Genomic DNA, 56,953 nt, shown 5'->3' with positions numbered 1-56,953 from the left:
AGAACGCTCGAAACTCCTCACTGAGCCAAAGTTTGACCTTAGGTTTTATCAGTTTTAGTAGCAGTTTTTTTCATGCCTTCGTTAATTAATCATGCGGAATCAATGAGGGGATGAATCCCTGACAGAAGACGCAGCTTTCAAAGTGGTTATTGTTGACATAAACTCCTTGTGTGAGAAAAAGAAATGTCAACTTGAAAGGTAATGAATGGAATTCATTTAAATAAAACAAATGAGCCCACGAGGCATTCGGATTTCAGAGGATTTCAGCAGCGAGCGGAGGGCCTGCTGGCTCAGGCTCTGGTGGAGCAATGAAACGCAATCCGGGCAATTTGCTCTGAGAAATGCAGCAGATCCTGGACGCGTTTTAAGGGCTATCAGACGCCAAAACACAGCATGTACCACGAGGCGGGTTTTTACAACATGGACATGTAAACATGGACGGAAAACGCAACACAGTTCGCTTCTAGTGCACTTCAGGACAGTTTCAATGCGATAAAGTCGTCTTTCATGAAGTGTTTGAATCAAAACCCAAAAGGGCGGGGCAGAAGAGTCAAAGGAGAAATCAATTTTTAGAGCTTCTTCTTGGTCAGTATTGACGCTTGTGAAGCTAAATGTGGGTTAATCCTGCATGAAAGCTTTACAGGACGCAAAAGAAAACTATATTCATGAGTCATAACGGCATAGTCAAAGTCAAGAACCGACCGCGCAAAAGTCAGCTCTGACTCATCCCAGTTGGTGTTGGTATGGTGTACCTAATAAAGTGGCCAGCGAGTGCAGAGTGAGGAGTGATTTCTCGATGGCTTGCCGTTCTTTCTGCTGCGACGCAGAAACCTGTCTCACCGGTAACTGTAACGCTCCGGCTCATTAGGTCTAATCTCTGTCTGTTTGTTTTTGTCACTTTCTGAGGATTTAGTTGCAGCCGCATAATGACGGGGTGAGTCACTCCCAGAAGGCAACAAAAGACGGCGCAACGGTGAAAACACACGCTTTAGACTTTCTGCAGCATCAGGAATCCCATCGATCAGGGTTTTTTTTTTTTAGCTCCTGGGACTGTGGATACTTTTGTGTTTCTTTCTTTCTTTTTCGATGACTTGTTTTGGAAAGGGAGGGCCTGTTTCTGGGAAATAACCTCACTCTGACCTCTGAGGGGTTGCGGGAGGGGTCAACGAAGGCGGAGAAAGAGGAGGATTATTTCACATCCACTCGTCCCACTGAAATGTCCCCTTCTATGTTTCTTATGTCGATCCATGCCTGCGTTATTTGAAACTTCCCATCGATTCTCAGGATTGGAGGAAAAGTCCCGCTTAATAAAATGAAAACAAGGTCAGGATTGAGTGGGACTCCCTGGGTTTGGCAGCAGCGTTGTGTCAAACCTCCATGCTGAACTTCACCAACACAATTCTGAAGGGAAATCGTCAGAATCCCGACGGATCTCAAAGCGAAGCCCCCTGGAGAAACAATCGTTTATGATGACGCTTCCAGCCCAGCTCTGTCCAGGCCTGGTCGCTACGCTAATCGACGGCGTAACAGATGGACTCTGACTCCGGCTCTTCTGGGCCAATCCAAACATTTACATTCCGATGAGGGGCTCTTCCACAAGATCAGCCTTGTATCTGTTTGTCTGCTTCTTTATTGGAGTGTCTGACCCTCTTTGTTTTTATTACACACAGACCAACATATCAATAAACTCTAAATCTTTTCAGTAATTCATTGGTCTCTTTGCTCTCCTGCTGACATGTGTTGCCTCATTAAACATTGCTTGTTGCTAAACATGGACTACATTTATCTTTTGTGTGGTTTTGCTTTCATAATTCGTATATTTAAAAAGTCAAACGCTCTGGTATGAAACTCATTAGGTTTATGTCCAAACTTTGGTGACGTTTAGTGGCGACTGCGCCTTCCTGGATGACATTTATTCAAATATTACTGTGGGTCCAATGCCTAAAATTAAATGGATCTTTTTTAAAAATCCTCAAGGAATGAAAGCTTGTGTTTGACGTTGCTGCCTGCAGATTCATTTCTTAATTCGGCTGCCATTCGAAAGCAAACGGTAAAGCCCAGCTGGGTCAAACGAGGCAGCTGCAACGCAGCACTGACGCTGTGATTGCGGCCGTGCCCGGCTTGGCGGCGTGCCGACTCGTAAACGCGGGGAGATTTCTTTTAGGGGGCAACGGAGGGCAAGAGGGAACAATAGGGGCGTGGGTGCCGCCTGGAGCTGGGCCCACCGGCCAGATCGGCAGACAAAGAGGGCAAGTCGGTACTCATCTGGGCAAAGGTCCAATCCAACTTGAGACTGCGTAACAGAGGATTGTTGAGAGGGGCGGGAGAGAATGTAGGCACACGTCTGACCAGAGCTTTTAAGCGAGAAGGGGGGCCTCAAGGGACAAAACGACACAGCGGCCAGCTGGCTCTCTGGAGGGGCATCTGGCATTATTTTCACAAATGCTCCGTGTTGCAAAGTGGGGAAGTAATGATATTGCAGGAAGTACAACTCCAGCCGCATCATAAAATCATGGATCCTCTTTACACTCTGTGATTGCTATCATGTGTGACTTCTGCACCGTGCCCTCCTTACCCCCCGTCGCGCTTTGCTTATTTTCACAGGAAGTTGCGGCTGCAACAAGCGGGCCTGCCGCCCTCGAACTTCCATAATTCATTAACCCGGAGCTCAGAACAAAGCGCTCTCACCTTTGATACTCACTTGGCAAAGGGGAGTGCAGCCCAGGCAAAGACTCGCACCCGAAAACAGGAAGAGCAATCACCTCCTTGGCTTCCTGGTGTGCAGAAAACCTGCAAGCACAAAGCCGGCTTCACTGCAACTTCATGACTGGTCTCAGACTTTTTGGTATTTATACCCTTTAAACTTAACCACAGTCGCTTCTTTTAAATGCATTGAGATTGGATGAAAAAGGCCAACCCAAGACAAAACCCAGGACAACAAAGTGCCTTCAAAAGTCTCACATCTGGAGTGTGGAAGAAGATGGAAATGCTGAATATGGCAGAAAAATCACACAATATTTCCACTATGAAACGTGAAGATGCTTTAAGAATCTAGTTCTGTTGGACAGAGCCAGCAGTTCTGCCTCTAGATGGACAAAAACAATCAAATGTAGCAAAGAAATGGTTAGTTCAAGGGTGTCCAACCTTAGTCTTTGAACAACAATACAATGAGGTTGAGCTGAAAACATGAAAAAGCATAAAAAAGGTCTTGGGTTATGAATACTCGTCCTGTTTGTTCGCTAGAGGAAAATCAGGTCTTCTTATCTTTATTGATTGGGTGTCGACCCGTATTGCTCACAATCAGAGAGTCAGTCTGGTATGTATGATTCAGGACAAAGGACGATGTGTCTGAGGCAGTTATTTTTACAACGATGCAGCAGTAAACAGTTGCCCTGAGACGTGCAACAAACAGAAACTGAAGCTCAGCCCACCACATCAGCTTCCCCTCTGACATCTATTTTCACAACGGGCCGCTGTTTCGTCGCTGTTCAGATGGTAATTCACGTCGCAACACGTCACCGGCCCCGAAAAAAACATTTTAAAATAGCAGGTGTTGTTTGTTGTTTGGAGCGGCCCGACTCGGACCGCTTGCCTCCAAAAGCAGCGGCTTCGGCATTAAGTGAGGGGAAGTGAAGTCCTTCTCCTTTTGAGGCGGCCGAGAAGCACAAAAGGCCTTTTCATGAGCCACATGCGCGGCGCTGAAAGGCCTGCTGGGGCATTCAGGAGGCCCGAGAAGGCAGGCTTCATACTGACGGGAGTCAACTTTTAAACTCCAGATCAGTTTTCTGAAGCCGTGTAATGAATCTCATGGTTGTGTTGATTTCTGCTGAGAAGCGAAGCAAGGTCAAAGGTCACTGTTTGGGCAGAGGCTGCGTTTTCATTGCACACATTTTAGCATGGTGTTAAAATCTTTTGGCTCCTGTAATAATGAGTCTTTAGGGGGGAAAAAATCAGGTTTATATGTGTGTGTGTGTGTGTGTATTACTGCATGCACAATCATTCTTTTTGTTTCATATCCAGAAAAAAAAACACAAACTCAAAACCTGTCCAACAGTAACAATGGATACCTACAAACACTCCCTACTGTTAGCTACATTGAACTGAAATGTGTCCATCAAGTTTTTAGCCAACAAATTCAGGCCCAAATAAATGCTTCATTGCATTTTTTGTATCCGTTCTTGTCTTCATCGCACATCACTTCATGATGAAGTCTATTTGTAGCTTTGAAGTCGCAGCAGGAAACAACTTTTTCATATTTTTATTGAACTTCGTAGGGAAAGCGTTGCAACCGGCGACATGAGGAGAATTGCTGATCACTGCAATCCGCTCGCTGCCCGACGTCATGCCACATAGTTGCTGTTGACCCGGTCCGGCTGCCCTTGGCCCCTGGGGGACTCGTGGCCATGAAAACGTCCAACCTTGCCAGCAAACACAATGCCAAACAAATATGAGTCTGGAGAGTGGCGGCTGTCGTCCCAAACTCCAACACACACATTTCAAGGTTCTGCTCACATGAATTACTAAAGCGTTCGGCGACAACAGCCGAATGTTGTGAAATTTGAGAAACAATGTTTGAGTCATTTTCATGTGATGTAACAAAAGGAGGAAGTTGGACTTGGAGTAACGCGAACCTCAGGGTGTCAGACAGACAATGATTTGTGCTTTTTTGCGTTTGCAGTAATAAATACTCTCACAGGCCGTGTGCAGGAGAACAGAGAGGCGCTGTTGGAAACTAGCAGCAGGCGCTGGCAGTAAATTATCAGCGCAACTTCGCCCTGATAACGCAGACGGAAACTGGCATCTCTACTGAGAAACGCTCCTTTTCCTGGTTTAATGTGTAAGCTGCTGCAGCAACAGCAGCAGCAGCAGCAGCAGCAGCAGCAACAGCATGAGTCAAGAGTCAAGAGTCTCGCAGTTTTCTGTAATTACACCACTGGAATGTGCAGCTGAAATGAAAAAAATAAATCAGTAAAAGATGCAGGATCCTATCCAAATCATGAATCAGAGTCTGTGAGATGAAAATGTGTCCCCAGGTGATTCACCTGCAAATTTCAAAAACCGCACAGGAGATGGGAGTTATTAATCACCGATTCTTTCATTCATTCCTTTCAGTTCAGCAAACCACTAAACATGTTTCATTGAAATGTAACTCTACCTCGGCCCAATGTTCTAATTCCTCAATAGTTCAAGACATAAAATGATGTGAATTAATCAGATGTAGTTCATTATAAAATCCCCAAATTATCCATCACATTATGGCGCAATATTCCAGTTTGAACATTTGAATGCTTCCCCAGACTTGCCAAGACAATAAAAGCACCATATCATATTATAACAAGACATTCCTTCCATGTTGTAAGTGAAATCATTTCCCATCGTTTAGCCACTACATTTTCATCAATATAAAGGAATTGTTGACTTAAAACAAGTTCCTCTATCTTGCTACATCAAGCGTACTGAGATGTTGGCACAAGAAACTAGACCAAACGTTCTTGGGGACATTTTGTGTTCTTGAAGTGACGTTGACACATTCCAGACTATCAGTTACAGCTAATGGAAAACCAAAACTCTGTTTCTCAGAAGAACAAAAACAAAACATATAATGTTGCATAGGATCATTACAAGGATTCTTCAACTTATTTGTGCGCCAGTTTTTCCTTCCACTCAACTTTTCAGAACAATGCTTCCATGCAGTCTCTTTACATTTTTGTGGCTATCCCTTCCAACTTTAAGATATAAAGTGTAATCCATGAAGAATTTACTCAGGTGATTAAAGCTCTCGATCAACATTCCTGCAGCCGGGGAGTCCAGACTTTCACAAAGCTTTTTTCCGCGTTGTTTGTGCTCACAAACACAGGCAGAGTGCCAGGAAGATTCACGCTTGGCCTGTAATCCATGTTAGCCTGTTAATGTGAAGATTTCTCCCTGTTTGGATCTGGACCCCGAACTTGTGAAAAGGAGACGTTTGGCTGCAGAGTTGAAGCACGACTTGGGTTCTTAAAATGAGCAAAACGGTTTTGCTAAACGATTCGGCCAACAAAAGCACGTTTTTAAACCAGAAAACACAATTTTTGTTTGTTTTTTTTCTTCACAAATGGCCTGTTTTCATGAAGCATATTTATTCAGACTCAGTTCTTAAAGGGAACCTGCCCGACGACATGAAGTAGGCGAAACGATCTGGAGGAGCAGCCGTTTGACATTCTGGAAAGGTTCACAGTCATTCCTGAGGCTTTGGGTCTCCAGTGAAGCACAGTGACGACCATTTCCCACACACAGAGTCGGAGTTAATGATCCAAAAAGTCGGGGCAAAAATGGCTTCCTACGAGAGAGAGAGAGATCAGACACCAACCAAAACACGGTTGAGTTAAAGCAATTCTGCAAAGAACAGCAGGTCAAAGTTTTCTTAAAGGATGTAAAAGACTCATTTAAATGTGACAAAAAAAACAAACATCAACAACCCCCACCTTCACATCCCACGGCTCAGTCCAGCCGCAAAATAAATGAATACATAAATAAAAGAAATAAACCGTCGTCACTCCTGAGAGTTGATGTTTTCCTCACAACAAGTCAAAGTGAGTCAGGCTGACACACGATGATCTCTGCTGTCTCTGCAGCTGCATCGATTCCTGCTTCGGCTGATGCTTTTAGAGGCAAATTGAGGGGTGGGTGTTCAGACAGCATCGATCAGAGCTCCACCGTGTTTCAGACTGGCAGAGCAGCTGAGTCTGAAACACGGAGGGGCGGGGGGGTCAGGGGGGCCCACCTGCTTCATTCACACCCTGATAGCCAGGCTGCAGTTCAGCTGCTTGATGCTGAAGCTGGTGTGTTGAACCGAGCAGCAGGCTTTCAGCTAAACCCACAAAGATCTGATGTAATTGCTATTTATGCAACTGCATGCAGTCCGTGCTCCAGTTTAAAGCTGCAGAGAGGGGATTTCTCGCCGCTTCTCTGCTTCCTGTCTGCTTTCTCACAGATACAAAAAGAAGAAAAGAAAAGAAAAAACGCTCTTGTGAGAGGGTTGGTTTTTTTTCTCACCTTTATTTCATGTCAAGAGCAATTTGTCTCTTTGCTCAGGAATGGGCTGATTTAAAAAAAAAAAAAAGTCAAGTAAATAAATAAAAGAGCAGTTCCTGCTTTCCTGCTAATCCAGACAGAGAACGACAGGTTGCTGTAAACACCTTGCACAAAAAAAAGAGAGAAAATGTGTCGAAACATTGAGCAGGCCTGTTCTTTCTTTCTTTTGTTTTCTGCTGCAGGAAACATTTTGTAAACGGCTGATTTCAAAAATCCATAAATTCTCTCGGTGAAGCCAGAACTTTGGTGGTTTTGGTCACAAAGTCGCTCCATAAAACTGAAAGAAGTGGAAAGAAAAAAATGCATCCTAACCTAACAGCTGAAAGTTTGAGTTCAGTGAAGGTCAAGATGTTTATCGTGCATGTTACTAAACCTAAAATCAGGGTGAAAGTTTGCCTTTCACCCTGCCTTTCACACACCACCACAGCTACACCAGCACAGTATAAAACAAAGCATATTCAAGCGCTAGAACGGCCCAGTCAAAGTTCAGACCTGAGGGAACTCAACGACGTGTGGTAAAAATGTTAAAAATGTATATTTACAGTCACTTTTCATCCAAAATGACTGTTTGCTTATGGAGAAATACATGCCACACTAATCAGATTGCATTGGTCTATCCTATGAAAATGGCAACAAACAAATTGAGGCTTTTGATTGACGTCGAACAAAATATGCATAACTCCAGGAATGCAAAGCAAATAAAATATTATTTTTGATAATAAAAACTGTCGACGGTTTGTTTTTCCAAAGTTTTTTCCCCCCCTTCAATTCAAAGATTCCATCCGACTCGGGTTTCAATCATATCGAATGGCAGTCCGAAGTCCCGGCCTGAACCCCGACTTCACCATCTGTCGTCTAAAACAGAAGAGGAAGCAGCAGCGGGGAGCAGCTGAGCCTGGTGACCTCTGACACTGCAGCCGGGCGAAGAGCGGACAAACGCCCCTCTCTTCGTCTCGCTGGACGTCCAAAGACGGCAGCAGACACAGAGAGAAGAAACAAAAAGCAAAACAAGGAGATGTGCTTCAGACAGGAAGGCAAAATAATGACACAACCGTCCATTTCCTGTCTGCGTCTCCGTACGCCGCACAGGCGGACAAAGAGAGGCGAGGACATTACTAATGCCAGCGGCCAGGTGTCCACATGCAGTCAGACAGCAAAGCCATGGAAATCCACAGCAGCGTTTTTTGTCTTTCTCACAGAGGGACGGAAAATAAAACTGAGCGCTTATTTTATTTGTCTATTTTAGAAAAAATGTGTTTTCACAAAGTTATCTTGGAATGAAGCATCATTTATATTTTTTTACAGAAGAGATTATTTTAAAAAAATAACTTCAGATTTATGATGATCGTCAAATAATTGCCTTATTTTGAAATATTTAAGCAACACAAACAGCTGCATCACTTAAGGACAAGGTAAATAATGCATCTTGAGATATTGACATGAAAATATGTTTCTCAGCAGGTCCTTTCTAAGTGCACATATTCCAACATCTGCCATTCCAGCAGATGTTGGAATATTTTAGCAAAACCAGCAACAAGAAATAAGAAAGTTCCCCTTTTTTAGGACAATGATGCATTTGCGTCAATAGAAAGTCTTTTCAGTGTCCGCTTCCGTCTTATAAGAGCTGAAAGACAAAGACGCTGCATCCATTAGCTGCCTGGTAATGGAGCTGCATTAGTGGGAGACTTCCTCTCAGCGACCGTTGATAAATCATGCTAGTAACAAAGAAATGCCTTCACTGGAGAAACAATGCTGGAGGGGCCAGATGGACAAATGCATCTAAATATAGACAAAACATTTGTAATCTCCCAGGAGTTCCAAACGCGCCAGCGGGACGGGTTTGATGCTCGCCTGGGAGACCGAGCATCCGCCCCCCCCAAACCCCAGCAAGGCGGTGACTCAGCAGCAGCTGTTGCTATGGGTTACCAGGCAGGACAAGTGTGGGGGATCGGCTCAGTGCTGACACATCTGACCCCATCACCAAACGCCACCTCCCCTGCGGCGGCTCCACCCTATCAGCTGCTCCCCTTTGAAATCCACTTTCTCTGGAAGGCTGAGGAGAGAGGAGGTGCTAATCCCATCTGGGAGCGTGGAGCGGGTCCCTCCGCCACCTCCCCACTGACCTGCACGGCGACGCCGCTCTTCCCTCCCCCACTGAGATTAATGCCTCATTAGGAGCGTCTGATTTAACAGTAATCCACTTACACCAAGATTCGTCGACTAGCCGGTTTTCCCAAGATCAAATGTGGTTGAAGGGACTGAAGCCGTTGTGCACCTGTGTGAGATTCTGATATGACAAAACAATATGCTCCACTGGAGCTCTGTCCTGTAAAAACACCCAGGAAGTCTCAACCTGCAGTCCTCCAAGGACAGTGTCCATTGTCTCACACGTTTGAGCTCTACTGATGAGCCCGTATTGGAGCTCGGTGTGCCGAAGCAGAGAGACGTTTAAAAGTTGCAGGAGTCTGAGCTTTGAGACCGCTCTCTTAAAGCAATAGCATGCTAATGTCATTAGACCTCGTAGCAAGTGGCTAATTCGGGACAAAGGCAGAGTTAATCCCCTGCAGGAGACACCCTCTGCATTCTGGGTCAGGCCGGGATGTAACAACCGGGCAAACAGGTGTTCGATGCAGAGTTGGTTTCAGGCCGGGTTCCTGAGACCTACTGGACCACACCTTGCTGCAAGGCCTCCACAAAACCAAGACATTGGAAGGGATCACTCTGCAATTACAGGAATTACCGGGTTACCATTCCTGTAATTGCAGAGTGGACTTTGGCACCTTTTGTTTAGCTTCATTAGCCCTGGCATAGCATTAACCAACAGTCCATTTCCTTGATCACAGGAAACACAGCAGGCTTTGCAGATGTTTCCTCAACCTGATCATTTAGCGGTAAATTCAAAAGTCAGGCAGCAACCTGAATATGCAGGCAGCAACCTGACAATGAAGGCAGCAACCTGGAGTGTGTGATGTAGCCACAAAGAGCAGTCAAGAGTTCATTTTAGTAACAAATTCTTTTTATTACAACATTTCACGGTTTTCCATTTTCTGGCAATGGTTTGTGGCAGAGTAACATGACTGCTGGGAAATTTACAAAACTCCGAAAAGAAGTTTGATTAACAGTTCAAAGCAAACACAGAACCAGTTACCCAAACAATTTCCTCAACAGAGACGGGAGCGCTTCCCTGAACCGCTCAGAAAACAAGAGGCCACGAGATCCTCTGAGCTTCTCCTATCAAGATGGACTCCGTTATTTTAATCCTTGTATACACACACAAACAAAAAAAAAAAAAAAAAAAAAAAAAAAAAAAACGTTGTGACAGTATCAATTTTTTGGGCAATTACATTTTGGCCAGCGAAGAACAAAGTTGTGCATTTCCGAAAATTAGAAGACGAAACGAAAAAGAGCCTGACGCCTCGCAGAAGCAGCCACACGGGATGCCGGGTGGTGGAGGTGGTGGTGAAGGTGAAGGTGCGACGACGACGATGATGATGAACTTCCTGGAGCGCAGACCACGCCCCTCAACCTGCAGGTCAGCGTTGGCAGTCTCAGTGGCGTTGGGACCAGTCAAAGCCCGTCCTCCTCCTCCTCCATCCTGTTTCAGGCCGACAGAGCGGAGCGCGGCGGTGGGATCTGGGCGGGGCGCGAGGCTGACAAAGGCATCATCCGTCCACACGGCTGTGCAGCTCGGTTATAGTCGTCGATTCATACTTTCGGTTACAGAGTTATACAGCTAAAAGAAGTGACTGAAAACAAGGCAATGCAGGAGGAGAAGGGGGTGTACAGTGCATGACGGGGAGGGAGGGGCTTCATGATGCCTGCTTCTCCTGTTCAATGGCTGTCAGAGACAAAATAAAGGAGATTTTAGGAAACATTTCCTGGCAGTAAATCCTAGAAATCGCGGGTCCGGAGCTGCAGCTTACTCTCTTTTGTCGGCAGGGGGTTTTTCTCCTGCGTCTCTGTCTTCTTCAGCTTGGACTTGTCGAAGCTGGTCACCTCTGAGATGTCGGGTTTGTCACTCATTGTTGCAGTTGGTCTAAAAAAGGAGCCAAAGAAAGAAAAAAAAATATATATATATATATATAAATCTATGGAGAGTTAATTTACAGCACGTGCAAGAAACATGAAGGGGGCAAAAGGAGCTTATTGGATATTAATGACGCATTTTCGAAAATCTGCCCAAGCATGAGGGTCTTTTTTTTTTTATCAGGAAGAGGGGGAGGGAAGAAAGGGCGTTGCCTCCAAAAAAAAAAAATCTCAGCCAACTACTATCACTTTCTCAGCTCGCTCCTTGTAATGTGCACGAAAACCGACCGCCTCCTTTTGTCCGCCTGCAGCTCAGCAGAGACAGATTTGATCGGCTCGCATCCCGCTGCGGCGCGGCGCGTCCCTGCGCGCGAGGCGGCGCGGCGCGGGGGATGCTGCACCCAGAGGGGTGAGGGGTGGTCAGGGGGTGACGGTGGGGAGACGCACAATGACACCGAAGCCAGTCTTAGCCTGCCATTTACATAACAATGGGAGTTCCCATGCTGCGTAGACTGGGGCTGGTGGGTGGGGAGTGGAATGAAAAGCATGCCTTTTATTTGGAGTTGAATTTAAATTCAGGAGCTCGGGGTTTCATTTGAGCGCGGAAGGCAGCTGTGCAACATCCGCACATTCGCCAAGCGCGTACTTCTGGCGACGGGGGTCGCAGTCTGGGGGGGAACCACCGCCCAGATTTTCATTCAGCTTAAAGAAAACAACAACAAACTTCGGCTTCACTTTCTGCCTTGGTTTTAACAGAGAAAGCTGGAGGGGGCGGAAGGATTTAGAAACAGGAAATAGTCCGCTGCGCAAGATAAAAGCAGCGGGTTGATAACGGGACGGAGCGCGTGCAGCTCACGCGCACACAGAGCAGCAACAAAGAGAAGAATAGACAGTGCGCGAGACAAAGCACGAATCTTCTATCATTTAAAAAAAAAAACATATTAAAATGTGCAAATGAAGCCAATTAAATACGTTTCCTTCCTAATACAGCTGCCTAAAAGAAAAAGAAAAAAAAAATCTTCCTCTGCGTCTTCATCACATTCCAACATTAATCCACCGCTTGGTTCCCCAGAATCGCTGCAGGAACCACAGAGCGGGACAAAGATGGAGAAACAAGCCGAGAGGCGCTTACCGATGTGCTGGCTCACGGTGAGACTTCTGTGCTCGGTGGGTTGCAGCAGTAGTGCTGGCGTCTTTTGCGCAAGCCCCTCATATACCCAGGAATATGCTAATGACGTCTGACATCACCAGCTTTCCTCCACAGCTACTCGCTCGCAGTCGCCCCCCGCTGGACGAAAGGGGAAGCGCTCTCTCCAAAAACTCCAAAAAGGGGAAGCAAAAGTGGTAAAAGAATGAAAGTGTTTCAAAACTTGAGCCAGAATGCTCCGCTCGAGACACGCTCACTTTATGTGATCCGTTATACTGATGAGTGACTTATTAGTGTCAAAATAGAAGCGCTTTAAAACGCTTCTTCCTGATGTTTGGCTCGCTTCCTGCTCATCTGTGAACACTGGGCGCCACCTGGTGGCGATGAGGCGAACATCTCCGCTAATTTTGGGGTTGCAGACGAATAAAAGAATCCGACACCTGAAAACATCCTTCAGAGAAATACAGGCAGAACATGCATGTTCTTATATTTATATACATTAAAGAACTTCGCTTTGAAAATATATAAGAACATCTTTTATGTGAGAATGATCAGATCGGTGTTTATAAGAAGCAGGTTTCAGATATTCAAGAGGGATTTCAGTAACTCAAAGTGAAACTTCAAGTGAAATTTAAGATAATTCCCAGGCGTCTATTAAATTGGTTTATGTTCATCAAATATGGCAAAATCTTTGCAGTTCCACTCATTTCTAATCTGAGCCAATACAGAGATTATGCAGCTTTTTTTCTGTCCCGCATTTTTTGACATTTTTGCAGACGCCAATCCATAATTGCAACCAAATTCTGTCATTTTTACGCCTTCATTACCTGCGCGACGCCACTTTGACGCAAACATGCATTGAAAACGCCTCTTCCATGCAGCTGCAAAGCGAATTAACCAAATTCGTTTCGTGTTTCATGGACTTCAACGGAGGATTTACTTCCGCCGACGACTCACGTAAAAGAGAAAAGTCAGACTCAGTCGGGATCAGTTTGCAATTTTCAGAGCTTTATTATTAAAAGAAACAGCTTTTCCTGTGGTACATAAAAAAAAAGAAATAAAAGAAAATCAGCACATTTCTTTTAAAAATCACCTTTCAAGCCACTTTCAGGCACACTGTGAATCCTGCCTTCACTCAACAGAAGTGACCCGTTACAGCTGTGGTAGCGGCGCCGATTTACAACAAATAAATCCCGGATTCTTAATACTATTTAAACCAAACAAAACCAAAGATAAAAATAAAATAAAAATCAAAGCTTTGGGCTCCATCGTTTCTCATGACCTTTTTTGAGAGAGCAGGCGGCGCGCCTGCCGCACCTCGTGTTAGTGAGGAGAGCATTTTAGTACAATCAGCATGATTAGATCAGAGTGAGGTCATGCCAACGTCATGACAGCAGCTTGCATTTGTTGTGACTCATAAAAAATGATGAGAAAAAAAAAAGAAACAATTAACTAACGGCAGAATATGAATCCCTAATCAAGTCAGTCTGTTAGTGAGTTAAAAAGGTTAGAAGGAGACGCTTTTAAATGTTTGCGTCGCATGCCAGTGAGGAATGAATGACTGACACTGGATTGAACAAGAAATTAGAAAAAAGAAAGAAAAAAATAAGATGCAACATGATGGACCACTTGGTAGAAGTGAAACTCGGAACTAACAGAGAAGTTATAAATATAACATGGTTTTTATCTGCTGGGTGGAAATGTCACTGACGATGTGTGTGTGTGTGTGTGTTTGTGTGACCGGTTTGGGAGTCACACGAGCGACTTCGTTCGGCCAGAAAGTGCTGGCCAGAGAGAGAGGCCTCGTGGAGGAGAGACGCAGGAGAGGAGGGGGATGAGGAGGGTGGGGTGGCTCTTCCTCACAGAGGCACGTGGCTGAAGAGATACGAAACCGACTCGCCGTTGTGGGTCCGCCTGATCGCCTCAGCCAGGATCATGGAGATGTCGATGACCTGGAGGGGGGGGGGGGGGGGGGAAGCGCACGATCAGTTCTGCGCCAACACTTTCTAAAAGCTTCACTTCCTCCTCTGATGCGTTCACTGAGGCTCAGGAAACTACAACGCTCTTGGTGACATTCAAGCAGCGTCCAGTAATCCTCAAGGTCAGGTTTCAAACGTTTCCAGCCCAACTTTGGAGATAAAAAAACAACACAAATTCACTGGAGGAGAGGAGACGGTTTGGATTCACCGTTATGTGATATAGTTTGTTACTGCTGCTAATAATGTCTTCTACATTCCACGGTAGGGACGAAGTAAACGTCCGTTTGAGAGGTCATCACGAAGCAAGAAGGGAGACGACAAACGAGACGATGAGGAAGATCAGAGGCAAAAGTTCCATCAAACGCAGAAAACTTGCGAAATGAAATCCAAAACGTTTGATTGAAGTCGGTGGATTCAGTGGGTGACCATCAAAATTAGCAGGTAAAAAAAAAAAAAAAAAAGGTAAAATGCCTACCTGTATCTTTGGGCACGCCTTCATCTTCTCCTCCTGTGGGATGGTGCTGGTCACCACCACGGCCTCGAACGGCGCGCTGTTGATGCGGGAGATGGCCGGGCCGGAGAAGATGCCGTGCGTGAGGATGGCGTAGACCTTGGTGGCGCCGGCGTCGATCAACCTGACGGACGACAAACCAACACTTCGAGAGACGTTCAGGGGAAAGCGGCGAACGTCTGGAGGACCTGAACGGGACCGACTTGTCGGCGGCGTGGCAGATGGTGCCGCACGTGTCGGCCATGTCGTCCACCAGGATGGCCACGCGGTCCTTCACGTCCCCGACCAGAACCATGCGGTCCACTTCGTTGGCCTTCTTCCTCTCTTTGTGGATGAGGGCGAAGTCCACGTTGAGGCGGTCGGCGATGGACGTCACGCTGCGCGAAACGCAACCGAAATCAAAAAAAAGAGCGACACCGAGGGTTTGTCAACCGCCGACGCGTCGAGCAGCGGACCGTCTCCGGCTTATCCGACACGCCGACCTTTGACCCCGACGTGTCTTATCAGATCTGCTCACCGCTTTGCTCCACCGGCATCTGGAGACACGATGATGCAATCCTTCCACTCGGGAATGTTTTCTTTGATCCACTGCAGGACGGCGGGCTCTGCATACAGGTTGTCCACGGCGATGTCAAAGAAACCCTGCAGAACGCAAAATAAATAAATATTATAAAAGTACATTGAAGAATTTAAACATCAAAACTAATTTTCTAAGAGTAAAAAAAAAAAAACACTTTTCCATCTTGGAGAGTATAAACTGGTGTTCAGCTCGCAGGGCTGAAAAGGTTGCCGACCTTTGACCCCAACCTCTTTGCCAAGCATTTATTTCAACAGGCACTATTACATCACCACCTTTCTTCTATGTGTAATCTGAAACATTTTCCTTTCAGTAGAATATAAATACAAGTTTTTGATTAAATTAAGGCCAGAATTGAGAACAAAATTTGTTTTTGTTTCTAGACCTTCAGTTTTGAAGAAACCTGTTGAAAGAGTGAACACTTCTAGAAAGTGAAAAAAGAAGAAGAAGAGCCTGTTTAGTAAAAGGTGCATCGTAAACGACTCCATGCATGTTAGTACGGATTTGAGCTCTAAGTTTTTTTTAAACTGAGCTAACGTTGAAAAAGTCAAAGTTTTGTTCACATGTCCCTTGTGTATCTTTGATCTCGTTACACATGTCCACAGGTTGAGCTCACACACCTGGATCTGCGAGGCGTGGAGGTCCATGGTGATGATGTGGTCAGCGCCGGCCACCGACAGCATGTTGGCGACCAGCTTGGCCGATATGGGCGCTCGACTCTGAATCGAGACGGAGAGAAAGAAGAAGAGAAAGAAGAAAAACCGACGATCAGGCCGTGCAGATGTGCAGCCTGAAGCGGGCACGCCTCACGTGCTGCACAACTCTTTTTTTTTTTCTTCTTCTTTCTGTTGGGAGTCGCCACTTCGGTGCTGCGGGGGAATAACTCTCTCGGCTCTGGGGCTCGCCTGACCTTGTCCTTCTTGTCCTGCCGGGCGTACGGGAAGCAGGGGATGACGGCGGTGACGCGGGACGACGAGGCGATCTTGCAGGCGTTGATCATGATCAGCAGCTCCATCAGGTTGTCGTTGATTTCGCCGCAGCCGCTTTGGATGATGTACACGTCCTCGCCGCGCACGCTCTCCCCGATTTCCACGCTGTCGGGAAATTAAAACAGGAATAAATGAAAAACCTTAAGAGTTGCACATTAGCAGCATTGCTGTTTGGGTTGCCGGTGGCGCACAACCGGTGATTAATGTTGAACAAGTTCCAGCTGTATTTAAAAAAAAAAAAAAAAAAAAGAGGAATAATGTATGAAATGATTTCCAGGAACTCCCTCCGTCCCGTTGCTCCGGTCCTTGACCTTTTGGTCATCTGGTCGGACCGGCGCTGCAGCAGAGCGGCGCTGTGAGAAGGCAACAGTGCAATCTTTGTTGTTGCGATTTGTATCTGTATTTTACCACAAATCAAAAATAAGGAAAGCAGCTAAAGCTGCTTTGTTGGCCACAAGTCCTTGATGAAATGAACGCATGAGGCCCAAAAAGGTTCGTCCTTCCCAGCAGCGCGCATGACCCCAAAAAACAGGTCAAAGCCTGAGCAGGAAATCGCCTGTAAAAGGCGACACCGGTCAGAAAGGTTGGAAATTAATGAGCAGCGACTGTGTGCATGTGATCTGACCGCAGTGGAGGTAAGAGTAATTAACCTCCCTGACGCAGAGCGGCGACGCAGCAAGGACTGCTGGGAGTTCTCTGATCTGCTCCTGACCATAACCCAGGATACGCTACAACCTAACAACTGTTAAAGTGATATTTGCTCCAGCATGCATAACTTGTAAAAATGTAACGAATTATGTGCAGGATCACAAGAATGTTCACCAACATGGACTTGAACCATTCAGCATGTTAAAATGAGTGTTTTTAAGCTCAACATGCTAATGTTAGCGTGAATACTGCCAGTAGTATGTTGTCTGTAATTGACTTACTCCATCCAGTATGCTAACCAAGGCTAATAAGTAAGATACCTTATTTAATGTAAAAGGCTAATGCTCTGCCTTGCTGTGCAACCTGAGAGAAAAAGATAAAGCAGGCTAATGCATTAGCCTGCAGGCTAATCTTAGGCTGTGCACAAGTGGGGTACAGTGAAATGCTAATGTTTGTGCTAATGTTAAAAGAAAAAGATAACACGAGCTAATATTATTGCACTGCCTATGGCGTTGCACTAACCCGACAGGTACATGGAGGCTTTTATTTTGAAATTTTCAGCAAGCTTCATATTGATTGGCAACATTAACCCCATGTGTAACATTGGTTCAGTTAAGTTCCTCCCTTTAACGCAGCGGCTGTAGGAATCAGTTCCACTCTAGATTTCAGCAGTTGGAAATTGTGCTAGTTTTCCGCTTTTTTTACGTCGCCATGGTAACTCCGAAGCCCACTAGAAGTAATGGCTCCCTTCTCCGCACCAGGCCGCACGTTTTCATACCACTTTTGTGGGGGTGCACGCATTAACGGTGATGGAAGAAAAATTAAATTAAATTAAATAAATAAAAAGACATTCTATTGCGTGCATTGCTATGGTTAGGTCCCAAATACCGCAACAGATATCAGTCAGGCGAAACAGAAAAACGCCACACGGTGTTGTGTCCAATTTAGTACACCCCAAAAATCGAGTCCAGTGTCCCAAGTTGCAACTGTTAGCTTCTTAGCTAACTATGAGAACTTTAGCAAGACCGTGCAAAATGAGACAAAGTCTTGTCACGGCACGCAGCGAATCCGCCCAACTATTCTTCAGACTCTAAGTCAGACTTTCCGCTTCGTTTGAGCGGCGGGCTCATCAAAAACATCACGAAACGCTTAACTATGGGCTTGTGTCCGACTATAGGAACACTAGCATTAGCTTGCTGTGTTTACATGAGGCTACATGTTAGCCTTGAAGCTAAGCTACACACACGTGATAGCGGTGATGGAGCACCAACAGCTTGATTTTAACGTGCAAAACGACTAAAACAACAACAAAATCACAACGTTGGACCCACCACGTCTCCTGGTTGCTGAACTTCTTGGTGATCACCTTCCCGAGCTCCAGTCCGAGCCGATCAGCCACTTTCTGGGACAGGTCATGATGGGAGCTCCCGCTGAAAAGCACAATGTTCGGCATGTCCTCAAAACAAATAAACAAATTAAATAAAAAAACGAGGGATTCCGCTGCAGACGGATTGAAAACAAAAAAAAAAAAAAGGCGACGGAGGTCTCTCCCGAAGACGGGGATGGGGGGGGCTAAGAGCGCTAACGTTGCAGCTGGAGCATGGCACTGTCGCAGCGCTGAGGACAGACGGCAGAGAGGAAATAGGAGGTCAGTATTTGCACGTAGAAAGGAAGAGCTCGCTCCTGATTGGACAGCGCGGAGAGTCACTGAGACACGTACAGTCATTGTTTACTATACATTGTATGGCAAGCTCTGTAGAATATAATTCAACCACATGACTTTAGTACTCATTTACGTTAGGTAATAACGAGATATACGGGGCTAAATACATTATGTTGCTGGAATGTGAACTGAATGGCGACCATAATGTATGGTAAGAAGTGTTGTCATATAATTGCAGGTACTTTGTACTTACATGTTGCCATCCCACCGAGTACTTCTGTGAAAATTGGTTTTCTTTTCAACAATTACAAAAAAAAAAAAAAAAAATTCAATATTACATTATTTTTATACACTAGTTCCTTTTTATCAGAAGGGAAGTAATTAACAGATCTGCCAACTTGCACCGTTATGACAGACATTTTAATACAGTTGTACAATAAGACAGATTTGTGCATGCCAAATTTGCTTAATAGTAAGTTGCAGTTTGGCTTATAAGATGAGATTTCACACGGAAATAAATATATATTAGAAAGTACTTTGAAGCTGAAAATCCAAGTAGAAAAGTTGGAGATTTCTCAAGTCCAGACCTCAAAATCCAACATGGCTGCCTAGTGTGTACAAACAAGTGACAGCTGCAGTAATCGTAATAATTTGACCTATACTTTTTTGCACAAATTCCTATCCCATTTAATAATAAATGACACCCAAAAAACTCTGAAACATTGATTTTTGATAAGTGTTATCTGTTAAATAATAAAAAAGCCTACCATACATTCCTAAGTCTAAATGTTTTTACTGACAGTTTAGCACTCAATTAATTTGTTATATTTTGATGCTGTAGCATTTGTTCTAGTCAGTTGAATGTACATCACTAAAATGCCTTTTTCTATGCATGTTGCTTTTTTTTTTTGACTGCTTCTTTTATCAGCTGAAACAACTTTTCAGAGCAAAGGCAACTTTTCCTGCAGAACTTTGGAGAAAAGTCACCAGACTGTTTTGTAATTAGGTTTTCCACTCAAAGAGAAGTCATCTGAGAGGCTTTTTTTTTTTTTTTTTAAGTTGTCATGTGCTGGGAAATGTTTTTTTTTTTTTTTTTTTTTTTTTGTCACTTTATCAGATCAGATGCAACAGAAAAATCAGAAGCTGTTCTACTGGAGTTATTCCAAGTCGGGGGTCGATCGCCTGACAGCATCCTGAGCTGCTTGTGAACTTTGAGCAAAACTGGGAACAAGATAACTCAAGAGTGTATCTCTTTAAATCAAATCTGCTCAGACGTCTTGTTCTCAATGTGCTGCATTCACGAAGACAGCGAAAGTAATGTAGTTCAACCAAAACATTTATCTGGAAGAAAACGGAAAAAAAAAAAAAAAAAAAAACACAGGAAACATTTGTAATTTTCAGAAATATATTCTATAGATGATGTCAGAGATGAAATGTCTAAAGCGTAGGTCCCAAAGAAAGAGAACGTTTTTCATCAATAGAGACAAACAAACAAAAAATAACTTTTTGTTTTCTCATCAATTTACATGTAAACCAAGATTTGCTCTTGAGCCACAGTGGTTTATATATATATATATACACGACTATATATATATAAATATATATAGAACTGGCCGAGGTGGGTGTGACAATCAAATGGCGATGCCCTTTGTTTTCCCAAACTGCCTTCCAGACAACATCCATCACTTGCAAAAATAAAAACAAAAAATAAAAAACCTTCAAAACGAGAGCGTTCTTTGGGAGTCTCTTCTTGGAATTGTGAAAGTTGCGGAGGTTTGGCAGAGCGCGTCTCTCTGGAACGCAGTCCGTAAGTGCTGAATCCTGTGAAAAATATCAAATGCTTCTCGACGTCAAAAGTCTTTGTAAATCGTTCGGCCGGCGGAGGCTGGAGAAAAGCCTCCCCCGCCCCGCCCCCGCCAGGGAGGTTTCGTCTAAAAGTCCCTCCAGTGTTCTTCTGTTGTGCAAATACAATTTTCTTCTTTTTTTTTTTCTTTTCATTACATAGACAAGCAGGCATGCTGACTCACAAACCATGCAAAGAGTTAAAGTTGGTGCGAGCAGACAGCAAAAAACGCCGAAAAAAAAAAACCTTAACTTAGGTTTCTACAAATAAAATAAAATAAAAAAATACTTCAGAGAAGTCAAATTAAACAGATAACAAATGGAATGTATCGTCAGGCTCGAAAAACATCAAATCAACTTTGAATCTTACAGGTTTATAAAATGATATCGGCTTAAACATGATGAGCGTCTAAATTACAGCTGAAACCGGATTTGCTGAAACTGTATAAAAACCTATTTTCCCCTCACCGTTTGACATTAAATCAACCTAAATTTTCCTTGTTTCATGTCACGTGGGAGCTGCATTTTTACATAATAAGCTAAATGCGAGACATGATCAAATGTTTTGTTTTATTTTCTCAAAATTGAGACGTTCGCACAAGAGTTGGGTTCAAGCTTTGGATGCAATTAGAGGAAACATTTCAAAAATCCTTGAGTGACCTCAACAATTACCAGGACATTTTTGTTCATTTCAGAATTCAAGCCAATAAAATCTGTTATTATTCGCAAATGTAAGTAATCGAAGCAGAATAATTAGTCGGATTTAATGCCCAAAGGTGAGAAAAAAAACCCTTTTCCTTTCTTTTTTCTTCTGTTTTATCCATCGTACGTAAACGTCCGGTTTCTCCTTTGCTGTTTTGTGCCGCAAGGAGCTACGTGAAAACGGCCTCGAAACGTCTGCGGACGGCGCGGTCAGTCGAAAAGGAGGATGAGCTGATGAGGCAACGAAGTGATGAGACGCGTCAAAAGTCAACTGCGGTGCCGTGCCGTGATTGGCCGGAGGGCCGCTTGAAAAACAGTGCAGTCGATGACGAGTTGAATACGCTGTTTATGCACCGGACTAGGCTTCTTTTTTTTGCTCACAATATCATAGCTGTCATTAGGTAAGAGTACATTTATAAAGTTTCCATATACAAATCTCCTATAAACAGTACATGTTATAAATACATAGTTGATGAAAATGCTGGAAAAGGCTCCGGGAGCCGTAGAAAGGAAGAAAGAAAGGAAAGAAGGAAGAAAGAAAGAAAGAAAGAAAGGAAGGAAGGAGGAAAAGAAGGAAGGAAGGAAGGAAACAAGGAAGGAAGAAAGTGTTGCTCCTCGTTTTCCATAAATACAAGAAAGAATAAACGACAACAGCACTAAAAGTACATGAACGCAGACCTATATCTATGCAGAAAAAAGAAATGGATGAAAACAAAACACGACGAAACCTCTGCATGAAAAAAAACCGTCAGTAAAATAATCTTGCACGTTAAAAAAAAAAAAAAACAGAGCGCACTCGCTGAACCAAACATGTTTCTGATATCATTAAGATCGACCACATCGATGCGGAAACTCAAACACGTAGATACAAACTGACAATACTTAGATTACGGTCAAAATATATTCAGTTAAATATACACGACTGGTGTGAAGCTCACATAAGGTAGTTGCCAACCTTTGATCAGCACGTGTAAAGAAATGCTCACCTGATCCGAGGCGGATTAAATCAGTAAACGTTGGACTGGGTATTGGGAGCTGTGCCGCCCCCCTCTATGGTACCATGTTGGCCTGTCAGAGCTCCGAAAGGCACCGCTTTACATGATGCAATACTTTAAAAACAGACAAAAGACCATAATGAACCATCAAGAGTGCTTTGATTTGCCAAATAGCTTCAGGAAAAACTTATTTCAAACTTGTTTTTTTTGCTGTGTGGGCAGGTGCCCAGGGCGGCAAAAGAAGGGGGGTGGAGCACCAAATGTACAAAAAAAAAAAAAATTCAATAAAAAAATAAATAAAGCAAGAACAGTTTTCTATTGCTTTTGTTTGTTGTTTTATGGTTACAAACATCAAAATTATCTTCAATAGTTGTAAGAATGCAACCAGATTTATGATGACATTCACGTAATCGGAAACTGATATCATTTGCCTTTGTGACTTAAGACTAATAAAATTTAAAAAAAAAATAAAAAAACAAAACTCCAGACATTTTCCCCCCCAAACTGGCATCATAATGCATACCATAGAGGGTTAAAGGGCCAATACGTGAAATGTTGCGTGTCGACTCGCCCTTTCCAGATAAGAGAACGGTAAAAATGCAAACTCATGCTTTGGCTTCTTTTTTTTTTTTCTTTTTTCTTGCTTGCTTTCTCTTTTGGGCAACATTCGTTAAAATCTGCTTGAAATGCATGCTCCGCAAATTGTTTTTGCAAAAAGCGCCGACTCTTAAAGGGAGGCTACATCAAAGGCTAAACTGCTGTGAGAGTTCGCGATCCGGTTCCTTTTCTCAGTGTTTGCACCGTTGTCTATAGAAGCTGGCAACTATCTTTTACAAAGCGGTTTCTTTCTCTCTCTCTCTCTCTCTCTTTTTTAAACTTTTTTACAGAAAAATAGATCCATCAAAAAAGTAAAGTAACTCTTCAAGAGAGGCCGTCGGAGACATAAATGTCGTCTCCATCACTTTCTAAGTAAACATGCTGAAAGATTGTTAGCTTTTTTTTGTTCGTCGTTCCTCCCTCCTTCCCAGGTCTGCTTTCTCGCACCAATTCCTCGGTGGGAGAAATGGTTGAACTTAAGGCAATCTTTTTCCTGAACAATCCTGAAAACAGGCGGATCCCCCCCACTCCCCTCTCCAAGGCACTCCTCTCACTCGTCAACCTTCGACGGCGGGCTGCTCCAGCGAGGCGACCGTCTCGGCCGTCGAAATCTTTTGCAAAATCCTTCCTCGAACGACGGCAAAACGGGTCTCCACAGTGAGCGCGGCGCGTTTAAAAAAAAAAAATAGAGCAAAGAAAAAAAAAAAAAAGGTCCTCCCAGATGCCGCGGCGTTCCCCTTGTTTAGTGGGGAATGAAGTTAAGAGAAGAGAAACAAACACCCTCACTATCCCCACACCCCTCCCGAGCTGCTCCAGGACGGCCGGGAACGTCCGCTGTCCCTGCTTTCTCGACTGAATGCGGTCAGAGGGCAGCTGCACAAAGCACCGGGTGTGACAGCACACCGTTCCTTTCTGCGACAAGATCCGATCTCGACCCCCGCCGGCTGCCGTGATCGCCCAGTCGGCCGCTGTGGGCTGACGCCAAGGTGCGAAGACTGACAGAAAAAAACAATGAGCGTCTCTAAACGAGTGCCGCTAAGCAACGCTGTTAAGTTTGAGTTTTTTTTCCCCCCATTTCAGTTCAGTCCTCTGTCTTCTGATTGGCTCCCTACGCTGAGGCTGAGCCCGCCCCTCTCCCCCTCCCTCGCTTTAGACCGAGGGATCGCCAATCAAGGTGATTAACGTGGTGAGTGGGGTTAGGGGCGACTAAATGAAGGGGTCAGCCGAGGCTCTTCTCCGGAGAGGTCAATGGCTAAACTGCAACGCCCTGACGCCTGCCTCGGTTACAGCGGAGCCTCCTCCTCCATGGGCTCCTCCTCAGCCCTGCTGGGAGAGAAAAAAAGTCAGAAAATGTGCTTCTATGCAGATGATCTCACGTTCTTCATCAAATTCATACACTGACCAAGATACAGAATTTAAGTAAGGATGAAAAGGACAGTAACCTGCTGCATGTTCAGATAATAAGACACAAAAGTCCAACTAAAGACGAGAAAAACATAATTTTGTGATTTTCGAAGCTTATATTAAACAGCCAGCGGTACCTTTGATCCATGGTGTTGGTGTTCGCTACAGACAGAGACGCCATGGCACTGACGGCCTCGGCCTCCTCCGAGTCGCCTCGCTTGGCCTCCAGCAGAGAGAGTCCCAGCCGCGACGAGTAGCGATGCACCGAGCGCCAGTACTTACCTGAGATGGAAGGGAAGGACAGGACAAAATAAGAAACCGCGCGGAACGTGTCCACTCTGGTGTACAACTTGGCGAAAGTCAATGTGATAACCTAGGAATAGTGCAGTTCTAGCAAATATACAGTCATAACACAGTTAAAAAATATGAAGATCTTTCCCACTCCATAATCTGAGTCCTACAAACCACTTCCATGTCTGCGTTTTCTAATCCTCCTCTGAGTGAGAACTCTGTCCATCAGCAGTAGAGAACCATGTGTGTAATCCTCCATGTTTTGCAGCTAGAGAACATCTGTGTGTTTCCTGTGGCGACGCTGCGTGTGTGTGTGTGTGTTTACGTGACCGAGGCCGAACTCACTGTGAGTCTCTATGACTTTCTCCAGAGAGCGCACAGCGTTGGGGTTGGGCCTCTGCTCCAGGACAGCCTTTGGAAGAGCATCCAGCTGCATGTGACAAAAACACACGCAACATGGAAACAGAGCATGGAAACATGAGGATGGAAACATGAGGATGGAGCGGGCTTCCACCAGGGGTCAGTCTGGACAGGAAAAGCACAAGGGAAAACAAGGCTTCGTCCATTCCCAGCAGATTCCCACTGTTCTGTTTCACTCCAGAAATAAACCAACACTGCACGTTCAGTAAATCAATTTTAATAGAACGTCTTAATATTATTAGAAAGTTGCTTTGATTTGAAAAAGGCTTGAATTGTTCATTTTTTGTAGTAGTTTGACCCTTGTGTTTTGTCATGAGCAAATAAATAGAAGCAATAAAATAAGACGGAGAAAAAAATAAAGATCCAGATTTTTCAAGAATTAATTAATCAATAAAACTGATCTAATGTCCAGCCCCAGTTCAGAAGAAAAACTACATGCTTAATTTGGGATCTTCTCACCTCCTGCCCGAGCAGGGCGGCCACGCAGGCCTCAGAGGCGTCACAGATGGCGGTGAGGTCGTGACCTCCCTCCAGCGCCAGGACCACCCGGCCTCCAGCGAGGGTCATCAGCTGTCTGGTCAGATACCCAAAACCTGAGCGGACAAAACCCATCTGTCAAATATGTGCATATTGAGGGTTTCTGCAGGGTTTATTAACTTCAATTAAGACTTTTTAAGAACAATGAATGAAATTTAAAACCCGTATCTGCATCAAAATGGAGAGACTTTGTCCAGTTAGACATTTTTAAACTTAATATTTACATGCATCATATTAAGACTCTTAAAGGGTTTGCAGACACTCTAATATTTATTTTCAAAAATTGGATGCGGTTGCACGTTATCCTGCTGGTGTTTGAGATAAACAATCTTTTGCTCACATTTGGAGGTCAGGGTGTAGCCGCCCAGCGGTGGGGGGTGTCCCTCCACGGCGTCAAAGCCGGAGGAGACCAGCACGATGTCCGGAGCGAACTCGTCCGCTATCGGCATCACCACAGACCTGGAAGGGTGAGGTTACGGGGGGGATTATCAAGCTGCACAGCTCACTCTTCCAGGTCAATAATCGAAACAGAAAGCAGTGAAGCGCTATTGATTGAGTAAGTTTCAGTTTGAGGAAATCTTGCCTCAAACATCCTGGAACACAGTTTAAGGATAACAGAAAGAACCCAAAGGACAAAAAAAAGGAGTCAAATCTTCCTAAATGTCACCTGAAGGCAGCCAGGTACTCTGCGTCTCCCATAGGGGGGTCTAGGCCGCCGGTGAAGGCCACGTTGACGTTAAACCCCACCCCTGGACCGCTCCCCACCTGAACAGAGGAACCAAACCCAAACAAATTATTTTAACGTCTGACCACCAAAAGAATGTCTTTTTTCTTACGTATTAAAATAATAAATTACTCTTAAGTAATAAGGTTTTGGAGAAAAAAATGTTTAAGAAAAGATTTAGTGGGATAATGATTCAAAATGTTTTGCAATGATCTAAAATATGAAGCGGAGAAAAAAGGAGAAAGTTCTAGCAATAAAAGTTAAGATGATTAATAGTTTGAAAAGATTTTCAGCCACTAGAAGAGGTTGACAAACTCGCCTCATCGGGTGCTCCACTTCCTGGAAAAAAGTTGCCGTCATCGTAGCGATGGATGGACATATAGAGGACGTTAGGGTCGTCGTAGAAGGCCTGCTGGGTGCCGTTGCCATGGTGGACATCCTGAAGTTGAAGAGATAAAGTGAGCTTGTTCAGAACCGAACTGGGACCGGGCTGAAACAAAAAGGATGCGGTTGCTGAGGAGACGGACCCAGTCCACGATGAGGATCTTGCTGACGCTGAGTCTCTGCTGCAGCAGTTTGGCCGCGATGGCCACCGAGTTGAAGTAGCAGAAGCCCCTGAAACGGCAGCAGAGGCGGCAACCGTCACAAATCCACACGCAAACGCACTTCACTGCTACATGGCGACGCTTCAACTTTTACACTCTAAGCGCAAATAAAGCCAGCGGTGGGAGTCGCTGCGCTCCCTGCTGAGGGGGCGTGTGGTGACGGCTGTGGCCTTACATGGGGGTGCTTTCCTCGGCGTGGTGTCCAGGAGGGCGGACCACCGCGAAACCGTTCTGGGAAGAAAGACGGAGGTTTGTTAACCGCAGCAGAAAAGATCGACACAAACAGACAAAAACCTGCTGCAGAAGAATTCAAATCTCTCGTTCAGTGGAGCTCCAGCCACAACGTTCTGGATATTTTACAAGCTTTTATGAGCCCGATCAAAGTTTTTGGAAAGTAAATCAAGCAACAGAACACTGGTTCTGGAAGGAGTTAAAAAAATTTTAAAGAACGTAAAACATTATTTGCAGAACTTTCCTCGCTTGTACTGATTTATTTAAAAGTTCTAGAATTAACGTTTCATCTCATTTTTTCTCACCGTCAAGATTCTTCCATGAACCGACACCTTTAATTGAAATACATCTTTCCATCTTCGCCGTCCTGAATCTGAATTGATTAAGAATCATGCTGCGGGCTGGTAAGAGCCGTTTACCTTCAGCTCTCCGGTTGCCACCTTGAAGACCAGCTCGACGACGGAGCCGACGGCGAGTCGCGCGGCGCTGGACGAGTGGACCTCGTTCCAGATGGTGTCACTGTCCACCTGAAACGCCAGCAAGCATGTCAGACATCCCTGCGCGTGAGGGGGAACTTACGGGAGATGAATTCGGGAGACGCTCGGTTGTGGACTGACCCCCACTCCTCCGCATGGCAGCCGAACGAACATGGGCGTTATGGAACCTGTTGGTCGGGAGGAAGCGTGGTGGGATTAGCAGAAAATGGCAGCAGATTCCTCCTGGTTTCAATGAATAGAGTGAAACTCACAGTCCAGTTTCTGCCGGAGTGGATTGGTTCCGTACAGCAGGACGTGGGCTTCAGAGTGGACCGTCTGCAGCTCCTCCAGAGTGGCCTTCCTCCCACGGATACACTGAGAAAACACAAGGGGTCACAGGGCGGCGATCGCGGTCCGACCGTCAACTGGAGTTGGGTTCCAGGCTCACCTCGCACTGAGCTCGGAGTCGGTCTCCTGCAGCCGGGACCAGATGCTCTGGATGCGCCCGGCGTGCTCCGGGTGGCTGTTGGTGTTTCCACACATGCACTGGTGCTTCTGCATCAGGGAGTCGTACACCAGGCCTGAGGAGACGCAGAGCTCTGCAGTCTGAAACTTTCCGAATCGACGTGAAAATTCAGGCATTCAAGGATTTCAGCAGGTGTGCTGACCTGTGGTGAAGCGTGGCTTGACGGGAGGATCCTGCGTGGGGACGCTGATGGGGAAGGACGACGCCGAGGCCGGAGACGACTGCGCCCTGGACAGGGGTCTGTGTCCAGGGAAGGACATGGACATGCCGGCGGCCTCCATGGACGCCTGGTAGTTCCTCAGCTGGTGGATACGCTGCTGCTCCAACAGCAGAGCCTGCTGCTCACCCGGCGACGCAGAAGACAAGCAGATGTTAAGTTTTAATGTACTTTCACACCCGATGCATCTAAACAAGTTTATCCTGTTAATAGCTACAAATTGGAGTGAAAAGATGAATGAGGTTTTGAGACTGGGTTGCTCAGCGGCAAATTTGACTTTAAAAACTGCATGTCTTTCCTCCCTTCTCTCTGCCCACTTCCTGTTAGATTACTGCCAAATAAAGTCCGCTAGAACCCAAAACGTCTTAAAAAATACCTCAATGGATGCTCGGATAAAATCAAGGTCATATGCAGACTTATTGCAATGATAAATGATCATTCTCTTGAAGCACAACCTGTGTATACTTGAATTTCTAAATTATGTTTGAAACAAACTTTTTTTAAAAATCGTTCTGAATATAAAAACCAAGACAAAGATGCTTATTTTGAGACAATAAAATTTTCTTCAACATTTCACATTTCAAGCTTACAAAGTTCACCGTAGTGATGAGAAGTGTGAATAATCTGATCAATTTTTTAAAAATGATTTGGCCATACTACTGTAATTACAACACACCGCCAACAGATGGCGGCCAAAACAAATGATTTATCTCTGATGTTTTATCGCGTGGGGGATGGATCCAAAGCTCTGGATGTAAATTCATGCTGTACTTGTCTGAAGAGCATCTCCTGCTCCCGTTCGCGGTGCTGCTGCAGTGCCTCTTCCTGCAGCTCCTGCAGCTCCTGCGGGTCCGGCGGCTCCTGCTTGATGGTGACCCCCGGCGGCAGGGCGCCGGCGTCCTGGTGCTCCCTCAGCTCCTCCTCCGTCTCCTCAGGGTGGCTCTGGTGCTGCCGCCCCACGGGCGACTCGCCAGGCTTCCCCATCATCTGCGGAAAACGCAAAACAATAATAACAATAATAAAAAATTAGTTTCATAATCCAACAAATCCCATCCAGCGCGAATCGAATTGATGAATCGTTTCCTTTCTCTGAAGCATTCTGCGTTTAACGAGCTTAATTTGGATTACGCAGTCAGCTCCTCTGAAGCCTCTCTGTTTCTAATTGGATGTGAGTGGCCCTGCTGACGGGACACCGGGGCGACATGTCTCGCTGATCAGAGGCATTCCACACTCTGAGTCGCGCAGCTCCTCGTAGACTCGCTCCACCCGCCCGCCGATTCACTTTCCACCGCCACGGACCAGTCAAAGCCCCGATGGCTTTCGCCCCACCAGGTCGTGGGGTGTTAATGATGTGGACCCTTGCGAGGAAGACAAAGTGGGAAGTTTCAAGCATGGCCTGCAGGTGTGTGTGTGTGTGTGTGTGTGCTTGTGTGTTCCCAGAGCTACAAAGCCCTCGGGTTCCCTGGTTTTATGCCAAGGGGACAGCATTGACGTCAGAGCATTCATTCGTCCTCTGGGCTTCTGCCTGAGTCTCCTTTGCATCCAAACAGACATCGACGTGTCCCCGACCAGAACCCTTTGCTCCACTTACTCAGAACCGGTTCAAACCCAGGTCCGGTCCCCGTTCAGAACAATCGCTGCCGACTGTGAATGTTTTCTTCATTTTCCTGTCTTTCAAATCTCTGTAAATCTATCTTTTTTTGACCAGAGTTAGTATAGAATTCCTTAATGATGTTTCAACACTCCTTGACGACATGATTTCCTCCTTTTTTCTTTACAAATAAAATGAGAAAAATGCAAATAATAACCTGCTGATGCTGTTTATGAAGGTACGTCTAGAGAAGGGCCGGCGAACGCGCTTTCATTTCAAGATCCGACATGTCCTTAAAGGGCCGGTTGTCCCTTTAAGGAACTTTCTGACTTCTGAACATGAACATTTTCGCTCAGGCGTTACGGGGATTCCCAGTTTTCTCTCTATATAATCATCTGCTTCGCTCTGTTTCTACATGGGTAATGCGAGCCTGCTGTTCTTCACAGACCCCGTTATGAACTGTGATCACAGATCAGAGGAAATATTGCTCCAGACGGAAACGCCGCTCTGTGATGTTCAACGAGAAATGGCTTCAGTCTGGGCGTCCAACCAAAGCAGAGTTATGGAAGGATGATTTTTTTAAAATTATTATTATTGTTTAAGTTTCTTCTAAATCTACAAAGCAACTAAGGTATGTCTGGCAACAGAAGCTGATACTTGATATCCTGGCTTTGTTAGCTTTTTATAGGTCAAAACAACAATAAAAACAGCAAGAAACAAAAATAAAAGAATTAAACGTGCATCTGGTTTCAACTGGATACAGAGACCTTAAAATAACTACATGGATGCATATTTCATCTGGACTAAATGAAGGCAAATCCCGAAACAACAGAGAAATGTTGAGGTACAAATAATCGGTGTGCCGGCGGCTTTTCCAGTGGTGCTTGTGTGGAAAAACCGCCGCTGGAAAACCAGGAAGCATCTGCGAGGGAGGGAGACGGAGCGGGGGAGGCGGAGGAGAGGAAATCCCTCGTTTCATCCGCCCACTTCTCCTCCTGCTCTCCTCCGGCGAATCCTGGGCTCGGATAGGTAAGAGCTGCTCACTTCCTCCCTGCCCATATGAGGCGCGGGCTTCCGCTCCGTTGCCATGGCAGCGAACAGTCAGCTCGCACCGACCACAGTCACAGAAACGTGAATGCGAGCGTCTGCAGATATGAACTCACACAAACACACACGGGCTGTGCTGTACGTGTCGGCCCGTACCTGCTACCACCTTCTTACAAACAGAAATACTACAGAGAGAGCAGCTCAGCCAATGAGGACGCCTCGCTGGCTGAGCTGCTGCCTACGCAAAACTACAACGCTCGCTTGGGCCCTTCAGAGCTGAGAACTATCCGTTTATTTTGCCGCAGTGTCACGTCCAGGGGCCGCCACCGGAGCCGCTTCCGCCCATCCACTAAATATCTCAAACCACGCTTTGAGGTCTTTTTTATTTTCATACTTCTAAGATCGGCAGACGACAGCGAAGGGCCGATGCAGGAGGGGAGGAGCGCTACCTTGTTGAGGTGGAGCTGCTGCTGCTGCTGGAACTGCTGCTTGTGCTTCTCCAGGAACTGTTGGTGCTGCTGCTGCACCACCAGCTGCTGCAGGGCCAGGGCCTGAGCGTGGGCCTGGGCGGCGCTCCCCTGGGGCAGCGGCGCCGACTGGGTCCGCCCCAGGGGCCGGTGCTGCCGCTGCAGCTTGGCCATGGAGGCCGACGACATGGACATGCCGCTTACGCCTGGGGACGGACACACACACACACACACACACACACACACACACACACAAACACAGTGGGGTTTAGGGATTAGATGAACGCCATAATCTGAGAAATGTTAAACTAGTAACGCTGAAAGACTTTTGACAAAAAACAGATCAGATCTGTTCAGGAAAACAGTCTGGATGACAAGATCTGGGATTATGTCAGGATTCATGAAGGGAAATGTCATATGTTTAGACAGACTTGATTTATAAAAATATAAAATACTTAAGGTAGTAAGGAAGGAGGGAAGAAGGAAAAATATATATAGAAATAATGACAGAAGGGAGGAAAGAACAAAAAAGGAAGGAAGGACAACATTTTGGCTCATGAAAAGGGCTTAAAGTCTGTTTTTAGTTTTTCCAGATGAGGAAAATGCTCACATTACACGTTACTGAAACAAATGTGAATAAGGTTTTCCAGTTTTCCTGAGAGATAAATATTCAAATCAACCTGAACGCATCATTCTGTGGAGAAACACAATCGTGGCAGCATCATGCTGTGGGGATCAGAGCTGACACATAAAACCAGAGGCTGATTAATCATTTCATTTCGAGGTATCAGAGTAAATGTGCCCGAACCCCCCCCTTCCTTGCACCGATTCCACCAACACAGGCGCTCTGCCGCCGGCAAACCGGAGGCGAGTGAGCAGATGCATGTGAACCCGACCCAGCAGAGCCATCTGCGCCGCCATGCTGCGGCGGCTCCTCCAATGCGATCATCCGAGCCCGACGCCATCTCGAGGCGCAGCGGCGGGGGCGGGGGGGAAGCTCTAAACCTTAATGGGGGCCGCTAAATGATGCGAGAAGTTTGACTACTGTGCAGATTTGTCCACCGCTGCATCACCAGGCCGCAGAAACCCTGCCGACGCGCAGCTGCCGGAGACGAGAGGAAAACAAGAAACGACGACGGTTTTCTGTCCTCCAGTCTGTAATTTCTCACATCTGGGGTCTTCAACAATTTTTCTTCTTTTTTTTTTCTTTTTCTTTCTTTTTGTTAAAGAGCAGAAAACAGTCCTGCGTGCGTCTGCATGTGCGTCACAGCTCTTTCAACGCTAATGCCTGCCTGAAAATAGAAGCCATGTTTTTTTGTCTGTGAATGAGCTGATGGGAGAGGGCACACAATGCTCCCATGTCACACTCTCATAGCATACGCTGACATATGAAAGGAGCTCATTAGTTTGAGCAAATGAATGGACGTCTGTCAGCAAGAGGGGGTTACATCCCCTCGGAGTGCGAGAACGCCTCACTTTTTGTTTTTAAATGGCTCGCTGCTTTCCTTCATGTTTTATTCAGTCAATGGCAATTTTTCCGGACTTAAATCGAGACATTTTTTTCTCAGTTGAAACATCCGGGATATTTGATAGTTTACCAACAAGCCATCAAACGAGATGATGTGGCAGCTGACTTCCTGTTCGGCGGTGTGCTCGTTTCCTGAAGAAATTCAATTGTGACTTTGAACATCAAAAACACAGAATGTCGTTCAGATAGAAACCCATGTAAAAAGCACCAAAATTTAGATTTAAACCAGGGTTCCTGCACATTTCCAGACATTTCCGTTCATCACAAAATACAAAATAAGAAAGTTAACAATGGACTTGTGCCAAATATTGTTAGGGTGATTTGAAGCTGGAAGGAGGCAAGGAAAGAAGAGGACGGATGGAACAAGGTGAGGATGGACAGGAAAGACAATTGGGGAGGAAAAAAAAAGTGACGACAAGAAAGAAAGAACAGAGGTAAGGAAAGACTGAGCCAGGAAGTACAGAAGGAAGGCAGGAATAAAGAGAGGACAAAATGCAAAGGTAGTGCAACGGAAAGATGGATGGACACAACAAAGGAAGAAACGAAGGAGTAAGAACAAATGAAAATGCAAGGAAGGGCAAAAGGACAAAGTGAGGAAGAACAAAAAGGAAGTAGGAAAGAAAGTTCACCAAAAAGCAAGGACAAAGATGGAGTAAGATGGACTAAATGACAGAAGGAAGAAAGGAAACATAAATGAAAGGGTGGAAGGAGAAGTAAGAAAGTAAGTAAGGAAGGACAAAATTTTAAAAAATGAAAGAAACGGAGGAAGGATACAAGGAAAGTAAGAGAGCAAAGGCAGAGATAGAGAAGGATGAATGGATACAATTAAGGCAGGAACGAACAAACATTTAGACAACAGGACAGAGAATAAAGTCCGGAAACACAAATATTTTTCCAAAGTCCAGAGCTGGAAAGTGGTAAAATCAGATTCCAGAAATCCTGCTTCCATGCATTTCCCAAGTGATTTCCAGAGTTTTTGACTGGGCCTCACCTGTCACCAGCGGGCTCTGAGCGGGACTCTGCTCCATCAGAACCATGTGCTGCAGCAGGGGGCTGTGAGCGCCGTGGCCGCCGGACCCGCCATCTGCAAGGTAGGGGCTCAAATGGCCACCGGACAGGAAGGGGGGGCTGAGGGAGAGGGCCGGCTGCAGGCCTGCATCCTGCTGAGTGGACGTCACCTGGAGGAGAGAGAGAAAAATAAAAAGGCAGACATTAAATTGCAAAATAAACACATTCATGGATGCAGAGTCAGACGGCTCTTACGTTGGAGGCGGCGGTGGCGGTGGCGGTGGCCGGCAGCCCCAGGGTGATGTTGGGGAGGGACGGCGAGGTGTAGAGGGACAGCTGGTTGATGGAGCCCTGATCGCCGCCGCACAGCCGGTGGGCCAGAGACGCCTGGAAAACGCATTCACACAATCTGCATCACAGATATGGAGAAACATCCGGCGCAACAACAGACACCATGATTCTGAATGACTACAAGTTCATTTTATCGATTAGCTGAAGCTTCAGGTTTACGACAGAGTGTTAGAGCCAGGCTGAAAATATTTTTCTACTCCAAAAAGAAAGTCGTACAACAATAGAGTTCAAATTATATGAACATGTCAGCAGAATATTGTTGCAGTGCTGCGAAAACTCAGTCAAATAAGAATGAAGTCATAATATTGGGAGAATAAATCAGTAATTTTAGGAGAACGTTGAAAATCTTGTAAAGTTATACTTTGGTATCAGTTTATAATCATCTCAAATTGAGACATATAGTTTTAACAAATATGTAAAAACATATTTATTATTAAAGCGACATACTGCACCTTTAACTCTTTAATTTTAAGATGTTCTTCTTATTGCGCTAATGTTACAGCTTTATTCTGGAACTTGAACAAATATTCAAGTTCCAGAATATTTGTTCAAGTATTGAAATACTTGAACAAATACTGGTCCTGACACTCACAGGAGAGGGATGATTGAAATAAAGGCCACTTTTAACAATATTTCTCATTTCTATTACCTCTTTTTGTAGAAGAAGAAGAAATAAAATCGAGTAAAGTCGGATCCGGTATGGAAAATTTTTCTTTTTTAAAAAATCAAGAGTTTTTATTTGCAAGCCTAACAGACTTCTGCACAGAGAAACGACATTTGCTCCCTCCTGGCGTTCTAACGTTGTCACAGCCACCAGCCTCCTCCACACTGCCAGAGTGGCCCTAATGGCTTCCACAAATAGCATCGACGCCGTCTCCCCGTCTGGAGCCCCGTCACCTCGCTCACAGCCTTTGTACATGCAACAGCCTGAAATGATTGGTGAGCTAGAAACTAGAGACACAAATCTAATCCTAAAGCTACAGCTTTTCTTTTCTTTTCCTTGTTTCATATGCTAGAAATAAAGACGGTGGGAGTGATGTACCTCCATGTTGTTGGAGACGGACACAGTGATGCCGTTCTCGTTGGGGATGTTGTTGGAGCTGTTGTTCGGGGAGCTGGGGCCGGAGCCGGGGGCGCTGCTGCACGCCGAGTCTGAGACCAGAGGAGGAAAAGAAGAAGAAGAATAATGAGCAGGAGTCTGGACAAAAACAAATAAACGGTTTGAAACAGCGGGATCCTCGCCACCACTTTCTCCCCCTCCTCCTCCGCCTCTCACCCGCCATGTCGAGGGAGCGCTTCTTGGCCGTAGTGATGGGGCTGTCTCTGCGGCGGAGCAGCGGGCTGCTGCGGCGCTCGCTCACTTTCTGCTTCAGCCGGGAGCGCAGCTTCAGGTTGGGCTCCGAGGCTGCAGGGACAAGGAGGGACCAACATCTGTCACGTTTTTAACACAAAACAATCTGCTGGTTTCATTCAGAAAAACCCCAAATGATGTATTTTTTCCCCCCATATGTGCATGACTGGAGTCAGAATCGAAAGAAAGTACACCCTCTTTCAATTCCAGGATTTCACATATCGGAATATTATAAAAATTGGCAATTGATTTATTTTTTTTTAAATCAAGTTATGATAATTTTAAGAGAGAAAATCTAAACTACACCATAAAAACCAGAAACTGAATGCTCTTCATTTTGTCGCTCTCAGTATTAAACAATGTCAGTGTGGAATGTGTTCCGTCTTGTAATCTCTGCACTTGAGATTAGATTAAAATAATCCCAGAACTCAGTGAAGACCAGTTAACTGCATTTGTCTCAAGTGCAGCTGATTACGAGAATGGAAAACTGGGCGAAAACAAATGAATCCGAACTTCTCATGCCTCTCCAGAGCTGCGTACGAAGCACTGAGCTTGAGAAAAAAAGCCTCATTTTCACGCAACAATCTCACAATCTTCCAGCTTGGGCTCCAGACACGTTTCTGTTATGGAGCACCTTCCACAAAGCTGCCCTGTTATTAAAACCTCTTTGCAAGACAAACTGTTACACGCCGCTGTTCATTTAGCCTACAATTCATCCTTCCCAATTAGATGCTTCTGAACAAGCCAAATTCATATTTTCCCAAAGATGAGCTAAAAAGCAATTGGCTCCAATTTGGGAGCCGTGTCTGACTTGCCTACATGGCATTTTAGTCTTTTGTCTGGCCTGTCACAGACTTGTGAATGGAGACAGGGAGAAGGGAACGGCATGTCACCTTGGCCAGGCCTCCGGCCACTAATGCTCTGTTTACTTTATCCCGACGTCCATCAGCCTGGAATCTTTTCATTATTCATTATCTAATTTTTGGATATCAAACCCAAAACCCACAGGACGGCACGGCCGGATCCATCTGGCACCGAGACCTCGAGGGAGCCGAAAACTGCAGGAAGCTCGCTGTTCCGTGCAGAGGAGATCTCCTGTGAAGCACACGCTCGCAGATTTGGTCCCGTTTCCAGTGTCAGGTAAAAATAAGCGCGATGAAAGGAGAGAAGTGTGAAATATGAAGTGCGAAGGGAGAGAAAGATGGAAAACTCCTTCCAGTTGGAGTCAAACCAATTAATGTAGACAGGAGTCTGCCTTGGAAGCCAATTTACTTCATCAATCAGACTTTTGAACATTTCAAGACGCGACATGTAAATTTCATCAAGAAAGACCCGATGAAGGGAACTTCATGCTGCCAGGCAGCAGCGTGACCAACTACGACGGCTTGAGGTTCACACCCATCTTTGAAACCAAATGCAGTTCAGGGAATATTGCTTTGTTTGTGACGTGGCATGCACTCTTCAAAATGAAAAAGTGCAGTGAAAATGTAACAAATGTTGTAATTTTGGTCTCCAATCGAACCCCAAGGCTCACAGTAGGGAAGTAGAAGTTAACGAATCTTCCCAATTAGTTGCTAGTTGTAGTTTTTTTCTGTAATATTATCAAAAATGTAAACATGTGGAGTTTGCTGAACTCTGCTAGGACTTTAAACCGGAATCTTGCATTTGATCAGATGAGTTTTTTTTCCCAGGGAATAGATGGAGAAGCACTTCAACTCAACTGTTATGTAGGGGAGAGGATGTGTGATGCTGTGGGCTGGCTTCTTCTCCGAGGACTGAACTCTTACATACCAAAGTAGGTTCATCTGTAAGTACGGATTGAAATTGTTTGTGGATAATTAGTGATAATTAGGTCTTGAACAGCTTCATGTTAAAGCTTTGCTGGTTTGAACATACAAAGGAAGGTTAAAAGCTTTCAGGGGAAAGATGTGCAACTATATCCGAACCCGAGCACACACTTTAGCGGATGTAATTTCTCCCTGAATTTGATCCCGAGACGGCGTCCATTAGCATGCGAAAGGAAAAACAAAGCCCCGGGACTGACAGGAATAATAATTAGCACCCGGTGAAACAGAAGCGTTGGGTTTCTGTTTTCCGGCGGAGTGAAAACACATTTGAGAAAGAGAATGATCCGGTGTGACAGGAGCCCGAATGATCACGGCAAAGATGTACTCAAAGCCAAGTGGAATTGATCCAGAAAATGTCAATACTCGTGAAAAGAGGTTTCCTCCGTTATCTGAGACGACTGGAGAGAAGACGACACAATGGGATGTTTATGGAAAGGCAAATGCTGCCAAACAATCTGCTGCTTTTTGGAGAAAATAGCAATGTCAGTTTAATTAAAGGTTATAGCTAGAGAGTCCTTGGTAAGTCTGAGCTACCTGCTTTGGACTAATAGACTATTTTCTCCCCTCATTTCATCCTGTTTCTCACCATTTTTGCACTACTTGCAATTACAGCTTATGACTTTGTTTTCTTTGCTTTAGATAGAAAGTATGGCAAGAACAGCAATTTTGGATGAAGCTCCTGCTGCTATCAACGATGCATATGTTCAGTTTTTCTTTGAAAAGAAAACTTAAGTGATCCCGTTGATGGACTTACTGCTGCCTAAACTGTGTATATTTATATTATTTTACATCTCCACTGTTCCTTTTCTCCTCCACTCTTATGGAACAAACACCAGCCTATCCAGTAGCAATGCGTCTAGTTTCCGAAAACGCATTTTCTTTTGAATTTCTCACGTGCGTTTTGAAAGAATATGAGCTAAAAAAAAAACCTAATTTGCGAATACTGAACCCCAAATGGAGTTCATCATGTTCACGATGATCCTCATTAGAAGCGTGTAGCTCCATCATATCACTCCACAGACGGCCTATTGTTGCCATTCTCTCAAAATGGGCCGTAGAGCGTAGTCAGGACCCTCCACGTTGTGCACAGCATGTTGCTTTGCATTTTTGCATTGTGCAGCCCAGACTCCCTATGTGCCATTGTATCCATGTGGAGGACGGGCTGCCCCAGTTTAGGGTAAAATCCACGCTTGCTCTGCCAGGAGCAGTACGCTTAGCTGTGCCTCTATCAAAGGGCGCTGTGAGTCTGAGGGCCTCACGCTTTTCCACCTCGGCAACGTCTCTCTGAGGCATCACTGTGTGAGCGCGCGGGCCACACAGGGCATTATTCATGTGATGCTCTCTCTCGTTCCTTGCTGTGTGATATGTAGGGGAGGTTAATGGGTTTGGGCCTCTATCTGGACAACGCAGGTTTTTAAGGAGCCCCCCTCTTGTCACGCGAACACTTTCCCCGTCCGAAGCAACTTTAGAAGCCGTGACATCGACCCGTAAAGCATCCACAAACTCTCCCGTCCTGCAGACGTGTACTAGAGACGCGCCACTGGACGACGTTCCTTTTCTGTTTTCATTTTCGACCACCGCTGGAAGTCCTGGCTTCCAGGCTTTGACTTTTACAACCTGGCACTGATATAAAAGGGCCTCTAAACTATCCCGAGCTGGGATTACCATAAGCAAACTCCACAAAGCACGTCATCGCTGCGGGCAAACATCAGGGTGGCACAGCTTCTCCCGGCAGCCGAGCACAATCTCTGGCATTATAAAAGCGGACGCTCCGGGACCGTCTTCTTGCTCCTTTTCCCCCCATAAAGCAGTTTCATTTTATGAGATCATTGTGCCACATGATTTATTTTGAATCCAGCTTGCTTGCTCTTGTTTTCGATGCTATAATCCTCCATTTCAAAGCCGCTGGAAGGAGGTAGGTCTCCATCCTACCTGCCCCAGAAAATTCTCAGTGTCCTTCACCCTACTTTCCCTTCTTTCTTTTTTTTAACTCTCACATTATTCCCCTCCACCCTCCCTGACTTCTTGCTCTCCCAGGTTGGAATGTGGCTGTGTGGGCCAGTGTCAACTGCGGTCTGTCCGCAGTCGCAGCCAACGGCTCACAGCCTCGGAGTAAACAGGGCCCGGCTGCAGCCGCCTGCCGCTGCGCTAAGTGAATAATTGCACTGTAAGATGACCGCCGCTTCACAGCTACACCGCCGCAGCACGCCGTTCACACGTCGCGCACAAAGCTACGCTTATAAACACCGGGAGGGAGGGGGCGAACAAAAACAGACGGAAAACAGCTGGTTTTACTCTGCGCCTCAAAAAGATGTAAGGCTGTGAGCCACAAGCAAATCTTTTTTTTTTTTTTTCCAGTGGGGCATTAAGGAGTATTTTAGCTGCTTTACAGATATCTGACAAGATCTGGGCAGGATCGAAAAGAAAACATGCGGCTCAGTGCGACACTACTCCTACGCCATCAGAGGGCAAAAAGCACAGCAGTGGTTTTATTCTGAAAGTTTTATGTGCAAGAACAGATGAATTACGGTGCATTTTCACCTGTTTTTCTTTGCAATGTCCCACTTCCACCTGTTCCTTTAACAACCTACAGCAGCTAATAGAAGATTAGGAAAAAGACGCCACTGCTTAGCTGATGTAGTATGCATGAGGTGTAAAAGTTCACAGGCTGCTACAGATTCACAATATATAAATATCTACATAATAATTGGTTATCTTAAAAAGAAAGAATAATGATGCAGCAATCAGCCGATAATCAAAGTAACATGATTTTCAATTGATTGGCTCAACCATCAACAGATCAAATATGAAAAAAAAAAGAATAAATGCATGAAGAATAAACACCTCAATCTATTTTAATATAAACAAAATTAAGATTATTTTATAAACCTTATGTTGAAAAGAAATAAAAGTAAGAAGCTCGAAAGAGAATCTGAGTTTATTCTCAGATGTCTGTTAATAGTAAAAAAAAGTTGAAAGTATTTCATAAACCAAAGATCCAAACACAGATCCCTGCAGAACCTCAATCATAACCAAAACGTATGTTCATTAAGTTACCTGTTTATGCATCAAACTCCAGATTGACAAACATTTTCCAAAAACTCTGAAAGAATTCTGGAAGGACATCTTTAAAATAAATCAGGTAACAAAATCATGATTTTCTTCCCACTTAACTTTCTCTCTCTGTTGTGCTCCACTACCACCTACACTAACTCTTTAACACTCTCATGTGGGGGATGCTGGGAGACCCTGACAGCCTAATGTGGATGTGATTAATGGAGCAGACCTGTGATGCTGTCTAAAATATGCCAGACATGAGTCTGCACTGCCGCTAGCGGCCGTAGCGCTTCTGCGTGAGCATGCATGCTGCAGATTCGCCCGTCTGCTCCAGTGAAACTTGGGAGTTTGGCAAAACAAAACAAAAAAAAAACACGCACCGGTCTTTCGCAGCGGGAAGTCGTCCCGAGGGTTGTAGACGCCCAGCACCGGGTGATTGTAGGTGGACACTGTGGTTTGTGGAGGCGAGCTCTGGTCCAGAGAGCTATGCTGGGTTTTTCTATAATAAACAACAACAACAAAAAGAAACAGAAATCATCAACAGCGTGCGTGTCGAGAAGAAACCATCTCGTTCTCGTGGGCCTAAACGATTAAGGCGTCGAGCAAATCGCTTGGCATGGATGCAGACATGTGTCGCCATCTGCTCTCTTCCTTCAGCGCAAAGCGTCGTTTGCAGGAAAAACTTAAGCCGCGTTTGGATCTGGCCCAAATGCATGTTCCTGACAGAGGGTACGCAGTCGTCTCTTCCAGAACTCAGTGGGAGGCCGAGTCCAGAGTGAAGGAGTTTATATTTAAGTTAGGAGCAGAGGCAGAAACTCAGACTCTGTATTACGTAACAGTATTACGTAACATTACTCATTCTCTCTATTGTAATTGTAATTTATGAATTTAGTCGTGCCATTTTACAACAAAAAACAACAAAAAACACTACATAGAGTAGAGGTAGATAATTTTGGAAAATGTAAAGTTCAAACCTTACAGCTGGAGGAAAGTGAAGACAAGTCATAAACTAGAGGGCCCAAAACAGAGCCCTGAGGATCCTCAGATCACAACAACATCCCAAAAAACATTACATTATCTGCCAAACCTTCAAAAATATTCATTGAAATTGTATTTCACACTCAAATTAATACATTTCAGCGTGAGATTACAATGCTGCCAAAAGAAAAGTTAATTTAAGGCTTTTTACCCTTATTTTATTTACTTCAATTCACTAAGTCAGTAAAAAAATTTATTTTGCATTGACTAATGAGTGTAGGATATTTTTTTCATCCTTTTGCTTCTCAACTGCGGATAAAAATCAGAACTTATTCTTTTGCATGTTTTGTTGAAAATCTCCATTTCTTTTTCATATTAATGTTGCAGTTTCCGACATAGCGGAAAAACTGTCTTGAAATACATTCAAATGAGAATAAATGACATTTCCCAGCTATATTTATTCCTCTGAGACGTCAGAGGAGTGGGAAGATGTCGCGAGGTCCGCGCAGGCGGCTCTGAACCGTCTTAGTTTAATTTCAAATGCGATTTTTTTTCTCATTTCAACCACGAATGCATTCTCAACTGACACAATTAAAAAAAAGGTTCGAGACGGAAACAAGAGGGAGATGAATAATCTCCCCTTTAACCTGTGTTTTTACTGTGTGAATCAAGCAGAAAACCTGCACTGATATCAATCACTGGCGTGTCTTTCAATCTCCCGATGTATGCTTCTACTTAGTGAACACTTCAGTCGACGCGAAATTGGAAATAGCAAGTGTGCACACCTGCAAAACGGATCGAGAAACACTACAATTAACTCCAAGGACTTTCAGCCGTCGTCAGGATCCAATATCCTCCTCTCACTTTTACATCTGCGCGTGTTTGTTTTCTGTCTCTAATCACTCAGTGAGACCCAAACACAGCAGGTAGGAGGACAGGAAGCATGAGTCATCACTTCGCTGTCAGTCCACGGTTTTCCGCTGTGTTCAATCATGTGACGTCTTACCGGTACCAGTAGGGGGCGTCATTGGGGAGGCCGCCCTGGTTGAGGCTCCGCTGGGCCAGCGCCTTCTTCTTGTTCAGGACGAACTCCTGCAGACGCATCTTCACCTCGGTGCTGGCCACAGCACCTGATGTACACGGGTCGAGACAAGACGCAATGAATTTCTTGAATTTAAAATTCATCAATACTTGAGATCCGTCTGAAAACATCAATAACTCTTTATTTTTATGTTTCAAACACCAAATACATCCTAGAAAGAGTCTTATGTGTAACTATCATCTAGTCTTCCTCATCTCCACTCTATGGCGTTCAGCCAATCAGCGCCAAGAATTATAAACGGAACTCTTGGATTGGGCAGACGTTAGCCAATAGCGTGAAAGTAGCATTCCGGCTAGGTATTTCGGCTTTTTATCAATTTTGTTATGTTCCCCTAAATTTAATGAAGGAAACACAATCTTATCTAGGCGGTAAAATATTATTTTATTGATTTAAAATCGTGAAATGCTGCAGACATGATGTGGATTTAGGATTAAAGACAGACAATCATCAGCGTAGAGAGCAATAACTCAGAGGCCTTCAAAACAGGAAATTTAATAATTGCCTCATAAGAAATTAAACAAAAATGACGCAGAACTCATTGGAGAGATTTGAAGACGCCATCACTACACATCACACTCATACAGTCACACACAAGAGCAAACACTGCAACCCTGATTCCCCGCTAGCCCGACCCCTGAACATTTTCCACAGAGTGTGAGAAGGCGCTCTCTCAAGGACGCCTGTCCATTTGCTTTCAATAAACTTGTTGAGAGAGACGTCCAGAGGTAATAACTCGGCCCGGCCTGCGCCAAGGCCACCGGGCTATTACCGCTCGTCCACGGCTGCAGAACGCGCCGGCTGTCCGAGTGAAATGGAAACGCATGTGAGGCAAACACAACAGTTATTTCAACCTTGGAGCGGCTTGAATGAGGAGCTCTTACTGAGCCTGGCTGCCTGAGGCCCGTCTGACATGGAGAACTATTTACGGAGCTATTTAGCTGTGGAAGTGTCTAGTTTTGCTTATTTTAGTGCTAAAAGACAGAATCTATAACGAGAGGTGTCAAATCCTTTAGTAAAGTTTCTCCTGCTGCTTCTAATCTCACCTCACTTATGGTGCTTTTGCGATAATTTCGCTAATTGAAGAACCGCAACCTGAAGTTGTGTTCATCACCTCGGAGACAGAAGCAGCATTTAGTTACAGCTGCAAGTTTGTGGAGTAAATCTGAACCAGGTTAGCAGATCTGGAGACTAAAACCTTTGCCTGTCTTTCACCTGAAAATGCTTTGATCCATTTGTTGAAACTTTTTGCCATGTGAGCCAAAAACATGCGCACATAATTTTTGCAACATTAATACACAAAAAATACTTTTTTACTGTAATTTATTCTCGCTTTTTGAAGAATGAACCTAACAGGGAATATTTAAGCAAGACAAAATGAATCTGATTCTTGCACACAATCTTAAAAGTGTGGCATGAATTTGTATTTTTCTCTCGGTGCTGTGCTGATTATTGACACAAATTTGCAGTAAGATGTAGATGTGGGCTTTAACTATGCCATTAAACGCATGATACATTTACTCTTGGGTCATAAAAATGTAATTTAATTTTAAAAACATAAAGCTAAATTTATTGTGACTATTTGTACATTTTTATTTCATAAAGTATCCAGATTTTTTCACGTGAATTGTTTTCTAAAACTTCAATTGCGACAAAAAGTGAAAAAACTCCAGGGTTGTGCATAATTTTTGGCACCAAAAGGTGCCAGGCGTCGTCGCGGTTTCGCACGCAGACGGGAAACACGCGGCGTCGGAGCCACTTACTCTCCTGGCCGCGCTCCTTGTTCTTCAGCAGCTGCAGCTTCTGCTCCCTCTGCTGCTTCTCCAGCTCCTGCTCCAGCCGGTGGTTCTCCATCTTCCTCTGGTGCTCCAGCAGCTCCTGCTGGTGCTTCAGGGCCAGCAGCTCCTGCTGCTGCTGCACGAAAGAAACATCAGGCATGTTGTGAGTTAAAAAACACTAAACTCGTAAGGCCTCGTCGTATGAGCGCTCTTCAGGACAATTCGCTGCCTTTCTCGCTTTGAAGAAAGCATTTTCATTCAACTTCTGCTCTCTCTGAAGTAAATAACTCTGACAGCTGTTCAAAGCCGTAAAATTAAACCTCTGCAATTCCTCTAAAAACCTCAGGCCAAACGCTTTAGCCTTTAAACAAATATAAGCAATTTAACTGGGAACGAGGCTTTAGCAAAACACATAATCCAATCTGCTTACTTCCTCATCGCACTGTAAAATCTTTTTCCTTTTTCTGTAAAAAGGCTGCAAGAGTAAACTTCTTTATTTTTCCGCTAAAAACCAATCTGTGGCCTGACAGCTTGTCCTGTAACCAAAAGGTCAGGAATAAAATCAGCTTCAAAGCTACAATGTGCCCACAATCGCCTCCTCTTCATCGCGCTGAAGGGTCCTCAGAAAAAATTAGACCCTCGCTGTGAGTCACTGCGCATAAAAGCAGCCAATTAAAAAGCGCTGAAATGAGCTTCTGCAATAAACAATACGGCGCTATTAGAGACTCGGATGTTCCCTGATAGGAGAACAAGACATCCTGAGGAAGCACAAGTAATGCTTTAGATGATTGAAGATAAAAAAAAAAAAGGTTTGTTAAGCCGCCTCACCCTAAGAGGAAGTGGCCTGATGACTGACACCGAGTGGAACTAAGCATTCATTTTTGCAGAGGAATTTTTGTCTCTGCAGAATTCACTGAGCCTTTAAAACGGGTCGGGTGGACGTGATCAAACTTTTACTCTGCTGCTCCAAAACCTCCAGCTTTTGCAGATAAAATGAATAAGTATCGAAAACTGAACTTTGTATTTACAAAATGCCATGATACCAGCATCATTCACTCGAGATGCGCTGATCCACTGTTTTCAGTTCTGATACTGATATCATTGCTTTCGGTCGATAATTGGACGCGGAGCAGCAGCTGAATTGACCAAAAACCTCTCTTTCTTTTTTTAAACACAGATATAACTGCACCAAATTGCAAATTGATTTGACAACTGCACACAACTTTAATTTGTTCACTCAGTGGAATCAGGAGGATGACAGCCAACATAAAATAAATAATAAATGACCTTTTGGGATCTTGTATTGCTTGTGTTGGTTTTGTTCATTTCTATTTCTTTGATTAGTTCCTGTTTTACTTACTTTAGTTCTGTGTTTATTCCTCGTCACTCTAGTTTTATTATGTTTCTTGGCTACAGTTATTATTTAGTGTTAGATTTATTTCCCATAGGTGCTTTCTCTCTCTCCTCACACCTGCCGCCCGTTAGCTCTATAATTAGCCAAGTCTTGTTTTGGTTCTGCTCTGGCTCCCTGCGTTCCCTGTGATTTTTGTACATTTTCAGTTTTGTCATAAATATTCAAAATGATCCATGCTCCCCTGGCCAGTGTATGTCCTGCCTCTCGCCCACTGACAGCTGGAGAAAGGCACCAACCCCACTGGGATGAGGCTGTAAGAAAATGGATGGTTGGATGATCCGCGCTCCCTGCTCCTCTCTGCTGCACCTCTGAGTGTGCAGACGACTCTCCGTGAAGAGCTGAGGAATACACAGTCCCTCCAAGCTTGTTTAGTGACCGAAATTTGATCGGTTCACAGCAACGGCACGTAATCAGCCGGGCTCCAAGCACTGTAACTGGGCATTCTGCGGCAGGGACGTGAAACTGTGTTTACGGCGAGGCCAAATCAGAGCCCCGAAACGAGGCTGTGCATAAATTAGTGGCTTGGGGCCGAGAGGAGGAAGAGCTCTCTGGAGCACAGCCAGCCATCGCTTTTTGACTTCAAACTGAGGTTGGGGAAGAGGGAAGAGGGGTTTTAGTGGGCGGGACCCCCTCGCCCACATGCACACAGGACACTTACACACCCAAAAACCCCTTGTGGCTCGGCCGACCAGAGCCGTGCACATCCTTCCCTCCTGAGAAACAGATTTCTCTGCTGTCTGCAGACGAGCGAGTGCATGCAAACGTTTTGATGAAATTTAAGAAGATGTGTATGTTTTCGTGTTTTCTCAGGCAATTCTGTGTGTGTTTTGTGTTTGTGTGTGTGTGTGGGGGTGTGTGTGTGTGTGTGTGTGTGTATGCCCGGTGAATGGACGTGATTGAGGCTTGGGGCTCCACGGTGAAACCGTGCGTCACGAACATCTGAGCCGTCCCGCCGCTTGAACCGCAAGCCAAGAGGACCCTTCAGATGGCAGCGGCCATTAACCAAAGCGTCACAAAAACCGAGGCCGGACTCTGTGCTTGGCAGGTCTTAACAGGGACGGGCTGTGTGAGGAATCCTGAGCGAGAGCGGCAAGAAGTGCAGGAGAAAGGAGAGCAGGATGCGGTTTTAAGGGAGAAGATTAGACGAACGGTGGTGATTTGTCTTTAGCGACTAATTTCGTTGCTCAGCGAAAACTCCAAACAGTGGCACGGTTTTCATTTTCACTTGGCATCAACAACTTTGCGGCGTTTAGGCATAATTTGAGGGAAAAACAGAAGCAATAAACAAAAATGCCCTGTTCAAAATGGGAAAGACAAGAGAAGTGAATATTTTATTGAAGATGCTGCATTTGCACATATGTAATGTTTCTCAAAACTATGTTGGAGAGAAATATTGTGTTGCTTTAATGTGCCGTGTTGGTTTCATGGTTATTGCCTGAGCTTTTGAGTTTCTTTCTGCTAAACTTTCCACTTATCATCATCAGTTTCACATGAATTTAGTTGTTCAAATTTTTCATTTATTGAGATGCAATTAATTCAACACTGCTGCTTTTATCAATTCATTTTTGGCTGTTTTTACTTATTAAATTTAAAAAAAGGATTTAAAAACATTATGAAGAAGCAAAAGTTGCACAGATTTTGCAATAAAACAGACGTACAATGCTAAAATAAAAAAGCAATATAAAGTTAAAGATTTATCTTCACTCCAAACAAACAGAGTCAAATCTATTTTCAGAAAAACAAATACTGCAGAATTTTAAAACGCCGTATTAAAACTTTTCCCATTTCTGCGCTCCTCATCGACGCTGCAAAGTGATGCATGTTCACATGAAACGAATGAAATCCGGTATGTTAGAAGAGCTGAAAGACAGAAGAATCCACTCCGCTCTAATTAAATTCAACTCCAGCTTTTTAATCATTTAAAGGAAAGCTTCACACGTCCATTTTTCACACTCTTCCTGCAGCCAGACACATCTTTATATTGCCCTCATCCATCCGAGGAGTTAAAGAAAATGAAGCTAAAGTGCCTTTCTGTTTCTGCTCTCGCTCTCCGCTCGAACCGAAGCCATTTAAAGCTGATGAGGCTGCTCTTAGCTGCTGAGTTCAGTCTGTTATCGAAGACTCCCGAGGCTGAATAAATTAAGAGCCGTCTTCGTTTGGTTTGGGAGATTTAAATAGCGACGGTGTACAAACCCGCTGGTTTTATGTGGCGTAATTGGACTAATTTAAAACTCCATAGGTTCTTATTTTTGCGACTTTTCAATGAATTTCTGTGACACGGGCGAGCGAGGTGTGTAGAAAGAGGGGGAAATCCTCTCTAATGCTGCTCCATAAATAACGCTAATTGTGAATGATGTACCTTGATGTGCTCCTGGAGCTGGGCCTCATGCTGGCGGGACAGCTGCTCGTGCTGCCGCTGGAACTCGGCGATCAGGATCTGCCTCTGGATCTGCTGCTTCTGCTTCAGGGCCAGCAGCTCCTGCTGCAGCTGCTGCTCGCGCACCGAGGCAGCCACCACGCCGCCGCCGCCGCCACCACCGCCCGATCCTCCCAGAGAGCTGGGCGAGAGCTGGCCCGGCGGGGAGAGCGACGACACCTGCTGCTGCTGCTGCTGGTGGTGGTGATGATCCACGCGCAGGTCCATGGGGATGGCAGCAGGGGGCAGACGCAGGGGCAGCGCGGAGTTAATGTCCACTGAAGAGGAAAAGAAGAATAATGATAGACAGGTGGAGAGATGGAAGGAGATAAAACAGATGGATACATAACAAAAGGTTGTTGTGATGATGTAAAGCCTTTCCCATTTTCTGCCTACTTCATGTCGCCAGGCAGCTCCGACTTTAGCAATATCTTCTTATCAAAACTGGGTGTGTGAGTGAAATTTAACTTATCTCTTCACAAATTTTATTGATACATTTCACACGAAAGAAATGAGCCCCTGAAAAGTGAGCGTTTTGCATCAGCGAGGGCGAGTTTCCTAAATAGGATGCACTCATAACTTCATGTCAACAACAGAAGCGCATTCTGACGCCAAAGCAAGACAAGCGGAACAGGATGAATAACCAAAACACGGCACGAGGTTAAAAGACACGCGAGCAAACATGTTCCTCTTCTTCTGCACGTCGCCGTGTGTTTTCATACTTAGCAGCTTCCAGGCTCTGAAGCTGAGGGCGGATTAAATCAAAGCACTTCAAGAGCGCCGTTTAATTAGTCTACCTCTTAGAAAAATGCCCAGGAGAGAATTTTTTAAACTTTGAGATTTTCATTAATTAAACACAAAAAAAAGAAAGAAAAAAAAAAGTCGCCCGTGTTTTTTATGCTCCTTCACTTTTACAGGAGGAACATTTGTCAGACTTAAATAAACAAAAACAAAAAACAGACTATTTTAAGCAGCACATTGGATGAACCACTTGTAAAACAAGAAAGCAATAAACAGATAACTGAGCTGTAAATCAGACCGTCGGATTGAAGCTCTTGGATTTAGTTGCCATTTCTGAGAAAAAAGTTGAACTTTAATGAGCATCACAAATTAACTCCATGCTTGTTCCACGTGGTTCCAAGAGAGCTACCTTTAAACTTAGTCAAATCCTGATAAGATCTATTGGGAAGAGAAATGCCGTGCTGCTCTTCCACACGGCCGACCATTCAGACAAAGCCTGCATTGCCCCCCAGTCTCAAAACCCCTGGCTCGGGCACAGGAAGCCCACCAATCCGCCGGCTTCCTACCAATAAGCCTGGACAAACACGAGCTGATTGGTCCAATTATTTGCCTACAATGTTTGCAGAAAGCCGGCGGTACTTCACGTTAATGAATCGGCAAACAAAAACATCAGCGGTGAGATGAACTGACTAACACTTTCAGTCGCTTTCTGCTTCTGCTGCGGGACGTTCCTTGTTTGATGCATCCCCCCTCTTCCTGAACATCACCGAACTGTAATTGCACATCCAAGCAGCTTTGCTACTGTTCAGGCCATATGGCGCCTATACGCTGAAATGCTCGACTCTCACTGTGTACAGCAGGTGAAATGCCCCCTCCTATGCGGTTATTGCAGGAGAACAGCGCAACGACATGCAACAGGGTCCTAAAGGACTGCAGTCATGTGGGGGGAGATTACAACACGTCTCACAGGCTGCTGCTGCTGCTGCTGCTGGGACTAATTGAAAGGGAGCCTGCAAGATGCGGCCCTATGATCTGGCATGTGATGAGAAGACGAGAGGAAGGAGAGCTTTGGGAGAAAAGAGGAGTTGTGTGAAACTGTGAATCGGTAGATGTTTCTTTTTTGAGCCTGGATCTGCACGAGTCACTCTGCAGCTTAAGTTTGGGAACCAATGGCCAATCAAAGATCAATTTAAAAAAAACAAAAAAAAAGGTCTTAAACTATCAATTTCAGTTGACTTCTATTAAGAAACCTTAAAATAAAACTACAACATTGAAGAGATGAACCAAGTGGAATGTTTTGGTGGATTTCTGAGCATATTATTATTTCTTTCTTCCGGATGCAAATACAAATTAATTCTTTAAAAATCGGAGAAGAAGCAACGTCACACTGTATGCCAGACATATCTGTTGCTGGAAAGAAGGGATTTACTACCAGAAAGAAGATGTAATGACTTGGAGTTCAAATTTTAAACCGTCTTTGGTGGCTTTGTGTCGGAAAACATTTACATTACGTCAAAAGATGCTAATTTTGGTCAAACTTTGACCTGCTACCACCAATTATGTCCAATTTACCTTTAAGTTGTACAACATTAGAAATGAGAACATTTAAAATAATAATAATGTCTTGCTCTCTCTTGCTTTCTCGCAGCCAGAATTAACAGAAAACATCCCTCGGCATATTTATTTTTAAAACACAGCGAACAATGACTTTTCTTCACTTCTTTGCAGCGTGGTAGGAGTTTTTCAAACATCTATGTTTCCTTTCCAGCAGGCCAGTTGCTGGTTAGAGCTGATTGAGCTCAAAGTTGTCCGATTTCAGCAGGCAGCAATTTTCGCGTTGCCTCTCCATTAAAGTCTAATATAGCTCTACCTGATTCTGCATGAGTCACTCTGCAGATTAAGGTTGCAAATCAATGCCTCATTTGAAGCCCTTAAGGGACAAACAGATAGAAAAGCAAAGCAGTCGGAAATATTGGTTTTGGGGGACGACGGAAAATAAGAAAAGAGGAAGGATGGGTGAGACCTGCACTTGTCAGAACTGCGCCGCAGCCTTCTCGGTTAATGTGAAGCTACAACTCACTTTACCCCCTCCTCTCCCCAAAGAGAACCCCCCACCCGGCACAAAATGTTCAGGTGGTGGAGGTGTCTCTGAAACGATGCACTCATCGATGGCGACGCATGCGGATCCGTAAACACACCTCGCTCGGAGTCTCCGCCACCCTGGCGGCGCTAATTGCTCACTGGATGAAAAGCGGGAGCTACAGAAAGAAGTCAGTGGTGTCGTTACCCATCTTCGTCCTCTCCTCCTCACTGATGCACCCTCCTCCTCCTCTGCTTTTCTTCCTTCAGTGTGTTACGGGGGAATGACAGCAGCGTTCGTCTGCCTTGTCCTCATGCTCTCTGTCTCTGTCGTCCCCTGCTCTGGTCTTAACCTGATGGGTGTCTCCCTCCCCTCCCATCTCATCTCTCTCCTCCCCTCGTCCCCGGCTTGCCCAGTGGTGACATCACAGGGCAGTCTCAGGCATGCAGCCTGTTTATTCTGCAGCTTTTCCAGGAACCAGCGGCTCTCTCTCTCTCTCTCTCACACACAGACACACGCAGCACTCCCTCTCTTCACCCTTTCTACTCTTTTCGCCTCGCTCAACGCGCTCTCCCTGCTCCTAAGGCCGAGGAAATCCCTTTTTAGCCTCTCCCCCAACCCCTCACTTCTCCCACTCACTTCATGCAGTTCCCATCCTGAACTTAAAATCACAACAACCGCCTCTCCCTTGTTTTCTTGGGTTTCTTTCCCTCTTTGCTTCATATTCCCAGCACAGAATCTGCCTTCATTTCCCCCCAAACAGATAAACAAGCAGAATGGATTCAGGGTGAAACGGAGCGGGGGAGTTTTCCCACTGCCTTCTGTTTGCAGCGACACGCTTTTGTCAATCTGAGGATCAAAACTTTACATCTGACTTAAAGTTTTGAACCTTCTGGTGAGATGCTTTTGGAAGGAGCTGTCGGCCTTCGTAATAAACTGTGCAAAAACATAAAATAAAATAAAACAGATCCCTCTTCTGATCTCTCTTGATTGTTCATCTGGGGCTCGGTCAGCATACTGTTTAAAGAAAGCACAAACAGTGTTAGGCTGAGCGACTCGCTGAGCAAACTGTGGGCCAGAAGAGCGCGATCAATCTCTCCCCTTCCCGCTGCGGCGGAGCTGCGAATGTAAACCAACTTTCTCTGAGTCCCTTTTACAAGTATGCGCAGCCAGAATTGTTGCGGAGACAATGCCAGGTTGAAAATGACACTCTGAAGGGACGGTTGTGGACTTGTTTCGCTTTAAAAGTGTCAGTGCCGCCTCTAAAGTAACCTTTGAAGCACAAAATGGCACAGCATCTTTTGCATTTCTGTTGCAAAACATCTCTGCAGGGTGGAATCAGTTGTGTTTTTCCACGCAGGAGGTTCAATTTATATTATTTTACAACCTGGCAAAGACCATTTTTATTACCATGCGATAATCTCTGCTGTCCTTTCTTTATTTAAGTTTTTTTTTTTTACCACAACAGTAAAACCACATGCCAACAGATGGCCAAACTGAATCAAACGGCGGAAAGCTTAAGATTTTTCCTGATCGACAATCAACAAGCCCACTCCTTCAAACGACAACAACAAAACAGGACCCCAAAGATTGAGCTCTAATACCCAAAAGAGAAGCTCCTGGGAATGGACCCGGCTGCTGCTCGGAAAGGATCCGCTCTGATAGGGGCCCCGTCGAGGCGCGCTGACGTCAAGCGTGTTCCTCCGTTTACTGATGCGCGCGGGATAAAGGATAATGTGAGGGGCCTTCGCTGCCAAACCAAAACAAAGCCGGCGTCTCGGGGGAGAGCCGCGGGAGCTTCCAGGGAGTCTTGCGCAACGAAGCCGGTGTACCTGTTTGACAGCAGCTGGGTTTGGGTTTCAGTTTGCGGGATCTAAATAAGGCTCCCCCTTTGATCCGCAGCCTGATTTAGCTCAGACTTGTCAGCACAAATAACGTTTCAGTTTTAACGGGAGCTTCCTGCCGCTTCTTGACAACAACACATTCTTTCTAGTTTTCATTTTGGGCCACAACGAGACCATGATTGTTCTTAAAGGGCCGGTTGCGCCGGAATGTGTTGATAAAACCCGTTTCGGATCGTTAAAGGGGCGGCATCACCTAAAGTCGACTTTTTCTTAATCAGCTTTACCTCCTGTTATAATGTTAGTCCCTCATCAAAAACAGACCTGGACCGTCGCTTTGATTCTGTGATGCTTTCATCGCCATTGCAACTATTCAGTGGTGCAAAACACCAGGGGCCTCATGCATAAAAGAGTGCGCAGTTTTCACACTAAAACTTGGCGCACGGAAAATTTCAGAAAAGCACGGCACACAAAAAAATGTTAAAATAAAAAAATCGGATGCATAAAGCTGCTCCACCCCGTCGCCACCCATAAATACATGTAGATTTGTATGAATACCCAGAAGTATTCATACCTCACATGAAGCAATAACCATGGCAATGTCCTTGATTGAAGCAGTGCAAATATTTATCATATTAATCGTTTTATATTTTATTTAAAAGGTGCTTTGAGGACACATAATGTCACCTCACAAAAATAAAAATACATTTTATTTTGAGTTTTGACGCTTTGTCCACAGAAACAGTTTGCGTGGCTGCCGCACATGTTTACGTCAGTGAAAAAAAGTTTGTATATTTACACAAACTTTGAATTTTTGTACGTGCCCACTGATGCACCAGGCCCCTGGCCTTTAAGGCGCAGCTCCGCTTCAGAGCTGCAGTTTTAAAGCTTCTGAATTTCACTCAGCTGTTTTTTTCCCCCATTAGTGCAAAAATTAAAAAATAAAAGTTACTTTTGGAGATCACAAAAACATAAAAATTTCAGAGTGTGCAGATAAAAACGACTTTGATTGGACTGATAAAATATTTCCTTGAAGGTTCTGTTTGGGTCTCTTTAGAGTCTATAGGGCCACATTAAAAGCTCTGGCGGTCCAGATTTGGCCCCTGAGCCTTGAGTTTGACACACGTGATTAAAAGCATCAAAACTAAGAACTTCCACCATGACAGCAGCCGTTCCTAAAACAACCGGTTTGGCATGAGCGCGCAATCCTCGACTCGTCGCCGCCTTAACGATGCCAGGCGAAGTCTCTGCAGCAAGAAGGAAGGAGGCGGGAATGGGAGCGGGACCTGGAGGCGGCGGTCCCTCGCGGCCTCTGCAGCAGGTGCTCTAATGGAGCATGTCACAGCTCGCTGCCCAGGCTGACGCAGGAGGAGGAGGACGTTGAGGGCGCCGCCTGAACGCAGAGCGGTAAACCTGCTCTCCCTAAAGCCAGCTGCACTGGAGACCCATTCATCGCCTGGGAGCTTCCTGTAAGTCGGGGCTCTGGCAGACGGTCACAAGCTCCAGCCGCTGCACGTCCGACGTGGCGGAAGCTCTTAAAACAATCTGTGCTGCTTTGTGCGAACCCAAGCTCAGGTGTTTACTTTGACGCGTGTAACTCCCAGCAGGTGCAGCAACCGCAGCTTTGCATTCCAGAAACAGAGAGCCGTCGGTTCAGACACCAGCATCCGATTACCGGACGAGTGCAACCACAAACGCATCAGCACTTTTCATAACTTTAATGTTGTTTTTTTTCCTTTACAAACTATTTATTGCTTCAAAGTGTCATGGCAATGATCCTTTCCTGGACTTTTTTCAGCCAAAGTATAAATGCAAAGGTTCAGTTTTAACTTGTGACATTTTTCCATCTCCTCTTCTCTATTCCTTCCCAAACCAGGAAAACTTCACCCTACATTTTACTGCATATGTGAGATTTGAAAAACTTTTTTTTTTTAAAACACTCTTGGGTCTCAACACGGAAACCTCGGCAGCTCCGTATCCAAGACAACAGCTTTCCAGAATATGTGATGAAGACGCTCCAGTGGATTTCAATATTTCATCACCCGACCCGCAGGCGTGTAGAAAACAAGCCGGTCTGCTGAAGATCCGAGAGCCTGGATTTATGAATCGGACTCTCCTCTGGCTGAAAAAAACAAAAATGTGCCCAGCAGCTTCATCTTTCTCCTATAAAATCCTACTCATTTATTCTCAGGAATACTTGGGAATTCATCATAAGAGACCGCTTTTCTTTTTTTTTCTTATTTCACACTGAAAGGCGACAGCAGATGCAAGAAAAAGTCGCCTCCGTTTGTTTTGAGACCCAAACGAAGTCAGGAACTTGCAGCAAAACACGCCAGCGACCTGCACAATAGCTTGTTTTGCTGTGTATGTTGGCAGTTTTCGCCGCTCCGGATTTTCATTCAGCAAAATGGCACAGGGAGATAACCGGCTGCATAAATAAAACACACGAGGAGTCTGTTGGAGGAGTTACAGCGTCAGAAAACGGGAGATGTTTTTTTTTTTTTTTTTTCTGCACATTAATAGTGGAATCACATCCAAACACACACACACACACAGAGAGAGAGAGGGATTAGGGATCGTCCAACCTGTTGGGATGTGGTTGAGCGCCGACGTCTTGAGGACCTCGAGCGACTGCTCCTTCCCCAGGATTCCCTCTGTGGGAGAAAGAGAACATTCTGCTTCAAATATGGTCCGCAGCATCGAGACGAGGGGGAGCTGGTTGTCGGCGACGACGCAATTGCTTTAAAAAAAAAAAAAAACAGAAAGTAGGTGGGGAGGGGGGGGCTTCAGGTCATCCGAACGGCTGGGAGCACGTGCCGCGGCGCCGCCGATGCTGCAGCCCGATCCATGAGCGGCGAGGAAGACGGAGGAAGAGGAGGGCGGAGGAGGGAGGGGTGGATGCTTTGGACCGGAGCGGAGCGCTCAGATAAACTTCGATTCTGAGGGATGCTGAGCGCGCTCATCAGCACTCGTGTGTCGGCTTGGTGTGTGTTTGATGGCGCCTGTGCTCGGCATAGCAAATGTGGCTAACGGCGGCGGAGAGAGGGATGGAGAGGAGCGCGGAGGGGAGGGGAGAGAAGGGAGGTAAAAATAGCTCTCCCTTTTGTGTATAACAGCACATGCAGAGCACGCACGGCGCACACACATACAGACACAAAAGAGGTGTGTGCATGTGTGCGTGTGTGAATGCATGCATACATGTCCGTGTGTGTAGGCTGTAATTATAGTGGCAACATGAAAAGGCTTTTGTAGCTGCTGTGCCCTGGGAAGACATGGCTATAAAAAGCAGAGCGACACAGAGGATGAGGAGGAGGAGGAGGATGCATCAGAGATAGAGGGAAAGAAGAGGAAAGAGGAGGGGTGGAGACAGAGGGGGGATGGTGCAAAAAAAAAAAAAAATCACAATCAAATGAATATTTTTAGTAACCACAAGCACCTGCTTCATATATGTTCCGATCAGAGACGTCTGAGGGGCGCAAACGTGCAACTACTCCTTTTGGACTGGAGGTAAATATTAAAAAATAGAAAAGAAAAAAAAAAACATGTGAAACCCCCTCTGGAGGATTAAAAGAGCGGAAAACAGGCGGCCAGCCTCGCCGTCTATTTCTGGAACTCTCTCTGGAATAGCCTCGCACATACACGGGATTAATTAGCTGCGAAGCTGGAGGATGCGTTTTCGCTGCGCATTGTGCAGCATCTCACACAAGCGTTTTTGGCCTAGTTGAAGACAACCCCACACCCACCCCTGAATCCTGCAGACTTGGTGCGTCCACAACGCACAGGTGAACCCTTCGGTCCCAGTCTGGGTGCCAGTGTGTGTGTTTTTTTTTATTATTATTAATTATTTTATTTGTGGAATTATAGGTGCATCTGCATGTGATGACACCTGTGGCTCTGGAGTAAATCCGCCCTGCTTTTCATGCACAACTTGGCCGGTCGCGTCTCACGCTGGAGGAAGCGGATTGGCTTTCGGTGAACCGGGCGGTCGCAGATAAGAGCTGTTTGCACACGGATGGGAGGATCCGGTTCACATTCTGCCAGGTTGCAGCCTCAGGCTTCAGTGGGTTTGATTGGACAGATTACATGATAGAACAGAAAAATCTGGAATATTTTTAGTCCAGTTTCTACTGCAGATCTCTCAGTCCACTTGAAATAAAGCAAAAAGGTATACAGGTGCA

The 56,953-nt window shown here is 45.1% G+C and overlaps 3 protein-coding genes across 3 annotated transcripts; all 3 read right to left on the bottom strand.

The window, feature by feature from the left end:
- Nucleotides 1–10,068: 10,068 nt before the first annotated feature.
- LOC129355472 (thymosin beta-12) lies at nt 10,069–12,329 on the bottom strand. Its single transcript, XM_055025066.1, has 3 exons — nt 12,233–12,329; nt 10,998–11,110; nt 10,069–10,912 (listed from the first exon to the last, which is right to left on the bottom strand). Exons 2-3 carry the CDS (start codon nt 11,095–11,097, stop codon nt 10,884–10,886), a joined length of 129 nt encoding a protein of 42 aa, XP_054881041.1. The 5' UTR covers nt 11,098–11,110; nt 12,233–12,329; the 3' UTR covers nt 10,069–10,883.
- Nucleotides 12,330–13,234: 905 nt separating this feature from the next.
- Nucleotides 13,235–18,602, bottom strand: LOC129355471 (ribose-phosphate pyrophosphokinase 2). The gene is made up of 7 exons (XM_055025065.1): nt 18,283–18,602; nt 16,225–16,408; nt 15,935–16,033; nt 15,255–15,379; nt 14,941–15,114; nt 14,702–14,861; nt 13,235–14,199 (listed from the first exon to the last, which is right to left on the bottom strand). The coding sequence occupies exons 1-7, from the start codon at nt 18,402–18,404 to the stop codon at nt 14,107–14,109; spliced, it is 957 nt and encodes a 318-aa protein (XP_054881040.1). The 5' UTR covers nt 18,405–18,602; the 3' UTR covers nt 13,235–14,106.
- Nucleotides 18,603–21,012: 2,410 nt separating this feature from the next.
- On the bottom strand, nt 21,013–56,122 carry LOC129355441 (histone deacetylase 4-like). Its single transcript, XM_055025025.1, is given in 26 exon segments — nt 21,013–24,073; nt 24,292–24,436; nt 24,791–24,875; nt 25,325–25,458; nt 25,743–25,861; nt 26,070–26,167; nt 26,446–26,565; nt 26,654–26,741; nt 26,907–26,962; nt 27,382–27,489; nt 27,580–27,626; nt 27,711–27,813; nt 27,887–27,906; nt 27,909–28,019; nt 28,107–28,302; nt 28,953–29,168; nt 31,269–31,492; nt 33,806–33,992; nt 34,078–34,209; nt 35,216–35,325; nt 35,450–35,578; nt 40,809–40,927; nt 42,413–42,536; nt 44,269–44,419; nt 48,057–48,391; nt 55,361–56,122. Coding segments are annotated over 26 exon segments (3,312 nt in total). The 5' UTR covers nt 55,476–56,122; the 3' UTR covers nt 21,013–24,033.
- Between the last annotated feature and the right edge of the window lie 831 nt (nt 56,123–56,953).

Source organism: Poeciliopsis prolifica, unplaced genomic scaffold, assembly GCF_027474105.1.
Source record: "Poeciliopsis prolifica strain line A6 unplaced genomic scaffold, Auburn_PproV2 SCAFFOLD135, whole genome shotgun sequence".
Classification (NCBI taxonomy): domain Eukaryota; kingdom Metazoa; phylum Chordata; class Actinopteri; order Cyprinodontiformes; family Poeciliidae; genus Poeciliopsis; species Poeciliopsis prolifica.
This window is presented reverse-complemented; position numbering and strand designations above follow the sequence as displayed.

Coding starts and splice junctions, on each gene's coding strand:
- LOC129355472 (XM_055025066.1), bottom strand. CDS start 11,097: ATGAGTGACAAACCCGACATCTCAGAGGTGACCAGCTTCGACAAGTCC. Junction 10,913..10,997: donor CCCCCTGCCGACAAAAGAGA/GTAAGCTGCAGC, acceptor TGTCTCTGACAG/CCATTGAACAGGAGAAGCAG.
- LOC129355471 (XM_055025065.1), bottom strand. CDS start 18,404: ATGCCGAACATTGTGCTTTTCAGCGGGAGCTCCCATCATGACCTGTCC. Junction 15,380..15,934: donor TCCACGCCTCGCAGATCCAG/GTGTGTGAGCTC, acceptor TGCGTTCTGCAG/GGTTTCTTTGACATCGCCGT. Junction 14,862..14,940: donor ATCTGCCACGCCGCCGACAA/GTCGGTCCCGTT, acceptor GTCGTCCGTCAG/GTTGATCGACGCCGGCGCCA.